The sequence below is a fragment of the Blennius ocellaris genome (genome assembly GCF_963422515.1).
Source record: "Blennius ocellaris genome assembly, chromosome: 5".
Taxonomy (NCBI): Eukaryota; Metazoa; Chordata; class Actinopteri; order Blenniiformes; family Blenniidae; genus Blennius; species Blennius ocellaris.
In genome coordinates, this window is record NC_137654.1 from 30,765,478 (window position 1) to 30,836,117 (window position 70,640).

The window sequence follows — 70,640 nt, forward strand, 5'->3', positions numbered from 1 at the left end:
CTCGCACGTCAAACTGCGGCCTGTCGGAAAAGACACGGAAGCGGGTCAGGCCTGAGTTCAAACGGTCCTTCCTGTCCCAGAAGGATTGCTGACTCAGCAGTACTTTCGTGGACTCTTTTGGGATCGTTATGGTCTGTTTAAACCCGTCCCTTAAAGCGAGGACCTCCTCCTGAACTCCTGATGCTCAGAGCCGGTCCTCTGCGTGGAACGGGTCGGACAGGCCAGAGGTCAGAGGTCAGAGGTCAGGCTTTGCGTTGCCAGGTTGGACTGGGAGCCGTTCCTGTGATCTCTAATCACCGCAGGAAGAACCTAGAGCTGCAACAGTAGAGCGCAGACCCTCGCCAGCGCTACGCTTGTTTACGGAACCGAGTTAGCATGGCGAGCATGTTAGCCGTTAGCTCATATCGAAACACTGATCAAGGAGAGTCTCCATGGCAACAGACGCTGATCTCCATTAGGTGCCTCTCGTCCACTTTTTTTTTTTTTTTGCAGTCTTTTGGGATTTATTTGGAAACGATTTGTCGCCAATGTTTCAAAATCGAATCAATCGGCCCTCAGATGATGACAAATCCTCCCTGAAGATTTCATGAAATTTGGTTCAGTAGTTTTTGCGAAAAGTTGGTAAGATGTATACAAACCAATAAATAAATACGTACAAGCAGACAAAAACATAACCTTCCCCCGACGTTCGTTGGCGGAAGTGGAAAAAAACCCCCAAATGAACAACAGTAAATTCCTCCACACACTTTGGTTCAGGACCAGACGGCTGCTGCTGCACGAGTCTGATTGGTGGAAAGACTCAAAACACCCGACGATCACAGGAACATTCCCAAAGGACGATATGAGGCACAATTTTAAAAAACAAAAAAACAACATATAACCTATACCAGTGTTTTTCAACCACTGGTGTTTCCTCCAGATCTCGTCAGGTGAGCCGTGGGAAATCATCCAATTTCCCAGTTTTTTCTAAAAAAAACATTTGCTCTCACAGCGACAGTGTGTTGCAGAGTAATCATGTATAAATACTCTTCACCACTAGAGGGCAGCACAGAACTTTGCCGGTGAAATGTAAAGTGACAGACGTCAGTGTGGTTCATCTCCACCTCCTGCTACCATCTTGTATCAAAGTACTGTGTCAGTGACAGTGATGGAGAAGTTTTTGAAAACCAGGATCTCAGCTCTTCATCCATCAGGTCCAGGTTTCACACTGAGGGAGGCACTATTAAAAAAAGTCCTTGCTTTCTGGATTTACTGGATTCCTGTTGATAAAACTGTGATGAGAAAGACTTTATATTGTTAATAGAGGCTACAGAGTTTCACATTTTAACATTTTCAGGTGGTGGTGGTGTGACTCCAGATTTTTCCAAAGAAAAAAAGTGTCTTGGCTCAAAAAGGTTGAAAAACACTGATTTATATAACATAACTAAAGTGATGTAACTGGTTACTTTTCAGTAATTCAGTAAGTAACTTCACTATTTGTCTTGAAGTAATTATTTTAGGGACTAAATAAGACGCAGCTGCTGTAACTGGCCTGTTAGTTACTTACTGAGACAAGTAATCCTCATGCCTGTTAATTACTTACTGAGACACAAGTAATCCTCATACCTGTTAGTTACTTACTGAGACAAGTAATCCTCATGCCTGTGAGTTACTTACTGAGACACAAGTAATCCTCATGCCTGTTAGTTACTTACTGAGACACAAGTAATCCTCATACCTGTTAGTTACTTACTGAGACAAGTAATCCTCATGCCTGTGAGTTACTTACTGAGACACAAGTAATCCTCATGCCTGTTAGTTACTTACTGAGACACAAGTAATCCTCATGCCTGTGAGTTACTTACTGACACACAAGTAATCCTCATGCCTGTTAGTTACTTACTGAGACACAAGTAATCCTCATGCCTGTTAGTTACTTACTGAGACAAGTAATCCTCATACCTGTTAGTTACTTACTGAGACAAGTAATCCTCATGCCTGTGAGTTACTTACTGAGACACAAGTAATCCTCATGCCTGTTAGTTACTTACTGAGACACAAGTAATCCTCATGCCTGTGAGTTACTTACTGAGACACAAGTAATCCTCATGCCTGTTAGTTACTTACTGAGACAAGTAATCCTCATGCCTGTGAGTTACTTACTGACACACAAGTAATCCTCATGCCTGTTAGTTACTTACTGAGACAAGTAATCCTCATGCCTGTGAGTTACTTACTGAGACACAAGTAATCCTCATGCCTGTTAGTTACTTACTGAGACACAAGTTATCCTCATGCCTGTTAGTTACTTACTGAGACAAGTAATCCTCATGCCTGTGAGTTACTTACTGACACACAAGTAATCCTCATGCCTGTTAGTTACTTACTGAGACACAAGTAATCCTCATGCCTGTTAGTTACTTACTGAGACACATGTAATCCTCATGCCTGTTAGTTACTTACTGAGACACATGTAATCCTCATGCCTGTTAGTTACTTACTGAGACACATGTAATCCTCATGCCTGTTAGTTACTTACTGAGACACAAGTAATCCTCATGCCTGTTAGTTACTTACTGAGACACATGTAATCCTCATGCCTGTTAGTTACTTACTGAGACACATGTAATCCACCTCCAGGTATTTGTACGTGCCGCCACACGGGTCTCCAAACACGGCGTTGCTGGCGCTGACTGCACACGTATTCTTGCCGTTGCAGCTGCAGGAGCAGACTCACGTCGGTGAATTCAGTTTTTTTCGAACCACAAACCTTCCAGAACTTGCGCGAACGAGCGATTAGTTACGTCTCGGAGACTTCGTTGGCCGGACTGGAGCATCTGACGTCGCTGAGCTGAGACCGGGGCCTCCCGGCGGCACACGTGTCCTCGTCGAGTCGTCCATAGTTGGCTTTGAGGACGGAGATGACTTGTCCGGGGCCTGAGGAGGCGGCGGAGGAGCAGGTTACACCACATGGGGGAGGGGGGTCAGGGAGCAGTTGGGAACAAGGATCGGGGGAGGGGGGGGGGGGGGCTTACCACATTTGAACTGAGCCGTGGATCCTTCGCACGTCACGCTGTGGGACTGACGAGACGACTGTTCGTGCACTGAAAGACAAGTGTGACGACGGAATGTCACGTTGTGGGTTTTGTTGTGTGTCCAGACCCTTTGACCTTTGTTCCTTTGAGGCTTTCTGACAGATCAAAGGCATTCTGTCGCCTGAAAGTCAACAGGACTTGAGCGCGAGTCTCACTGAGTCGCTGACGTTCCGACAGCATCAGGCTCAACCGGCGGCTTCAGCTCAGATGGGAAGCGACGCGGGACTGTAATTCCATTACTTCTTCAGATAACAAGTAAGGGATTACTTTTGCTAAAACGGTAAATAGATTACGGTTACTTTTCCGCAAGCCTTTGTGGCATGAGGCTGTCTTGTAAAAATGACGTTTGAGCTGCGACTTCGGTGTGAAGAACAGACGAGTGGTCGGGACCTGCGGTGTTTATTTCTGCGTCGCACCAACACCACTTTGGGTTTTGACTCAGAAAGAGACGGAAACTTGGGGGTTGCCGTGACGACGCCTGCGAGGAAAACCTTTATTTACGGCAAAAAAAATGAACCTAGAATCTGGGCGAACAGAAGTGAAGCTCGGTAAGAAAACCCTCAAGCTTCAAGTCAGAGAGTGTTGGATTTAATGCAACTTCCACTTGATGCACAGAAAGTTAAAAGACTGAAACGGGTTTAAAAAAAAATAAAAAGAGACTGACTGAGTTTTATATGATGGAATCTGCAGAACAAATAGAATGAGGCTGAAAGGTCTGGTCATGCTTTTTTTTTTTAAAGTGACTAAATTAAACTAACCAATTGCTTTTGAAAATAAGTAAACAGTAAAGTACCTCGATTACTTCCTCGGCCATGTAATCTGTGAGTAATTACTATTTCCAAGTCATTTGACCGACACAGCAGCCTTGTTGACGCAAGGCGGTTTCTGTTTCGCTGAGACACGAGCTGCAGCTCTGCGGTTAATAGACACGACTTCTGTAAACACACAGCGACACCCAGGGTTTGGGCACGCCTCAGCCTCCGGTGTGGGAACGCGCTTCGGGGCGGGTCTGACACGGGGCGGGTCTGACACGGGGTGGGGTGGCGATAAAACCCGCCTGTATAAACGCGGTGTCAAGATTTGTGATGCTATCCGACGATGTTGTCTTTGCAAAGGCACCCTGTGTGACATTAATATGATTAAACATGCGACCTCAAGAAGGTCGTGACTCCTCAACCACGACGTTCCCAAACACACGGGCCTGCAAACGGATCATTGCTGAAAACAAATGCAGATTATTGCAAAAACACTGACGTGTGCTGCAACGACGACGTTTCCATCCACTGCATTCGGAATGAAAAAGTCGACAAATGTCTGTGTTCTCCTGTTGTTTGTGTGTGTGTGTGTGTGTGTGTGTGTGTGTGTGTGTGTGTGTGTGTGTGTGTGTGTGTGTGTGTGTGTGTGTGTGTGTGTGTGTGTGTGTGTGTGTGTGTGTGTGTGTGTGTGTGTGTGTGTGTGTGTGTGTGTGTGTGTGTGTGTGTGTGTGTGCTTTCTTGCAGTTGCATCGAAGCATTTAAAAGACAAACAGAAACAGATCAATATCATTACATGAACTCCAACACACACACACACACACACACACACACACACACACACGCACCTTCGTTGTGCAGAAGCAGAAATGCTTTTTTTAGGTGAACAAATGTGAGGAAAAAATGGGGGTAGTTTGTGATGAATGATGGGAACCTTTCACATATGAACCGATACGGTGCCGATACCTGGGAACCGATTCATAGGAACTGATTCCTGGGTACTGGTACCTGGGAACCGATTCCTGGGAACCGATTCCTGGGAACCAATTCCTGGGAACTGATTCCTGGGAACCGATACGGTACCGATACATGGGAACCGATTCCTGGGGACTGATACGGTACCGATACCTGGGAACCGATTCCTGTGTCGTCTAATTGCAAAAACAACATGGTTTTCACTGTTTCTGCTGTTTTACGTGGAAACGGACATTGCTTTCCACAAAACATGCGTAAACGCTGCGTTGTGACACGCGGGTTCAATCGTGCGGCGGCGGTCGGGGCCGGACTCACGTTCGCAGGTGTAGTCCACCTCCAGGTATTTGTACGTGCCGCCACACGGGTCCCCGAACACCGAGTTACTGGCTCTGATGATGCAGCTGGTTTTCCCGTCGCAGCTGTGGAAGCAGGTCCATGAGTGAATAACCACAAACCACAAGCACAATGCAGGTTCTGTCGAAGTGCACGACGCAAGTCACCAAATGATTTTAACCGATGGGGGGGGTTGAGGAGGGACGCACGGATACCGCTGTTTTAAAGGACTACTTGTTTTATTGCCTTCGCCAACGAACGTTGGGTGACCAGCAAAGTTGGCCAAGAAGGTTTCCGAATAAATCTCAAAAACTGCAAAAAAAAAAAAAAAAAAAAGTCCTGATGCAAAGCGGATGGGACGTCGCTTCATGGAAGAGTCCGTTGCCATGGAGACGCTCCCTGCTCAGTGTTTCACACAGTGATTGTGGCTACCTGACCTCGCTGGTTAGCATCCATATGAGCTAATGGCTATCATGTTAGCGATGCTAACTCAGTTCCACAAACGGATGTGGCGTTGGTGAAGGTCTGCGCTCTACCGAGTGCAGCTCTAGTTTATAGTTTTACTGTCATTTTATTTTTTTTGTCTTTTTTTTTTTTTTTTTTTACTATAATTATTAATCTCCTTATGGAAACACTTTGGCTTCAGCGGCAGTTCTTTCAAACTGCTCTTTAAATATAAACTTGAGTCGAGTACTAACCTTGAGCTACTTGCTGATACCGAGTTCCGATACGAGTACTTATTAAATGCCCTCTTTAGCATGTAGCATGGCTAACGACTGAGTGACATTGGGCTAACTACTGGTGAGGAAGTTGCTGGAGAAAGTGCAGTAATATAAATGAATGTGTTTATAATTCCGAGCATCGATCTCACACGTCTGTATCACAACTGCTGTTGTGAATGCAAGTTGTTTAAAAAAAAAAAAAAAGCTTTGAATCATATCTTAAAAAAAAAAGAAGAAGAACCAAGACGTGTCACACCTCTCGGCGACTTTTCCCGTCGGATTGAAGCACTGGTCGTTTCTCAGCTGAGAGGCAGGTCGACCTTTGGCACACGTGGTCCTGTTGCGTCGGCCGTAATACTCGCGCTTGACGGAGATCACCCCGCAATCGTCTGAGCAGAAGAGGAGACCAAGTTTCAAAAAAGAAAAGCCAAAAAAAAAAACGCTTTGAGCAAAAAGCAAACTTGACAAACGTGTAAAAGAAGGAGATCTCACCGCACTTCAGCACAGCCGCAGCTCCTTCACAGGAAACCACGTTGATCACGCCCCTCGCCTGGATCTTGGGAGCTGCCGGTCACAACCAGTCACAGACGTTCACAACCGGTCACAAACAGTCACAGACGGTCGCAACCGGTCACAGACGGTCACAACTGGTCACAGACAGTCACAACCAGTTACAGACGGTTACAACCGGTCACAGACAGTCACAGACGATCACAACCAGTCACAGACGGTCACAACCGGTCATAGACAGTCACAGACGATCACAACCAGTCACAGACGGTCACAACCGGTCATAGACAGTCACAACCAGTCACAGACGGTCACAACCGGTCATAGACAGTCACAACCAGTCACAGACGGTCACAACCGGTCATAGACAGTCACAACCAGTCACAGACGGTCACAACCGGTCATAGACAGTCACAACCAGTCACAGACGGTCACAACCGGTCATAGACAGTCACAACCAGTCACAGACGGTCACAACCGGTCATAGACAGTCACAACCAGTCACAGACGGTCATAGACAGTCACAACCAGTCACAGACGGTCACAACCGGTCATAGACAGTCACAACCAGTCACAGACGGTCACAACCGGTCATAGACAGTCACAACCGGTCATAGACAGTCACAACCGGTCACAGACGGTCACAACCGGTCACAGACGGTCACAACCAGTCACAGACGGTCACAGACAGTCACAGACGGTCACAACCAGTCACAGACGGTCACAGACAGTCAGCAATGCTTCCTGCAACTGCTCCCGGGATACGTTAACGTAAAGTTATCCTCCAACAGAGGCAAACGAGACGCTATTGAGTCAGTTGAGAAGCTGACACTAGCATGTCTGTGATCTCTAGTTCATGTTCAGCGCTCATTGTTCTCTGCTGCATGTGTGTGTGTTTGTGCGCTTTCATTACTTGAGCTAACAACAGCACCAACTAGTGGCCCAACATGAAAACCACATCATTTTCTGTATTTTGTTCTATCGGCGCGCTGCAACGGGCCTGAGAGCTCCTCACCCTGACAGAGGTAGTCCACCTCCAGGTATTTGTAGGTGCCACGGCACGGATCTCCGAACACGGAGTTACTGGACCTGATGGAGCAGCTCTGTTTGCCGTCACATCTGTGGATTGAGAACGGCGTCAATTTATGTCGTTTGACTTTAGACAAAAAAAAAAAAACAAAGGGTGAGGATGGACTCGGAGAGCGTAGGGTACTTGTTGGAAACTTGGCTTGCAGGATTTGAGCATTGGACGTTGCTGAGCTGCGACTTTGGTTTTCCGTTGGAGCACTTTCTCCCATCCAGACGCCCATAATTGGCTTTAACCACGGAGATGACCTTTCCGGGATCTGGGGAGACGACGGAGGAGCAGCTTACACCACGGGTGAGATTCAGCGAAGTCGTAAACGAGGATGCGACGAGGTGATCTTACCACACTTGAGCTGAGCGGTGGAGCCCTCACAGGTCACGGCGTTTTTCTCACCAGGTCTGACTTCGGGTTCTAACAGATCACAATCAGATGCGTATGAGTTCAACGCCCGGCGGCCAAGTGGAACACAAACGTTACTTTCACAAGTGACTGATTTAATTTCCGATGTGAGCCTGAGCAGTGAGTTGGCGATAGATTCCCGTGGTAGTCACAGATGGTCCATAACAGACACAGTGGTCGACCTGAGAGGGAATGTTCTGGACACTCCAGAGACCATCTGATCTCCATGCGGTGGTGAGTTGGATCAAATGATGGGATAAATGCGGCTGTGACCAGACTGACCCAGGGACATGGCTTGGCCTCAGACTCCCGACACTGCGGGCTATAACAAGGCCGTGGCAGCGGTGACATTGCGAAGGCCTCATAGAATGACTGTGACTCACCCTGACAGACGTAATCCACCTCCAGGTATTTGTACGTGCCCCCACATGGGTCTCCGAACACGGAGTTACCGGCTTTGATGGAACACCTTCTTTTGCCGTTACACCTGTGAAGGCAGATCGGTGTCAGTGACAACAGAATCAGACCGGCGTCAGCGTGAGGGTGAAGTAACAGAACATCAGGTACTTCTGAGAAACTCTGTTTGCGGGATTTCTGCATGCAACGTTTGTCAGCTGAGACTTTGGCCTTCCTCCGGAGCACTTGGTCCCGTCAAGACGTCCGTAATTGGCTTTAACCACGGAGATGACCTTTCCAGGACCTGAGGAGACGACGGGGGAGCAGCTTACACCACGGGTGAGATCAGAGACGTGACATATTAAGGATTAAGAAGAAATTAAGAAGATCTTACCACATTTGAACTGAGCGCTGGACCCCTCACAGGTCACACTGTTGATCTGACGAGGTTTGCGATCGGGTTCTAACGGATCACATCAGAAGATCGTTAGTTTACCAGCACCCTCGCTGTTTCCTCAAACCTGAGAATGTTTGCCTCCACTGCTGCCGTGTTTGTGTAGCTGAGGAGAAACTGACTGCACTCGTCGCTTCCCAACCCCTCTTGCACTTCACACGTGCCAGAGTAAACATGTTAACACGGAAGAACTTGGCTCGCCACTGCGACTGTCTTGCCGTGTCCCGCTCGGCGCCAACTTCCATCAATCGCATTGATTTCTGACTTGTTGCTCACAGCTGCTCCAGCGGCAGGCTAATGTTCTTCACAGTGGAGTGTCTTCCACATTGTTGTCTGGCGGATTGAACTTGAACTAATGAGCCACATTTGATGCTTCAGCTCCGTTAATGTTTGAGCCTCATCAACCGCTTCAGAATGATAAAACGTGCTTGAGTGACTCACCCTGACAGATGTAGTCCACCGCCAGGTATTTGTACGTGCCCCTGCACGGGTCCCCGAACACCGAGTTGCTAGCTGCGATGTTACACCTTCTCTTGCCGTCACATCTGTGGATCGAAGTCCGTGTCAGTGAACACAGTTGGAATTAGAAGCGTCGGTGTGAGGATGAAGAGAAAGAGCATCAGGTACTTCTGAGAAACTCTGTTTGCAGGATTTGTGCAGCGGACGTTTCTCAGCTGATAGTTTGGCCTGCCCGTGGAACACGTGGTGCTATCCAGACGTCCATAGTTGGCTTCGAGGATGGAGATGACCTGTCCGACATCTGGAAAAGATGACCGCAGATGCAGCTTGAGCCACAGCCGAGATGAGGGACGTGAAATGTCTTGAGCAGAGAATGAAATGGGAGTATCTTACCACAACTGAGCTGAGCCACGGCGCCCTCACAGGTCACGCTGTTGATCTCGCCAGGTTTGCGCTCGGCATCTAACGGATCACATCAGAACGTCGTTAGCTTCCCCCACCCCGAGTCAACCGAGTCCCGGACGAACCGAACGTGAAAGGCCCCCTGAAAGCGAGTGGGTTTGGTCCTGCATCGGGTCTTTCCGACTAATTCCATAAGCTTGATGGGTGACATCAATACTGCCTTCCATCTGAGATGTTCTTAGACTCCTCTGTGAGACTTTCTCCTGTGTGACACTGGAGGTTGGAGACATGGTGTCCAAGTTCACCCCGATGAAAGCCTCCATTGTGGAAGTGGAGAGGCACGGCACTAACCCTAGCCTTAACCCCGAACTCCACGAAGCCTGTCGAAGCAGCGAGCCAAAGGACACACTTGTCCCGGGTCCCGTCAGAATAAAGCAAGAGACCAATCGGTTCTGTTTGGCACCGGGGGCTCCTGACACTGCAAGCCGATATCTGCAAGCTACGACGGAGGCTGTCGCGGAAGCAAAGTCTGTGGCGAACTCGGAAGGCGAAATCTTTGGCACGGCTGGAATTCAGGGATTGTACGTTTAGTGAATTTCAGTCTACTGTCAGGCTGATGTACATAAGGCTAGAGGATTATCAAAACATGATCTTTATTGGGATGCTCTAGCAAGTCTTTGAGTTTCTCACCCTGACAGACGTAATCCACCTGCAGGTATTTGTAGGTGCCGCGGCATGGGTCTCCGAACACGGCGTTACTGGCTTTGATAAAACACTTTGGTTTGCCGTCACATCTGAAGACAACAGATTCATGTCAGTGAATACAGCAGGAATTAGAAATGTCAGTGTGACGATGAAGTAACAGAACATCACTTACTTCTGAGAAACTCTGTATGCAGGATTTCTGCAGCGAACATTTGTCAGCTGAGACTTTGGTTTTCCTACGGAGCACTTGGTCCCGTCAAGACGTCCGTAATTGGCTTTAACCACGGAGATGACCTGCCCAGCGTCTGAGGAGACGACAAAGGAGAGCAGCTTACACCACAGGTGAGATCAGAGACGGGACATTTTGGTGGCAAAGAAGAAATGACAAGATCTTACCACATCTGAGCTGAGCCATGGCGCCCTCACAGGTCACGCTGCTGATCTCACCAGGTTTGTTCTCAGGTTCTAATAAGATTGCGTCAGATTGTCGTTAGATCACAGCCCAGCAGCCTCACTGTGATGTTAGACCTGACTACGTTCACCAGAGGTGGGTCACACACAGAACCTCAGACAGACGGCTATTGGCTGAAATCTCAACGTGTCAACCTTAACTTATCCCGTAACATTTAAACCTATACTGCTAAATACTTAAAGGGGTCATATTATTCTAAATATGGTTTTCATCTAATGGTCTAATGGTTTTCAAGAGTACTACTCGTCCCCAAACCTGGAACGACGCCCCAGAATTGTAGACAGTGTGTCCTCTCTCTCCCTGCCTTGTTGCAGGTTTTAAAAAGTGTGTTGCTCCAACCAGCCAATCAGAAATCAAACCCTATATAGTGTCATCGGGGGTTTAGCCAATCACAATCAAGGTAGGCTCCTCCCCCTTCGACTCCTCCCACAATCAGGCAGCTCTGCTCTGGCACATGGCGCCACGAGAGGAAGTACTTCCTCCATCTTCCCATCGATGGTCATTGTGGGCGGAGCCAGTCCAGCTCACACAGACACAGCAGATTCTGAATGCAGCTCCGAGGATCTGATATTCTAATGGAGGGAACTCAAGGAAAAGCAATACACTTTAAATGCAACATTTTTTGGATCAAGAAGACCATGTGTAAGTGTTGAAAAGCTGGATAATATGACCCCTTTAATGTACCAAACAGAGACGGTCACAAAATAATTAAACAAAATGGCCCCTTGGCCAGTAATTGAACCTCACCTTCCCACATGAAGAGCAATATTTATACCCTGATGGTTTATACAAACAGGGGATCTTGTCTTGAGGGCTCTAACAGCCCGAAGAGTGACTCACCCTGACAGACGTAGTCCACCTCCAGGTATTTGTACGTCCCACGGCACGGGTCACCGAACACTGCGTTACTGGCTTTGATGTTACAACCTCTGGTCCCGTCACATCTGTGGATTGAGATTTGCTGAGTGAATACTACTGGGATAGAAAAATGTCAGTGTGAGGATGAAGTAAAAAAAACAAAAAAACATCAGTTACTTCTGAGAAACTCTGTTTGCAGGATTTCTGCATGCAACGTTTGTCAGCTGAGACTTTGGTTTTCCTACGGAGCACTTGGTCCCGTCAAGACGTCCGTAATTGGCTTTAACCACGGAGATGACCTTTCCAGGACCTGAGGAGACGACGGGGGAGCAGCTTACACCACGGGTGAGATCAGAGACGTGACATATTAAGAATTAAGAAGAAATTAAGAAGATCTTACCACATCTGAGCTGAGCCACTTTGCCCTCACAGGTCACGGCGTTTATCTCACCATCATTCTTCTCAGGTTCTAACAGATCACACGAGAGTCTTGTTACTTGACAGCCCAGCAAAACGAGATCAAAATGTCTAAAAACACCGTCATTATATGGAACAGAGGAAATCACGGGCCCCTCTGGCGTCGGGAACACAGGCATCGACCCATGAGGCGGACTTTGGGTTTGGTGTTTGCTGGGAAGCGACAAGAATGAGTTTCTCACCCTGACAGATGTGATCTACTTCCAGGTATTTGTAGGTGCCACGGCACGGGTCTCCGAACACTGCGTTACTGGCTCTGATATTACAATATCTTCTGCCGTCACATCTGTGGATTGAGATTAGTTGAGTGAATACCGCTGGGATAGAAAAATGTCAGCGTGAGGATGGAGTTAAATAAACATCAGGTACTTCTGAGAAACTCTGTTTGCAGGATTTTTGCATGCAACGTTTGTCAGCTGAGACTTTGGTTTTCCTACGGAGCACTTGTTCCCATCAAGACGTCCGTAATTGGCTTTAACCACGGAGATGACCTTTCCAGGACCTGAGGAGACGACGGGGGAGCAGCTTACACCACGAGTGAGATCAGAGACGGGACATATTAGGGAAAAAGAAGCAATTAAGAAGATCTTACCACATCTGAGCTGAGCCACAGAGCCCTCACAGGTCACGGCGTTTATCTCACCATCATTCTTCTCAGGTTCTAACAGATCACATGAAATTATTGTTACTTGACAGTCCAACAGCCTCACTGTGACCTCAGACCTGGTTCTACTGACGAAAACATTTGATTTAGGCCCACTTCCTTGTTTTTTAGTGCCAGAAAACAATTGGCTGCTCTTCTCTATGGAAAAACCCATCCATCCATCCATCTTCTTGACCACTTAGTCCATTTGGGTTCTCCCTGGCAGTTCAGAGAGCAGAGCAGTCCGGAAATCCCTGACCCCCCCCACAACTTCCTCCAGCTCTCCTGGAGCGACCCCGAGCCGCTGCCACACCAAGCCAGAGATATAATCTCTCCAGAGAGTCCTGGACTGACCTCAAGGCCTCCTGCCAGTTGGACCTGGCTGGTAGACCTCTAAAGGGAGGTAACCTGGGGGGGGGGGGGGGGGGATGTCCTGTGATGCTGCAGCCGCCTGTCCGAACCTGTGGCCGACCTCACGATCCCGCCGGCCATCACTGGGGAATAAGACCCTGGGATACTTCAACTCCTCCACCTTGGCAAGGCCCTCTCCGGAGGAGCAGGGGCTCAGGTCGTAAAGCACCAGGTCCTTCCCAGCATGTTGGGGAGAAAGGTATGGTTTTTCTCAAAGTGGCAGTTCTGTATGGAAGCCTGAGGGAGAGGTGCTCCATCACTGTCCTCTATGTGAACAGACGGGCCAGTGAGAATCAGGCGGTGGAGTCAAACCTCTGTATGAAGCAGGAGGAAGTGATGTAGACGTGTTGGGATGGGGGGGGGGGATTGTTCTGAGGACAGCTGATGAGGACGGAGGAGATTGTTTTTGGTGTGTATTGGTTTTTTTTGTTCCTTCATGTGGTTGTCTCTGGAGAGATTTTTCCACATTGGTCTGTTGCTTTATCATTTTGATTAAATACCTCCGGTCAAAGTGGACTTCTGCCCGTATGCTCTGTCCTCCTGAGACCCTACACTGTCAGCTGACCGCTCAACTCGCCACACATGCTGGCCAATGTCCCGACTTACATTGGCTATATGTCTAACATAAAGACACTAATTGGCAGAAATGGCTCACACGGTCTGTACTAAAGCGGCGAGGGGTCTTGCGCTAGTCACGGATTAATGATAACAAACTCCTGAGTTTAGACACAAGAAGTCTCACGACCTCCACCAATCCCTGACTCTTAGAGACACAACTGGTGAATGTGTTCATAAACAAGTCGGTTGACTGAGTCGTACAGCGCTGATGGTTTATAGAAACCTTGTCTTGAGGGTTCTAACAGGCCGAAGAGTGACTCACTCTTACAGACGTAGTCCACCTCCAGGTATTTGTACGTCCCACGGCACGGATCTCCGAACACTGCGTTACTGGCTCCGATGTTACAACCTCTTCTGCCGTTACATCTGTGGATTGAGATTAGTTGAGTGAATACCGCTGGAATTAGAAGTGTCAGTTTGAGGATGGAGTTAAATAAACATCTGGTACGTTTGAGAAACTCTGTTTGCGGGATTTCTGCATGCAACGTTTGTCAGCTGAGACTTTGGTTTTCCTACGGAGCACTTGTTCCCGTCAAGACGTCCGTAATTGGCTTTAACCACGGAGATGACCTTTCCAGGACCTGAGGAGACGACGGGGGAGCAGCTTACACCACGGGTGAGATCAGAGACGTGACATATTGAGAATAAAGTAGAAATTAAGAAGATCTCACCACATCTGAGCTGAGCCACGGAGCCCTCACAGGTCAGGGTCTGACCACCAGTCTTCTCAGGTTCTAACCGATCACAGAAGGTTGTTATTACATAACAGCCCAGCAGCCTCACGTTTACCTCAGATCTGGATATATTTATGCAAATATTTGTTTTCCACCCACTTCCTGGGAGGGAGGAAAAAGGCTGCTTGTTTTAACGAGGCTGAAAAACAACGGACTGCTTTCAGCTGAAGTCTCAATGGAAAAACCGTGTTCGCCCCCAAACATTAAAGTGTTCTGCTCACACTTTGTCGAGCCAACGTAAATGAATGAACATGTAAAGACCCGACATTCATTTCTGTGGTTTTTGTTACGTTAGCATTTGATTCACGCTGGGATTTTTCTTTTCTTGAATTTTCGTGAATGAGAAATAAAAAAGCCTTCCTGGATCAGGGCATCATGGCAGAAGCCTTGCACCGTGTCCAGTCATCACCAGAGCCTTGCTGTTGGGAGCCATACACTCCCGAGAGGATGACCTCAGGTCGGAACGTCTGATGTTCAAAACAAGACAAAGATTTCCCAAAAATTCCACCCTGCTGGACTCCGTAGTCCTTCTGGTCAACGCTGGTTAAAGGACTTGTCTGATCCGTACCGTGAGGTCATTGCAGGATTCCTACAGGTGTCGTCTGTAACTTCAACCCAGTGTGTTTTTCAGAAATCGTCGGTATCTTTGTAAAGTGTTGACAGTTCATAGAAACAGGGGATCTTGTCTTGAGGGCTCTAACAGCCCGAAGAGTGACTCACCCTGACAGACGTAATCCACCTCCAGGTATTTGTACGTCCCACGGCACGGGTCACCGAACACTGCGTTACTGGCTTTGATGTTACAACCTCTGGTCCCGTCACATCTGTGGATTGAGATTAGTTGAGTGAATACCGCTGGAATTGGAAGTGTCAGCGTGAGGATGGAGTTAAATAAACATCAGGTACTTCTGAGAAACTCTGTTTGCAGGATTTGCGCATGCGACGTTTGTCAGCTGAGACTTTGGTTTTCCTACGGAGCACTTGTTCCTGTCAAGACGTCCGTAATTGGCTTTAACCACGGAGATGACCTTTCCAGGACCTGAGGAGACGACGGGGGAGCAGCTTACACCACGGGTGAGATCAGAGACGTGACATATTAAGAATTAAGAAGAAATTAAGAAGATCTCACCACATCTGAGCTGAGCCACGGAGCCCTCACAGGCCACGATCCGACCACCGTTGTTTTCAGGTTCTAACAGATCACACGAGAGTCTTGTTACTTGACGGTCCAGCAGCTTCACTGTGACCTCAGACCTGGTTCTACTGACGAAAACATTAGTTTTATACCCATTGTGTCGGGAGTGAGGTTAGATAATGTTTGTTTTATGAAGCTGAGACAGAACTGACTGCTTTCAACCGGAGACTCAATGAGAAAAACCAGGTTGTTAATTTCACCGTGAACCGTTGAAGCGTTCCGCTGATATTTATTGCACTAAAAGTAAATGTGTCAACAAAAGACAGATCTCACATTCATATGTGTTGATTTGGTTTACACTGCTTCATCTTCTCTCTTTTTTTTAAATTTTAAATCAATGTGAGGGCCTACGGCCTCGCGGCAGACGTCCTGCATCGTCCAGAGCTTTGCTGAGTTACTCACGTTTGCAGACGTAGTTCACCTCCAGGTATTTGTACGTCCCACCGCACGGGTCACCGAACACGGAGTTGCTGGCTCTGATGTTACAACCTCTTCTGCCGTCACATCTGTGGATTGAGACTAGTTGAGTGAACACGGCAGGAATTAGAAGTGTCAGCGTGAGGATGGACTTAAATAAACATCAGTTACATCTGAGAAACTCTGTTTGCGGGATTTCTGCATGCGACGTTTGTCAGCTGAGACTTTGGTCTTCTTATGGAGCACTTGCTCCCGTCGAGACGTCCGTAATTGGCTTTAACCACGGAGACGACCTTTCCGGGACCTGAGGAGACGACGGGGGAGCAGCTTACACCACGGGTGAGATCAGAGACGGGACATATTGAGGATAAAGTAGAAATTAAGAAGATCTCACCACATCTGAGCCGAGCCACGGAGCCCTCACAGGTCACGGTGTTTCTCCCACGATTTATCGTTTGACGTTCTAACGGATCACACGAGAGTCTTGTTACTTGACGGTCCAGCAGCTTCACTGTGACCTCAGACCTGGTTCTACTGACGAAAACATCAGTTCTATACCCATAGTGTCGGGAGTGGGGTTAGATAATGCTTGTTTTATGAAGCTGAGGCAGAACTGACTGCTTTCGGCCGGAGCCTCAATGAGAAAAACCAGGTTGCTAATTTAACTGTGAAGTTTAGCTCACCTCAGGGAGGAACGTCTGCTCTTTGCATCGTGAAAAAACAACAAGAAACCCCTAAAATTCTATTGTGAAATTGAGCAGTGGACCTCCCGTACGGTACAGAGAGCTACTCACTCTGGCAGACGTAGTCCACCTCCAGGTATTTGTAGGTGCCGCCACACGGGTCTCCGAACACGGCGTTGCTGGCTTTGATGGCGCACTTCGTCTGGCCGTTGCACCTGCGGATCGAGAGGTGGCGAGTGACGACGGGGGGGGGGGACATGGAAATCGTCGGCGTGAGGACGGCGTGACGGAACGTCACTCACTTCTGAGAAACTTTGTTTGCAGGATTGGTGCACTGGGTGTTGGCGACCTTGTACGCCAGCTGCCAGGCCGCGCACTTGCTCCGATCCAGACGTCCGTAGTTGGCCTTGACGACGGCGATGACCTCTCCGGCACCTGGGGAGGAGCGGCGGCGGTGGCTTTCAGCACGGGTGAGAGGCGACGTGTAAAACTAGAGACGGAACGAGACGGTCTTACCGCAGGTGAGCTGAGCCCAGTACCCCTCGCAGGCCACCCTGGTGATCTGACCCGTCCTGATCTCGGGTACTGACGGGTCACATGACACTGTTGTTAAGTGAAGCCGTCACCTCGCCGCCGGCCAGGGTTTACTGTCCTCAACCAGCCGGTGACTCTGTTGGTTGATTATGAACGTGTCCTCTCTGGTTCTACACTGAACATATAAACATTTGAACCTGCCGTCGTGTGACTGAACCACCAGGGTCACTTCGAGACTTTCTGGAAACGCTGGTCCTGATTCACCAGTAGTAACCAGGAGTTCTGCACATGCTCAATAGAGACCGTCAGAACAAGGTTTCCTCCGTGGTGTCAGGACTCCCAGTCTGTATTCTACTGGACTTGGTGCTTTTATTTTGACAGTCACCTTAATAACAATCCAACTGGGTGCTTTTATTTTGACAGTCACCGTAATTACAATCCAACTCGGTAGTTTTGTTTTGACAGTCACCGTAATAACAATCCATCTTGACAGCTTTATTTTGAAATCCATCCGAATAACAATTCAACTTGGTAGTTTTGTTTTGAAATTCATCCTAATAAAAATACAACTTGGTAGTTTTGTTTTGAAATTCAACCTAAGAACAATCCAACTTGGTAGTTTTATTTTGACAGTCACCGTAATAACAATCCAACTTGATAGCTTTATTTTGACAGTCACCATACTAGCAATCCAACTTGATAGCTTTATTTTGACAGTCACCATAATAACAATCCAACTTGGTGGTTTTGTTTTGACAGTCACCTTAATAACAATCCAGCTTGATAGTTTTGTTTTGAAATTCAACCTAATAACAATCCAACTTGGTGGTTTTATTTTGACAGTCACCATAATAACAATCCAACTTGATAGCTTTATTTTGACAGTCACCATAATAACAATCCAACTTGGTGGTTTTGTTTTGACAGTCACCTTAATAACAATCCAGCTTGATAGTTTTGTTTTGAAATTCAACCTAATAACAATCCAACTTGGTAGTTTTATTTTGACAGTCACCATAATAACAGTCTGTCCACTAGAATGTCTGTGTTCTCCCCTTGTTAATGTCCCATTGTTCTCTGCTGCATGTGTGTGTGTGTGTGTGTGTGTGTGTGTGTGTGTGTGTGTGTGTGTGTGTGTGTGTGTGTGTGTGTGTGTGTGTGTGTGTGTGTGTGTGTGGTTTCATTACTCAGACTGACAGCACCACTAGTGGACACACATGAGAGCTACATCATTTTCAGCACATCATGACATTGTAAATGTGAAACTTTCTGAAGCTGAAATGCAAAAACTGTTGGTTTTCACTTGAAAAATCACCTGAAATCAGAAGCAGGAACGCTGCCGGCAGCCCTGGACGACGAGAGGGGAGACAATCAGCAACCAGACAATCAGCAACCAGACAATCAGCAACCAGACAATCAGCAACCCCCAGTATTAGTGAACAGCATGAATCAACGGTAGAGAATATGTCGTGCTTTGATGTTTCAAAGGGATTTATATTTCCTGAGGACTGATATACTTTTGAATATTTTGGTTTAAACAACTTAATTTCTTAAACCCTCTGTCATAATATAATATAATACATAATATGTGTTGTTTGGTAATTATAATATAATTACCAAACAACACACATTTTGATTTGTCCAGATTTAATGAATGAATCTTGTCCTATAAGTGAAATCTGTTCATCGTTTATCAAATCACTTTTTTTTTTTGTAACTTGTTTGACTCAGACGGGATTTCATTACTGAGCTGTTCCAGGTTCTCCCCTGGACAGAAAATATTCGTATCGTCGGCACAGGAAGTATTTGCCGAGATTTTACAGACGTCATTTATGTAAAGAATGAATAGTTGTGGTCCCAGTACTGCTCCCTGGGGGACGCCACAAACAGTCTCCAGTCTATTGATTAATATTTCATGATTTCTTTTTGTCTCTGGAGCCACTGATTCTTCTCTTGATTCTATTAATTCCAGCGAGGAGGATCTTTGTGATTCTCAATCTTTCAGCCAGCAGTTTGTGTTTAAAGATAGATTTTAATTTAATGAATCGGTTTCTAGCTCCAGTTAATTTAATTTAATTTTTATTTAAATGTTATTAAATTTTTACTTAATTTAATTTAACTTTAACTTTTTTAGTGTTTTAGTTCTTAGAAATATATTATAATTCAATAGCCATCTTATAGTTTAATTTTGAATGATTTCTATTTATTTATTTGTGATGTAAAGACAGATTTTAATTTAATGAATCTCCAATTAATTTAATTTAATTTAATTTTTATTAAAATGTTATTACATTTTAACTTAATTTAATTTAACTTTAACTTTTTTAGTGTTTTAGTTCTTAGAAATATATTATAATTCAATAGCCATCTTATAGTTTAATTCTGAAGGATTTCTATTTATTTATTTATTTGTGATCTAAAGATAGATTTTAATGTAATGACTCGGTATCTATCTCCAATTAATTTAATTTAATATAATTTGTATTTAAATATCATTCAATTTTAACTTAATTTAATTTAATTTAATTTAACTTAGAAATATATGATAATTCATGAGCCATCTTCTTGTTTAATTCTGAAGGATTTCTATTGATTTATTTGTGATCTATTCTTCCACAGTCCTCCGACTGTTTCTTCCAGTCATTTTCCCTTTATTGTTTCTCCAGCTCTGGTTCCACCTCATTAAAATGCATCATTTCCCAGTATTTCAGGGGTTTTTAAGTTCGATAAATGTCCCATTAATTTGGTCGTTGCCTCAGATTCTTTCTCCGTCCGTCGCTCTGTTGAAAAGCCGTAAACGCGACGCGGTACTCACAGAATCGCGGCGGCATGATGTGTGACAATCGGCGGCAGCTTCAAACTACCTGTCTGATACCGAACCTCCGTTTTTATATTGGAACGCGGCCCGTTCACAGCGGCCCACGCTGAAATCCCGTGGCGTGTTTGAACGGCGGCCAAATGTCAGGAGAGCAAACACGTTTAGTTTTTTTAATTTTTGCAAACGATATTTATCTTGGCCGTGTCGGGAATCCGCTGAGCAAACCAACACGTTAGCAAATATTAGTCCACCGTGATCTTCCCTCGCCGCTGACATGCGAGGGAACCGATGGTTGGCGACCGATTGCCCCTGCGCCTGTCAGTCGTCCGTCACGGTTCCCCGTCCCCGCCGGTCCTCTAAAGCCGCGGGGCGTCGACGCCCTCCGGCGGCGAGGGGAGGGGGGGGGGGGGGGGGGGAACCCGGCTGGAGGCGGCCAATCGGGATGAGGTTCGCCGCCGCCGCCACGGCGTCTCATCGTGGCTCCGTTAAAGACGACCGAGCCGCGGCGCCACCTTGTGGCCCGACGCCAAGGCCACGTCGTTTTTCGCCGTTTCCGTGGAAACGGACGTTGCCTTCAGGAACGTTGGCGTGTAAACGTGAAACTTTTCTGGCAGGAAAAAAAGTTTCAGAATGATTTTCAGTTGAATCGTTGTCATGGAAACGGGGCCTGAAATCCCCCCCGAGCTGATCGGAGACCGGCAGGCTTTGTGAGCCGGCCTCCGGACCTCCTCCTGCTCCTGCTGCTCCTCTCCTCCTGCTCCTCCTGCTCCTGCTGCTCCTCCTGCTCCTTGTGTGTCTCCTGCTCCCCCTTTCCTCCTGCTCCTCCTGCTCCCCCTCTCCTCCTGCTCCCCCTCTCCTCCTGCTTCCCCTCTCCTCCTGCTCCCTCTCTCCACCTGCTTCCCCTCTCCTCCTGCTTCCCCTCTCCTCCTGCTTCCCCTCTCCTCCTGCGCCTCCTGCTCCCCCTCTCCTCCTGCTCCCCCTCTCCTCCTGCTCCCTCTCTCCACCTGCTTCCACTCTCCTCCTGCTTCCCCTCTCCTCCTGCTTCCCCTCTCCTCCTGCTCCCTCTCTCCACCTGCTTCCCCTCTCCTCCTGCTTCCCCTCTCCTCCTGCTTCCCCTCTCCTCCTGCGCCTCCTGCTCCCCCTCTCCTCCTGCTCCCCCTCTCCTCCTGCTCCCTCTCTCCACCTGCTTCCACTCTCCTCCTGCTTCCCCTCTCCTCCTGCTTCCCCTCTCCTCCTGCTCCTCCTGCTCCCTCTCTCCACCTGCTTCCCCTCTCGTCCTGCTTCCCCTCTCCTCCTGCGCCTCCTGCTCCCCCTCTCCTCCTGCTCCCCCTCTCCTCCTGCTCCCTCTCTCCACCTGCTTCTCCTCTCCTCCTGCTTCCCCTCTCCTCCTGCTCCTCCTGCTTCCCCTCTCCTCCTGCTTCCCCTCTCCTCCTGCGCCTCCTGCTCCCCCTCTCCTCCTGCTCCCCCTCTCCTCCTGCTTCCCCTCTCCTCCTGCTCCCCCTCTCCTCCTGCTCCCCCTCTCCTCCTGCTTCCCCTCTCCTCCTGCTCCCCCTCTCCTCCTGCTCCCCCTCTCCTCCTGCTCCCCCTCTCCTCCAGGTTATTTTACGTGAAGAGAAAAAAGGTGTGACGTATAGAAGAGTTTGAGCTGCAGAGTCGTCATGGAGACCAAAGTCTCCACCGATTAAAAGCTCATTGCTCAGTTTCAATCTATTCGGTTTTCTTTTGTTTTTTTAAAGTATTCATTTCTAGGAGCTTATGTTTCCTCGTCGGCTTGTTTGAGCTGCTGCAGTCAGTTTGACCTGGCGACTTGTGTGACGGCTCCTGTTGGTTGTTGCAGACGTGTAACGGAGCGGAGATTAACGAGGATTTACTGAGGATCCGGGCGACGTGGAGGCGTCCTCCTGACCGCCTGGTGAGGAGGAGGGGGAGGAGGAGGAGGAGGGGGGAGGGGGAGGAGGAGGGGGGAGGGGGAGGGGGGGGGGGGGGAGGAGGAGGGGGGGGGGGAGGGGGAGGGGGAGGAGACAGGAGGGTCAACTAGGAGACAGGAGGGTCTGTTAGGAGACAGGAGGGACTATTAGGAGACAGGAGGGTCTGTTAGGAGACAGGAGGGTCTGTTAGGAGACAGGAGGGACTATTAGGAGACAGGAGGGTCTGTTAGGAGACAGGAGGGTCTGTTAGGAGACAGGAGGGACTATTAGGAGACAGGAGGGTCTGTTAGGAGACAGAAGGGACTATTAGGAGACAGGAGGGTCTGTTAGGAGACAGAAGGGACTATTAGGAGACAGGAGGGTCTGTTAGGAGACAGAAGGGACTATTAGGAGACAGGAGGGTCTGTTAGGAGACAGGAGGGTCTACTAGGAGACAGGAGGGACTATTAGGTGACAGGAGGGACTACTAGGAGACAGGAGGGACTGTTAGGAGACAGGAGGGACTATTAGGAGACAGGAGGGTCTGTTAGGAGACAGGAGGGACTATTAGGAGACAGGAGGGTCTGTTAGGAGACAGAAGGGACTATTAGGAGACAGGAGGGTCTGTTAGGAGACAGGAGGGTCTACTAGGAGACAGGAGGGACTATTAGGTGACAGGAGAGACTACTAGGAGGAGACAGGAGGGACTGTTAGGAGACAGGAGGGACTGTTAGGAGACAGGGGGTCTACTAGGAGACAGGAGGGACTATTAGGAGATAGAAGGGACTGTTAGGAGACAGGAGGGTCTACTAGGAGACAGGAGGGACTATTAGGTGACAGGAGGGACTACTAGGAGACAGGAGGGACTGTTAGGAGACAGGAGGGACTATTAGGAGACAGGAGGGTCTGTTAGGAGACAGAAGGGACTATTAGGAGACAGGAGGGTCTGTTAGGAGACAGGAGGGTCTACTAGGAGACAGGAGGGACTATTAGGTGACAGGAGGGACTACTAGGAGACAGGAGGGACTGTTAGGAGACAGGAGGGACTGTTAGGAGACAGGGGGTCTACTAGGAGACAGGAGGGACTATTAGGAGACAGGAGGGTCTGTTAGGAGACAGGAGGGACTATTAGGAGACAGGAGGGTCTGTTAGGAGACAGAAGGGACTATTAGGAGACAGGAGGGTCTGTTAGGAGACAGGAGGGTCTACTAGGAGACAGGAGGGACTATTAGGTGACAGGAGGGACTACTAGGAGACAGGAGGGACTGTTAGGAGACAGGAGGGACTATTAGGAGACAGGAGGGTCTGTTAGGAGACAGAAGGGACTATTAGGAGACAGGAGGGTCTGTTAGGAGACAGGAGGGTCTACTAGGAGACAGGAGGGACTATTAGGTGACAGGAGGGACTACTAGGAGACAGGAGGGACTGTTAGGAGACAGGAGGGACTGTTAGGAGACAGGGGGTCTACTAGGAGACAGGAGGGACTATTAGGAGATAGAAGGGACTGTTAGGAGACAGGAGGGTCTGTTAGGAGACAGGAGGGTCTACTAGGAGACAGGAGGGACTATTAGGTGACAGGAGGGACTACTAGGAGACAGGAGGGACTGTTAGGAGACAGGAGGGACTATTAGGAGACAGGAGGGTCTGTTAGGAGACAGGAGGGACTATTAGGAGACAGGAGGGTCTGTTAGGAGACAGAAGGGACTATTAGGAGACAGGAGGGTCTGTTAGGAGACAGGAGGGTCTACTAGGAGACAGGAGGGACTATTAGGTGACAGGAGGGACTACTAGGAGGAGACAGGAGGGACTGTTAGGAGACAGGAGGGACTGTTAGGAGACAGGGGGTCTACTAGGAGACAGGAGGGACTATTAGGAGATAGAAGGGACTGTTAGGAGACAGGAGGGTCTACTAGGAGACAGGAGGGACTATTAGGTGACAGGAGGGACTACTAGGAGACAGGAGGGACTGTTAGGAGACAGGAGGGACTATTAGGAGACAGGAGGGTCTGTTAGGAGACAGAAGGGACTATTAGGAGACAGGAGGGTCTGTTAGGAGACAGGAGGGTCTACTAGGAGACAGGAGGGACTATTAGGTGACAGGAGGGACTACTAGGAGACAGGAGGGACTGTTAGGAGACAGGAGGGACTGTTAGGAGACAGGGGGTCTACTAGGAGACAGGAGGGACTATTAGGAGATAGAAGGGACTGTTAGGAGACAGGAGGGTCTGTTAGGAGACAGGAGGGTCTACTAGGAGACAGGAGGGACTATTAGGTGACAGGAGGGACTACTAGGAGACAGGAGGGACTGTTAGGAGACAGGAGGGACTGTTAGGAGACAGGAGGGACTATTAGGAGACAGGAGGGTCTGTTAGGAGACAGGAGGGACTATTAGGAGACAGGAGGGTCTGTTAGGAGACAGAAGGGACTATTAGGAGACAGGAGGGTCTGTTAGGAGACAGGAGGGTCTACTAGGAGACAGGAGGGACTACTAGGAGGAGACAGGAGGGACTGTTAGGAGACAGGAGGGACTGTTAGGAGACAGGGGGTCTACTAGGAGACAGGAGGGACTATTAGGAGATAGAAGGGACTGTTAGGAGACAGGAGGGTCTGTTAGGAGACAGGAGGGTCTACTAGGAGACAGGAGGGACTATTAGGTGACAGGAGGGACTACTAGGAGACAGGAGGGACTGTTAGGAGACAGGAGGGACTGTTAGGAGACAGGGGGTCTACTAGGAGACAGGAGGGACTATTAGGAGATAGAAGGGACTGTTAGGAGACAGGAGGGACTACTAGGAGACAGGAGGGACTATTAGGAGACAGGAGGGACTACTAGGAGACAGGAGGGACTATTAGGAGATAGGAGGGACTACTAGGAGACAGGAGGGACTATTAGGAGACAGGGGGTCTACTAGGAGACAGGAGGGACTATTAGGAGACAGGAGGGACTGTTAGGAGACAGGAGGGACTATTAAGAGACAGGAGGGACTACTAGGAGACAGGAGGGACTATTAGGAGATAGGAGGGACTACTAGGAGACAGGAGGGACTGTTAGGAGACAGGAGGGTCTGTTAGGAGACAGGAGGGACTATTAGGAGACAGGAGGGACTATTAGGAGATAGAAGGGACTATTAGGAGACAGGAGGGACTATTACGAGATAGGAGGGACTGTTAGGAGACAGGAGGGACTGCTTGGAGACAGGAGGGTCTACTAGGAGACAGGAGGGACTACTAGGAGCCAGGAGGGTCTACTAGGAGACAGGAGGGACTATTAGGAGACAGGGGGGACTATTAGGAGACAGGAGGGACTGCTAGGAGACAGGACGGTCTACTAGGAGACAGGAGGGACTGTTAGGAGACAGGAGTGACTATTAGGAGACAGGAGGGACTACTAGGAGACAGGAGGGACTGTTAGGAGACAGGGGGGACTACTAGGAGACATGAGGGTCTGTTAGGAGACAGGAGGGACTACTAGGAGACAGGAGGGACTATTAGGAGACAGGAGGGACTGTTAGGAGACAGGAGGGACTATTAGGAGACAGGAGGGACTGTTAGGAGACAGGAGGGACTGTTAGGAGACAGGAGGGACTATTAGGAGACAGGGGGGTCTACTAGGAGACAGGAGGGACTACTAGGAGACAGGAGGGTCTACTAGGAGACAGGAGGGACTGTTAGGAGACAGGAGGGACTATTAGGAGACAGGAGGGACTACTAGGAGACAAGAGGGACTGTTAGGAGACAGGAGGGACTGTTAGGAGACAGGAGGGACTGTTAGGAGACAAGAGGGACTGTTAGGAGACAGGAGGGACTACTAGGAGACAAGAGGGACTGTTAGGAGATAGGAGGGACTGTTAGGAGACGGGAGGGACTACTGGGAGACAGGAGGGACTACTAGGAGACATGAGGGATTACTAGGAGACAGGGGGGACTGTTAGGAGACAGGGCGGTCTACTAGGAGACAGGAGGGACTGTTAGGAGACAGGAGGGACTATTAGGAGACAGGAGGGACTGTTAGGAGACAAGAGGGACTATTAGGAGACAGGAGGGACTACTAGGAGACAGGAGGGACTGTTAGGAGACAGGAGGGACTGTTAGGAGACAGGAGGGATTACTAGGAGACAGGAGGGACTGTTAGGAGACAGGAGGGACTATTAGGAGACAGGAGGGTCTGTTAGGAGACAGGAGGGACTATTAGGAGATAGGAGGGACTAATAGGAGACAGGAGGGACTGTTAGGAGACAGGAGGGACTACTTGGAGACAGGAGGGATTACTAGGAGACAGGAGGGACTGTTAGGAGATAGGAGGGACTAATAGGAGACAGGAGGGACTGTTAGGAGACAGGAGGGACTGTTAGGAGACAGGAGGGACTACTAGGAGACAGGAGGGATTACTAGGAGACAGGAGGGACTGTTGGGTCTCAAGTCACTTGCTTGTTTGCAGACTTTCCAGCAGATGGCGCCAGAGGGCAGGACGTAGGAGCAGCGCATGCACAACCTTTGTTGCATTTTGGGTTTCCACGACAACGGTGGTTGTAGCCAACTCACATATCTTAAAAAAAAAACAAAAAAACTTTATTGCAGAAAACACATTTTCATTGATCCATAAATTCAAGGACAGTTTTAACGGAGAGATTTTGTCCGAGTCTCTTCAGACTCGAGTCGTCGTGACTTTTCATCTTTTAAATCTTTGGATTTCAATTCATCCATGACATCAGTTGTTTTCTACAAGTCCAGCCTGGGAACCTTCCACTTTTTGCCGAGTGTAAAACATAGAAAAACACATAAAGCCCACAACATAATCCGGACATGTTGTCCAGCTAGCCTTTTCCAAGTTTTACCTGAAGAAACAACTTACATACTCACACACAAAAAAGAACATGAGCAAATTACAGAACAAACAGAGTTTTATGGAAACTTGCTCTGAGGTGAAACGCTGTGAAAATACCCCGAGGGGCAAAGCTAACAAGCTAACTGTCAACAGCCCACTGGCATCAACAAGAGTAAACTTCTGTTTACTTCGATTAAAACCAAAGTTTTCCTTCTTTCTCTTTGAGATGTTTGGAAACGTTTGTCGTGTTGAATTGTTGTTTGCTTTTTTTAAAGAATCAAATAAAGACTGTCTTGTCCTCCGTGTGTCCGTTTCCCTCATGTGCATTGACTGATTAATGTACTTTTTTGTAATAAAGTAATGTGACCAAATACAACAACGTTTTAAAAAGAGCTTTTTTTGTGAAAAGTCCTTTTTTCACGGGTTTCAAGTTGTGTTGCGGTAAAAACGAACACAAAAAGAAACATCAAAGAGGATTTCATTTTTTCACTCGAAATTGTTGGTTAACAAAGCCTCAGTTTAACAAAGCCTCAGTTTCACAAAGCCTCAGTTTAACAAAGCCTCAGTTTAGCAAAGCCTCAGTTTAACAAAGCCTCAGTTTAACAAAGCCTCAGTTTAACACAGCCTCAGTTTAACAAAGCCTCAGTTTAGCAAAGCCTCAGTTTAACACAGCCTCAGTTTAACAAAGCCTCAGTTTAACACAGCCTCAGTTTAACACAGCCACAGTTTAACACAGCCTCAGTTTAACAAAGCCTCAGTTTAACACAGCCTCAGTTTAACAAAGCCTCAGTTTAACACAGCCTCAGTTTAACAAAGCCATAATTTAACAAAGCCTCAGTTTAACACAGCCTCAGTTTAACACAGCCTCAGTTTAACAAAGCCTCAGTTTAACACAGCCTCAGTTTAACAAAGCCTCAGTTTAACACAGCCTCAGCTTAACAAAGCCTCAGTTTAACACAGCCTCAGTTTTACAAAGCCGCACTTCATGTGTTTGTAAATGATGTTGTATCTTTAAGTATTTTTAAAAATGCCGACTCGTCGTACCTGAATGATGAGCTGGACATTGTTTTCATGCTGCGCTCGTCAAAAACACGTCTTTATTGTCCTTCGTATGAAAGTGTTGACTTTTTAACTTTCTTCTTAACCTTTGATCAAAACCTTCCAAATAAATGTTTGTTTTTTTTAATCCTCGAGATGTTTAAAGTCTTAAAAAGTGTCTGGAGACTTAATGAGGTTTGTTTTTTTGTTTTTTTTGACCTGCCTGATGTTTTTCAGGCTCATAAGTCCCCCATAGGCTCTATGAAGTGTTTGCTTATGACCAAACTTGAATATTTGTGTAAAGGATCGTCATTTCCATGCAAATACGAAAGTAATTAGAGTATGTCATCAGTGGTAAAGTCCACAGTGAGGGTCGAGAGTAGGGATATAAGCCCAGTTTGTCCCTGAGAGACGCCACGGAGCTTCAACAGGTCCAAACTGGTCTGATCACAGAAAGGTAAGAGCCTCACACTTTAACTTTGATCTTTTTATAAAGGTGCTTTGACGACGTTGAAAATAAATATGATGCACATGTGAACTGTGACATGTTGTATGTTTTCACTCAGATGGCGTCATTCCTTCATTTCATCCTGATTGTGAGCGTCGGGCTTCTGGCCGCTACAGCAGTGAGTCACATCTGCTGGAAAATCTTCTTTTAACCCTTTGGTGGCGTTAGAGGTTGCTTTCATCTTCTAACTTTGACCGCTGTAAAAACATATCAGAAGAATTTTTTTTTTTTGCATGAATCTGATAATCAACCTCAGTCCTGATCCAAAAATGTATTATATTTTTTTTATTTTTTATTTCCCGACAATTGATCAAGTGAAATTTTTTAAATCAAATTTTGAAATTGTATTTAAAAGTGAACTTCGTCAGCAAAACTCCTGTCATTTGAGCCACCGAGTGAAAGTTATGGTGAAATTAAGAGGAAACAGTGACCACCCCCCCCCCCCCCCAAAAAAAAAAAAATACCAAATATGAATTTATTTTTTCATTATTTCTTTAAATGCCAATTTAGAAAATGAGTTCACGGATTTTAGGAGGTGAAAAACAAGAAATGACCTATTTTCAATATAATAAATCGTCAGAGACAATAAATGTCTTACATCTTATTACAGTCTTGGACATATTGAAGATTAGTTATGTAACTGACTTTGAAGCATATGTAGTTTTTGTGCAGCATCAGATTTTCAAAAAAAAATTCCCTTCAGTGGCTGTTTTCGTCCACTAACTTTACTGCCATAAAAATATATCAGATGAATATTTTTTTCTAATATTTTGGCAGAAATCTGTTAATCAACCTCAGTCCTCATCAAAACTACCAAATATTTTAATAAAAAAAAAAAAACATTACCCCTTTAAATGCCAATTTAGAAAATAAAACGTGGAAATGAAAGAAAATAAACACAAAATGACCCATTTTCAATATAAAATGTGATCGGACATCGGAATTTTCTATACAAGTTATCAGTCTTTGATACATCAAAGATTATTTATGTAGTTTTTGTGCAGCATAATATTTTTAAAAAAAATCCCTTTAGTGGCTGTTTTCGTCCACTAACTTTACTGCTGTAAAAATATATCAGATGATTATTTTTTTCTAATATTTTAGCATAAACCTGTTAATCAACCTCAGTCCTGATAAAAAAACTACCCAAAAATGCATTAAAAAAAATATAAATTAACCATTTAAATGGCCAGTTAGAAGCTAAAGGCCGTCAAAGTTAGTGGATGAAAACGACCGAGTGAAAATTTTGAAATCAAATTTTGAAATTGTACGTTACATAACGAAAGTTATGGTGAACTTAAGAGGAAACGGTGACCCCTGGTGGACGTTTGTGCGGCGCGAGGCTTAACGCGTTAAAAACTGAGTCACGGAAATGAAACAAGTTGTGGCATGACGACGTGTTTTTCTCTCCACAGAGAGCCGACGATGACGACGGTTGGTATTTCTCCGTAGCTTCCACTTCTCAGGACGTCTTTTTGTCTTCGCCGTTTATCTCACGATGTCCAACTGTCCCGCAGAGTGTCCCCCCACGTGTCCTCCCTTGTGGACGCAGTTCGGCACCCGCTGTTTCCTCTTCCAACTCAACCAAACCACCTGGATTAATTCAGAGGTACGTTTTTTTAACACCCCCCCCCCCCCCCCCCCTATGACTGGAGAACACTCCGCTGACTCAGCGCCTGCTTTAGGGGCCACCAGCAGGGGGCCCCCAAGAGCAGTTCACTTAAAAACATTTTTTTTTTTTTTTTATTCTATTGAATTTTTTTTTTTTTTAATGTTTGAATGACGTACTATGACATCATCTCATAGTATAAAAACACAGTAAATGGAGTTCCGCTGATGTAGTGATTCTCAGAAACTTCATAAAAAGTTTATTTACTGCAGTTTTTCCTCCCCATTGTTTTTTTTTTTTAATTACTATTAAATTTTATATTTGTGATTTTAGTTTTTGTCTTTTTTTTTTTTTTTTTTTGTATTACAAAAATAAAGCCGTGGATATGTTTGCGGTAAATACGTTTTATTTTATTTTAGTGAGCTTGTCACATTCAATATCCCCAATCTTTAACTATTAAGTGTAAATCAATCCGGGGCCACACTTGTAGGATAATTTACTTCTATTTCGGATTATGAACCGCAGAACGTTATCTGTCGATGCCCTGTTCGGCCACTAGGGGGAGGTGGCGGCGGTTTTTGGCAAATATTACTAGTAAGGTTGTTTCTTCTGGTTAGTTTGCAAATCTGCTCCCACCACCTTCATCAATTAATTGTCATTAAATCTGTGTAAAAACAAAAAGCACGATCTTTGTTTAGGGTAAAATAATCAACCTGGTAAATATGATGATAATAGAGGGCGTAGATGTAGAGAGGGTAGAGCAGAACACATTTTTTAAAGTATCCAGAGGTTTTGCAGTAGATCCACTGGAGCGTAAATCACTGTTCATTCTTTATAACTCACTGGTGTCTTATTTCACTTTAAACAAGTTTATTACACAAAAATCAGTGTTTTACAGGAAAGAGCAATGAGAATAGTCGTTAAGTGGAACTCAGCGTTTCTACAATCAGGAACGTTAAAAGTTTATTGGATCTGAAAGAATTCCAAACTCTAAACAGCTTCACACCTTTTTTTTCACTTCTTCCTGCTGATTTTCCACAAACTAATGTTGTTTTCTTTTTTTGCATTACCGATTTAAATCTAAACGTCTCTCTTTTCCTTTCCTGATTTTTTTTAAAAATGTATATGTCGGATATAAAGTTTCACTTCCTTTTGTCGTCAGACCAACTGCATCGCAGCCGGAGGAAACCTGGCGTCCCTCCACGGCAGCTCCGACTCCGAGTTCATCGTTTATCTGGTCTACATGATGACGGGCGGCTACACCCCGGTCTGGCTGGGCGGCCACGACTCGGCCGCGGTGAGACTTTTATAAACAATCAAAGTGGTGGTGATGATTTATACTGGCTTTAAAAGTACTGCAGTCCTGCACCGCGGGCTTTAAAAGTACCGCAGGCTTTAAAAGTACTGCAGTCCTGCACCACGGGCTTTAAAAGTACTGCAGTCCTGCACCGCGGGCTTTAAAAGTACTGCAGTCCTGCACCGCGGGCTTTAAAAGTACCGCGGGCTTTAAAAGTACTGCAATCCTGCACTAGGGGCTTTAAAAGTACTGCAGTCCTGCACCACGGGCTTTAAAAGTACTGTGGGCTTTAAAAGTACCGCAGGCTTTAAAAGTACCGCAGTTCTGCACCAGGGGCTTTAAAAGTACTGCAGTCCTGCACCGCGGGCTTTAAAAGTACTGCAGTCCTGCACCAGGAGCTTTAAAAGTACTGCAGTCCTGCACCACGGGCTTTAAAAGTACCGTGGGCTTTAAAAGTACTGCAGTCCTGCATCAGGGGCTTTAAAAGTACTGCAGTCCTGCACCACGGGCTTTAAAAGTACCGCGGGCTTTAAAAGTACTGCAGTCCTGCATCAGGGGCTTTAAAAGTACTGCAGTCCTGCACCAGGAGCTTTAAACGTACTGCAGTCCTGCACCATGGGCTTTAAAAGTACTGCAGTCCTGCACTAGGAACTTTAAAAGTAACAGGAAAACTCTCCGTTAGTCAAAGGCAGTGTGGTTTTATACGCCAGAGGGAATCTCCTGGGGTGGATTTGACCCATCATGCATCTGGATTATTTCCTACCGCGGTGAAGCCGCCTGGTCGGCGTCGAGAGAAAACGTGAGAAGAGAGAAATGGTTGTCGTTTGTCCTCAGGAGGGGACGTGGCAGTGGACCGACGGCTCGTACTTCCAGTCCAGCGTGTGGAGCCTCGGCCAGCCCGACAACGTGAACGGAAGCCAGCACTGCATGCAGATGAACGAACTCGGTGAGGAGAACACGCTGTGGTACTGCGGCCGGTTCGGAGAACTGCTGAGTCGGCCAGAAAGAACCAAGGGGGCGGAGTTTAAACTTTGGGGTTTTTTCTCGTGGGAGTCCCGCTAAACGTTCCATCGTCCAGCAGTGAGCTCAGATTCACTATCTGCTGGTTTGTTTGGGGTTTTTTAGAGAGAGAGAAAAAAAAAAAACTCCTTCAAATTAAAAGTGTTTTCAAAGAGAGCCGTTAGACCGGCCGCTATGATTCTCTCCACTCCAGCTCACGCAATACACACCCATTATTATAAAGTCCAGGAACACCAGTGGTTTCACACTCTCGAGGCTCACAAGTTTAAAAGTGGCAGAAAAACGATGTTTTCTGCCTGCAGCAGTTCGGTGTCGTCACGTTACTACGTCTTTCTCTCCCCCCGCAGGACATTTCGCCGTGCACGACGTCTATTGTTTCCAGTACCTGTCCTCCGTCTGTACGAAGGACATGTGAAGACGCCGGCGGAGCGTCGACACCGTCCAGCCTCAGCGTCGACTCCACTGAAAGGTCCGCTGTCGGGATTTGGAATGTCAGTATAAATAATAAATATTTACTCTGCATCAAACTGTTTTGGAGTGCTTTGTGTCGTCTTCTCGTCCCCAAAAATCGGGTTTGGTTCAGGTCGACGGTCGATCAACACTGTGTTCAGAAAGAATGTTGTCATATAGACTAAAAAACAACATAGAAAAAAAAAAACAGCTTTGCGTTGCACAACATGATCAAAACCAGTGAGACGTCTCGACCACAGTAACTAATTTAATTTAATTTAATTTAATTTAATTTAATTTAATTTAATTTAATTTAATTTAATTTAATTTAATTTAATTTAATTTAATTTAATTTAATTTAATTTAATTTAATTTAATTTAATTTAATTTAATTTAATTTAATTTAATTTAATTTAATTTAATTTAATTTAATTTAATTTAAGGTGACATGACGTTACCTCCGTTGGCCACCAGGTGTCAGTACAAATCTGAGCGCTTTGCTCTTATCCTCCATCAAGCCGCGAGAAGAAGACGAAGAAGAAGCGCTCCGGAGGCGGCGTTGACGTGTTTCAGCTCCGAAATATCACATTTTTCTGCCGTGAAGATGAGTTCCGTCCAGGCGTTCAGGGACTTTATCACCCAGAGGTTAACCGCCGCCGCGGTGGAGATCTTCTCGGTGTTTGAACGAACCGTCGTCCAGTACGAGGAGGAGCTCGACCGGCAGCGGAGGCTGCTGGAGATCACCTGGAAGCCCGAACTAAAACTACACAGAATCGGTAGGTTGAAGTGTTCAAACAGTTTGGACCAGCCGGTGGACGAGTCTTTTCCCGCAGGGACACAAAACGCGCTGATTTGGGGTGTTTATCGTCTGGAAACGTCACTGAGCGGGCAGCCCTGCTATCGATCTCCTGGTGTCCGTGTTATCTGATGCTACCGGAAGTTGGTGTTGCTGCGTACAGATATGAAAACAATTGTGTTTTGTGTGTGTGTTTTTTTTTAAAGAAACCTCGTTGGTTGTTTTTTTTTTTTTTAAGCACATTCTGAATGTATCAAGGAGGAAATAGTAATAAAAACATGACATTGGTGTTTCTAAACATGGAGCTCGACCTTAAACAGAAAGTTCATCCGACACTGTTGACATGAAATGACCTCGTCCTCAAATCGTGTCTGTTTTCAAACTGGCTTCCTTTTAAACATCACTGACCGTCAGGAATCTGCACGACCAACCGGTTGGGACCAGGCCGAGAGATGAACGGCACCTTTACTGTGACACAAGGAGACGGCTATAAGTTGCCATAGCAACAGTAAACATTCAATATTGGTGCCATGGAAACGGGAAGACGATGTAGTTTTCCAATAATCTGTAGTACTTCCGTTTACTGTTAATGACGACTGTCTGGTTCTACACACGCAGCCACGACTCCCAGTCCTTGTTCTCCTGGGACTTTTATTTTGACAGTCACCGTGAAAACAATGTCCGGCAGAATGTCTGTGTTCGCCTGTTGTTGATGTTCAGAGCTGATTGTCCCCGCTTCACGTGTGTGGATTCGTCACTCAGACAGACAACAGCACCCTCTAGTGGACCGGGTTCACCGGTGAATCTCACCTGCGTGTTTTTGGAATCACTTCCTCTCCAAGTTCGAGTTTTGATTCGCTTCATAGTTGAAATGAACTTTTTTTTTCTCCTCGTGTTTGTATTTGAACAGGAAGTCCAAAACGACGACGGGATGAGACGCAACTGTGGCTCCAGGATGGAGACTCCGGTCCAGACGAGGAGGAGGAGGAGGAAGAGGAGGAGCAGCTGTGCCTGGTCAAAGAGGAAGAGGAGGAAGAGGAGGAGCAGGAGGGCGACGAAGACACTGGGCAGCTGGAAATGAGTCCAGTGGGTCACCAGTGGATCAAAGAGGAGCCCGAGGCGCCGGAGGTCACCGTCCACCTGGAGGACGAGCAGCCGCTCCTCCAGCCGGATCCTCACCTGCGAACCTTCAGCCGCGAGCAGAGTTTCCTCCTCCCGGCGGACGACAAGTCGTACCTGTGTGACATGTGCGGCAAGAGCTTCCGCCAGCAGGGCAGCTTGCTGCTGCACATGAGAACTCACACGGGTGAGAAGCCGTACTCGTGCGAGGCGTGCGGGAAGACCTTCAGCCAGCCCAGCCACCTGTTGGTGCACAAGAGGACTCACACGGGTGAGAAGCCGCACCGCTGCGTCACGTGCGGGAAGCACTTCAGCCAGCAGGGCACCCTGATGCACCACATGAAAACCCACTCGGGTGAGAAGCCGTACTCCTGTGAAACCTGCGGGAAGAGCTTCAGAAAGCAGGGCAACCTTTTGTGCCACGTGCGGACCCACACGGGTGAGAAGCCGCACGCCTGTGCGATATGTGGGAAATGCTTCAGCGACAAAGGCAATCTGCTGCGTCACAAGAGGATTCACACGGGTGAGAAGCCGTACTCCTGTTTGACGTGTGGCAAGACTTTCCGCCAGCAGGGCTCCCTGTCGTGCCACATGAGAACCCACACGGGTGAGAAGCCGCATTCGTGCGTGATATGCGGGAAGAGCTTCAGCATGCAGAGCTCCTTCCTGTTCCACATGAGGACTCACACAGGTGAGAAGCCGCATTCCTGTGAAGTCTGTGGGAAAAGTTTCACCAAGCAGAGCTACCTCTTGTGCCACATGAGGACTCACACGGGTGAGAAGCCGCATTCTTGCGAGACGTGCGGCAGGAGCTTCAGCGACAAGGGGAATCTGCTGCGCCACATGAGGATCCACACGGGTGAGAAGCCGTACCCCTGCGACATGTGCGGGAAGAGCTTCCGCCAGCAGAGCTCCCTGTCCTGCCACGTGAGGACGCACACGGGTGAGAAGCCGTACGCCTGCAACACGTGCGGGAAGACCTTCAGCCAGTACGGGAACCTCTTCGTTCACAGGAAGAAACACGTGAAGTTGGAGTCCTGAGCCTCCAGACGCTGTGGCGGCGGGCGGCGCACGCCATTTTACGTTTTTAATTCCCGCGCAATCGCAGCGACTCGCGTGCAAAGTTGGCGAAATTCCAAGTCGCGCTCAAAGTCGATCAGACTCGTGTCGTTCTGTGTCGCGAGCTGGGAACTTCTAAGATTATTAAAATGGCGGCGTGTCGGCGGACCGGAAGGAAGGAAGAAGAAAAAAATCAGTCACTATCAGAAAACAATCAGCTTGACTATTATTATTATTATTTTCCCATCTCAGCCATTAAAGCTACATAGTTCATGATACCGTGTTTGGCTTGAGTGTGCCTTTACAGTTAATCTGTGCGTGTGTGTGCGTGTGTGTGTGTGTGTGCTTATTGTGATTATACACGGGAGACGTAGACCAGAGTGTAACGCTCCATCACGACCTGCTCGTATAACAAAGTTTCCGTTTATATAGCCTGTGGCTTTTTGTATAAAAAAATAAAAATAAATAAAGCCCTTATTAACGACCACGCCTGTATTTTGACTGCAGTTTGTCAAGTTGATTTCTCTTTCTTGTCGAAGGATCCAGCAGAAACGAGTCGAATCTGCCTTCTGAATCGATGACGTGTGATTCACTCGCCCGCCGCCAGGGGGCGATAAACGGTGTTCGTCGAACCGGAAGTCGAAGCGTGTCGGCGGCGGAGTTTCCGGTGTAAACCATGTCCTCTCCTGCAGAAACGATGAGCTCAGTCCAGTCTTTCAGGGACTTTATCACCCAGAGACTGACCGCCGCCGCGGTGGAGATCTTCTCCATGTTCGAACAAACCGTCGTCCGGTACGAGGAGGAGCTCGAGCGGCAGCGGAGGTCGCTGGAGGGCGGCTGGAAACCGAGGATAAAGTTGCACAGAATCGGTAGGTTCAAGTGTTAAACTCTCGGATACTAAAAAAAAAAAAAAAAGATTAAGCTGATCTATTATGAACGTTTTTTTTTTTTTACGGAAAACTGTTGTATTATTATTATTATTGAAACTTGATGTCATAGCGGAAATCAGTGTTTCGGATCGACTCGTGTCCGTGTTAATTGGTGGCCTCGTGACGTCAGCGGAATCCTGTCACTGCGTTAGAAAGCGGGTGAATATTCGATGTGGCGAAGTGTTAAATATTAAAAATTGGAAACGGATATAGCCCCATAAGAATTCTAATATAAGAATTATTATTATAAGCAGGATTAGCTGCAGACTTGATGGAGACATTAGGCTCAGTTCATGAACTTCCACTTCTACAGTCAGAAATCTAATATAGAGAGAGATACAGAATGTTGGTGGTATGTAATGTTGACTTATAACTGCATTGAGGGTAAAAACAGAAGAGAAGCAGTTTATTTTTTTATTTTTACTTATTCTATTTTTTGTGCTCTTTTTGCTCTTGTTTAGATGTTTACATATTTTAATTCTTTAATTTTTATCATTTCTGCACCTTTTTACCTTGAGCTGTTGTAAGTTTGTGTTTCCCCCTGCGGAGGAATAAAGTTCTAAAGTTCAAAGTTAAACCTACAGCAACAGCTAATCTTGACTGAGCAACTTTAATTCTTTATTTATTTATTCTTTCTTGACTGCAGAAAATGCAGATCAGCCTGTGTGGGAGGAGAACGAGCGGTGGGAGCAGGAGAGGGTCTCCAGTCCAGACCTGGACGAACCTCTACACATCAAAGAGGAGGAGGAGGAAGAAGAGGAAGAGGAGGATGACAAGGAGGACGACGACGACGCAGAACCGGGGCGGAGTGAAGCCGTGAGTCTGGACCCGGCGCCGCCGCGGGTCAAAGACGAAGCGGCGAAGCCCGCGGGGGCTCCGGTCACGCCGGACGAGTCGGGCGGCGGCACGAGGGACGAGGAGCCGCTTCTTAAGTACAACACTCTGAGGTTCATGAGGAGCTTCCGTGACGAGCGGCGGGCCCGGAGCGACCCGGACAGGGAGTCAAATTCCTTCGCGGCTGAAGAGCCGCACCACAGGCGTCGCGCCGCCGCCGCCGCCGCGTCCGACGACGGCCGCCACGTCGACGTCAACGACGACGACCCCGCGGCGTTCGTCCTCGGAGACGAGTGCAAGCTAGCCGCCCACCAGACGCGCGCGGCGGGCGAGAGGCAGTTCCTGTGCAAGCTGTGTGGGAAGGCCTTCCGGCTGCCCAGGTCCCTGTGCCTGCACATGAGGACCCACACGGGTGAGAAGCCGCACTCCTGCGAGATCTGCGGCAAGCGTTTCCGCCAGCCCAGCCACCTGCTGGTGCACAAGCGGATCCACACGGGTGAGAAGCCGTACTCCTGCGAGACGTGCGGGCAGACCTTCCGGCAGTACGGGAACCTGTTCACGCACAGCAAGAGACACAAGAGCGCAAAGTCCTGAGACCCAAAGGGACGAAGACCTCGTCTGGGAAACCAGTCGGCAGATTTTATTTATTACTTTTTGGGGTGAAGAAGAAAAAACAACAAGACAGGATTCTGTTCCGTGTGGAACTCCCGACATGCAGCTCTGGGATCGTCTTTCTGTTCTCCAGCAGGCTACAGCACGTTTGTGTTTCTCCCCAGAAGGTAAAGTTCTCTGCCGGTTTGAGGTTTAGAAACAATCCAGAGGAATTATTACCGTATTTTCCACACTATAAGGCACACCGGATTATAAGGCACATGGAATAGACCAGTGGTCGGCAACCTTTATAGCTCAAAGCCATTAGGTTACATTTTCCACTGATTCTAACACCCAGAGAGGTACACGCTTTATTTTGATAGTCCTACCTGCAGCCTATGCCAGGAGGACACTACACACAAAACCTTCTTCACTGCTGGTTGACAACTTACAACTAATAAACTAAACTACATGAACTAAGCAACAAAAACACAACACAATTATTACCGACACCACAAACCAAATAGAACCCCCAATAATTGCATTTAAAACACCACAAACAGAAACTCCCATAATGCATTGCAGCTATCGGCTCCTTTATGCATTTGCACAGAGGTGGTCGCTGCAAGGCATGATGGGAATTCATGTTTTGTGTTGTTGGAGGTTATTGTGGGTTGTTGTTGGGCTTGGTGTTGTGTTGATTGTGTTTATGTGTTTTTGTTCCCCAGTTTAGGGAGTAATTATTTCATCTAGTTTATTTTGGTTTGTTAGAATGTTGGTGTGCAACCATGAGTGATGAAGGTGTTGTGTGGAGTGTCGTCCGCTCTGAAGATCCGGTTGCGAAGTTAGAGTTGTCAAAATAAAAGCCTCTGGTTGTTCAGCTGGCAAGTAGCAGTCTCGAGTAGAGCAGTTCTTCCATATATAAGGTGCACCGGGTTATAAGGAGCACTGGCAGCTTTTGAGAAAATTTGAGGTGTTTAGGTGCCTTATAGTCTGGAAAATACGGTAATTATTTTTTCTGCTTTCTAATCAGTCTGAAGTTGGAAACTGAGGAAGTTCCAGTGAGAACGCAGCGAGCCGAGCAGAACGTCTTCGAATCAGTTGAGTCGCGGTTTCGTCCGACGTTCATCAGAAGTCCTGGGTTTTTTTGTTTTGTTTTTGTTTTTATTTCTCGTCAACGACGACCTCGAACTTCTGCCTTTGACGTTTTGTTCAGACGGATGATTTCAGCTCGGGATGTTCCATCGACTGTCACTTTACATTGCTCACGCCGTGGAAAGTTTCCGCTTCCTGACAAAATGTGTTCCGTCGGTGTGGTTCAATGACAAAAGTGTGGATTCAGAGTCGGAATTGATTTGCTGGAGAATAAAGGAGAAGTGAAGAACCTGCAGTGTTTCCTCAGTCGTCTCTGATCGTCCGGCTTCAGCACCTTCAAGGTTTTCTACTATGGAAGTTGTCACTTTTGTTTTATTCTAATCCCCCAAATCCTGGTTAAAAAGTCTACATTTAAAGGCTGAAACAGTACAAATGTTTAAGTATGATATAAATTAAATCTTAACAAAAGAACGACACACAAACTGTCACTGTGTCTTTTGTAAATAATTCTTTTTAAGGTTGTGTGACACGGTTTTATTGTTCGTGTGGATAAGAGTTCATTTAGAAAGCCACAGATTCACCTCGGTCACTTCAGGAGTCTTTTTTACAGAGAAAAACCAAAAACTCAGGCGGAGGAAAGGAACAAATCCGTGTTTTCGTTTGCTGCCTCTTGACCAGGTCGTCAGTATAAACGACGACTGGTTCTTAACCGAGCTGCCTGGTGAAATAAAATCAATGTTCACTTTGCCTCTGGTCGAATTTGATCGTTAATCGGTGACTTTTTGGCGAAATAATGGTGAAAAAAGGTGCAAGTTGTTATTTGCATGTAGTTACCGGTCGGTTCCGGCAGGTGGCGCATCAAACCTCACGAGCCTCCAGCGAACCGAGCGAAGAAGAAGAAGGTTTGTTTTTTTTTCTTCCTGTTGTTGTGGACGATCGGACTGTTTTGTGTCTTTGTCGTTTTCCTGATATAAAAACATGTCGTCCGCTGCGGAAGAGACGAGTCCGGCTCAGACTTTAAAAGACTTTATCGCCCAGAGACTGACCGCCGCCGCGGCGGAAATCTTCTCCGTGTTCGAACAGACTGTCGTCCGGTACGAGGAGGAGCTCGACCGGCAGCGCGCGTTACTGGCACTCGGCTGGAAACCCGAAATAAAGTTGCACCGAATCGGTAGGTTTTGACGGAAACACTCCGGCGGAACCGACACGTTCATGTGGCGCGTGACGAGACTCGGCAGTCTTTTTTTTACCTGTAAATCCGCCCAGAGCAGTGGGCGGGTGTTTCGGACCGACTGGCGTCCGTGTTGACTGCTGTCACCGGAAGTCCTCGCTGCGGACGTTGAAAAAGGTCGCCTGGTGGGCAGGTGACGAACCCGACAAGAATAAAACAGTTTGTGGAGTTTTATTTGAGGGATTGTCGCGTGATTACAGATTAATTCCAAACACTTCAGATGGTTTTTACTTCATCATCTTATTTTACTGCTAATCCTCACATTTGAACTCCAAACTCAGGCTCTTTTGTGGACCTTTTTGAAAACGCTCAGGTTCCGTGTGCGTTTTGACGGAACACGCACACTTCGTGAGATAGCGGAGCAGGAAAGGCTCACATCATAACTGTTTCTACTCTTTTTACTTTAATTTCCAGACTATTGCACCTGAATAGAAGCCGGACCCTCCAAATTAAAACAAACAAAAAAACGTGTGCATGTATCGGCTGCACTTGTCTATAAGCTGCAGGCGTCTTACGTTTTAACAGCATGAATTTCACTGTGGGGATTGTGGGACTTTTTGAGAGAGAGTTCGGTGTTACGTGATGCACCTGAACGCGTCACGTAACTCCCAAGTCCAGAAATGAGTGCGACTGATTAATTCAGAATCGAACGAGCTTCTTCTTCTTCGTCTGTGAGACTTTTGAACCTGATGAACAGGAAGTCAAACTGAACTGTTGTGTCTTCGTCCCTCCAGAAACGCCACGGCAGCGCGTCGTTGACAGGAAGTCCGGCTGGGTCCAGGAGGAGGCGGAGCCTCCGCAGATCAAAGAGGAGGAGGAGGAGGAGGAGGAGGTGGGGCTTCTGAGGGTCAAAGAGGAGTGCGAGGCTCCGGAGGTCACGGTCCGTCTGGAGGAGCTCGTCTCCGCCTCCTTCGCCGCCGCGCCGCCGCCGTACCAGGACGACTGTACGGACTCTGGATCGGACGGGAGTCGTACGCCAAACGACGGCGTGGACAAATGTCCCGAGTCGGGACTCCGGCGCGGCGTCGACGCCGAGGAGACGTGTTCGACGTTCGGCGGCGGCGGGAACGACTCGCGGTTTCTGTCTCGGCTGGAGACACACGCGGGTGAGAAGCCTTTTCTCTGCAAGACGTGTGGGAAGGGCTTCGGTCAACGGAGGGCTTTGCTGATCCACCTCCGGTCCCACACGGGTGAGAAGCCGCACCACTGCGTGACGTGCGGGAAGAGCTTCCGCCAGCCCGGCCACCTGATGGTCCACAAGAGGACCCACACGGGTGAGAAGCCGCACTCCTGCGCGCTCTGTGGGAAGCGCTTCGGTCAGCACGGCTCCCTGTGGAACCACATGAAAATCCACTCGGGTGAGAAGCCGTTCCCCTGTGAAGTCTGCGGGAAGCGCTTCATCAAGCAGTGCAACCTTCTGTACCACAGGCGAATTCACACGGGTGAGAAGCCGTACCGCTGCGGCACATGCGGGAAGACCTTCAGTGACAAGAGCAACCTGTCCGGCCACATGAAGACCCACAGAGACCAGAAGGAACATTCCTGCGTCACCTGTGGGAAAGGTTTCCACGGACACAGCAAGTTGGTGCGCCACATGAGGACTCACACGGGTGAGAAGCCGCACTCCTGCGAGATCTGCGGGAAGGGTTTCAGTCAGCAGAGCTACCTCTTGTGCCACATGAGGACTCACACGGGTGAGAAGCCCCACGCGTGCGCGATATGCGGCAGGGGCTTCAGCGACAAGGGCAACATGCTGCGCCACGTGCGGATCCACACGGGTGAGAAGCCGTACGCGTGCGCCACGTGCGGGAAGAGTTTCCGTCAGCAGAGCTCCCTGTCGTGCCACGTCAGGACGCACACGGGTGAGAAGCCGTACTTCTGCAAGACGTGCGGGAAGACCTTCAGCCAGTACGGCCACCTGTTCGTTCACACGAAGAAACACGCGTGTGAGAATCCGCTAGGCGTCCGGCAAGTGCAGCTCGTGGAAACGAGCGATTGATTCCATTGAAAGTGGGACTTGGATGTTTTCCGTCTGTGTCACTTTTAAGACTCCGTCGCCGTGGAAACGCAGATTTTCTGAGTCGCTCTCTAATTTTAATTTGTTTTTGCTCAGAAGTGTGAAAGACCCGTCTATAATGTGACACGAATAAACTCTTAGCAAAGTTTGTGTTTGTATTTTTATTTTCTCCGATGGTGCAGGTTTGAGGAAAAAACACGTTCAACTTTTTTTTTACTTATTTAAATTTCGTGAGTTCTGTGTCTGTAAAATATTAAATATTCATCAGTTTATACACTATTTTCTTCATTTAAAGGTGGAATGTATTTACTCACGATGATTTTGCAAATATTTGATCTTTTCTTTGTGATAAGATTCAGTATTTGTTTTAGTTTTCTTTGTTCAGCCAACATTTATTTGTTATTTAACTAAATTTAACTAAAAAAGATTATTTGAATCACGAAAATAAAAACTGCAAATGTTTTCATTTGGACTTTTTTTTGTTTGTTAATCTAATTTTCAGGTAAAAAAAATCCCATTGTCAGATCGTTTTACTTCATTTCTCACGATCATAACTTCCAACTTTTTCATGGGGAGAATTTAAATTAAATTCTTTAAAAAAAATTAAATATAAATTATAACCCCGACTTTTCTCTCAGATGCAGAAATTATTTGAGGGTTTTGACTCAGAATTCTGACTTTTTTCAGATTTAAAAAAAATCATTTTTATTTTTTTTACTAGAATTCTTACTTTTCTCTCCGAATTCTGACTTTTTCTGAAAATCTTGATATTAAATTCAGAATCAAATATATATTTATTTACTTTTTTGGTTCTGGTCATCCTTTTATATATATATATATATTATTTGTTATTTTTTTTTTTTAATAAATGACTTTTTTCATGGTCTCCTTAGTAACGTTCTCTCGTGGGAATAAAAGGTAGTTGAAAATGAATTTTTCTGAAAATCTTGATATTGAATTCAGATTCAAATGTATATTTATTTACTTTTTTGATTCTGGTCATCCTTATATATATATATATATATTTATTTTAATTTATTTAATAAATGACTTTTTCATGGTCTCTTAGTGACGTTCTCTACCTAAAAGGTAGTTGAACGTAAAGTGAGGAAGAGGAGGAGGAAGGGGAGGAGCTGCAGCTCACAGCTGAAGTCGTTTCTCTTAAACGAGCCGTGACGTCATCACAGTTTTGGGAGCTCGAGGGTTCGAGCGGTCCTCAGCCCCTCTCTCTCTCTCTCTCTCTCTCTCTCTCCTCCTGCAGCCGCAATGAGCTCCACTCAGGTTTTACGGGACTTCATCAACAGGAGACTCACCTGTGCCGCGGTGCAAATCTCCAGCCTGTTCGAAAGCACGGTGGGCCTGCTGGAGGCGCAGCTGGAGCGTCAGCGCAGACTCCTGGAGGCGGCGACGCGGCGGAGCGCAGGTTTGACCGACTGAAGCGACTCGGGATTGAAAGGCTGGGATTTTACGATTGCTGACAGGAAAATCCAGGTTCATTATGTGAGGGACCAAAAGGTGAAGAATAACAAGCCGATGTGTTTTTAATCTGGAGACTGTCGCCCCGCTTTTCTCAGAATTCCAGAATTGCAGAGGGTATAAATAAAGACAAGATGATTAACATGAATTCAGAGTTCAGAAGGTTCGATTTGCTTAAATTCATAGATTCTGTAAAGAAAATAGTGTTTTCAGAAAATAGCCTATTTAGCTTTAAGCTTCTTGTGTAATTCTGTATTAAAGAAACGGTTTTATCTCAATGATAAACACTGTTTTAGTGGTTATTTTAAATTCCTCTGTTATATTTAGTTATAATTCTGAACAACAATATTCACTGGATGTCCTGCTCTGAAACGAACCGTACCGTTCTGGACCGTACTGTTCTGGACCATACAGTTCTGTTCTGAACCGTACCGTTCTGGACCGTACCGTTCTGGACCATACAGTTCTGTTCTGAACCGTACCGTTCTGCACCGTTCTGCACCGCACCGCACCGTTCTGCACCGTACCGTTCTGAACCATACAGTTCTGTTCTGAACCGTACCGTTCTGCACCGTTCTGCACCGCACCGCACCGTTCTGCACCGTACCGTTCTGAACCATACAGTTCTGTTCTGAACCGTACCGTTCTGGACCGTACCGTTCTGGACCATACAGTTCTGTTCTGAACCGTACCGTTCTGGACCATACAGTTCTGTTCTGAACCGTACCGTTCTGGACCGTACCGTTCTGCACCGCACCGCACCGTTCTGCACCGTACCGTTCTGGACCATACAGTTCTGTTCTGAACCGCACCGTTCTGGACCGTACCGTTCAGGACCGTACCGCTCTGGACCGTACCGTTCTGTTCTGAACCGTACCGTTCAGGACCGTACCGTTCTGCGCCATTCTGGATCGTACCGTACTGGGCCGTACCGTTCTGCGCCGTACCGTTCTGGACCGTACTGTACCGTACCATTCTGGACCGTACGGTTCTGCACCGTACCGTTCTACGCGGTGGAAACAAGGCTAATGATAACGTCTCAGTTGCACATCTTATAGACTCTATTTGCTCACGTACCTTGTTCCATCATTCCGTTTCACTTCTTGCCAGACTTGCAGGACCAGGAGGTCCAGGACCAGGAGGTCCAGGACGAGGACGCGACTTCCAGTCCGCTGCAGGTGATCCCAGAACCTTCGCTGGACGAGGACGAGGACGAGGAGGAGGATGAAGAGCAGCTGGACGAGGACAGTGACGACTACATCGATGAAGAGACTGAACCTGAAGCTCCCGGCCAGCAGCTTCCGTCTCGCAACTTCGCCAAGATGTTCATCAACGCCCAGCTGATCGCCGCCGCCGTGGACATTTTCATGGCCGCCGAGGACGTGGTCCTCCAGAACCAGAAGGACATGGACAGTCGGTGTCGACTGCTGGGAACCAGGCCGCACAGACACGGCACGTAGACCTTCAGGGGACCGCCTCGAGGCCGACGCTTTCCAAAGATCCTCCTGTTGATCTGTGTGTCTTCTTCCTTCCAGACGTCCAGCCGCAGGTCCTGCGGCTCCAGAGGACGGGACCGGAACTCCGTCCCCGCAAAGAAGACCAGGAGGTCCCGGAGGTCCCTGGCAGCAAAGAGGAACGGGAACACGAGGCCGGCGGCGTGGCGGACGGCCGGGATCGGGAACCGGGACGCCACGGAGACCCGGGTCCCAGCGGGAGACACGGAGGCCCGGGTCCAAGTGGGACATACGGAGGCCCGGGACGCCACGGAGACCCGGGTCCCAGCGGGACACAGGGAGGCCCGGGTCCCAGCGGGACACAGGGAGGCCCGGGTCCAAGTGGGACATACGGAGGCCAGGGTCCAAGTGGGACATATGGAGGCCCGGGACGCCACGGAGACCCAGGTCCCAGCAGGAGACACGGAGACCCGGGTCCCAGCGGGAGACACGGAGACCCAGGTCCCAGCGGGAGACACGGAGGCCCGGGACGCCACGGAGACCCGGGTCCCAGCGGGACACACGGAGGCCCAGGTCCAAGTGGGACATACGGAGGCCCGGGACGCCACGGAGACCCGGGTCCCAGTAGGAGACACGGAGACCCAGGTCCCAGCGGGACACACGGAGGCCCAGGTCCAAGTGGGACATACGGAGGCCCGGGACGCCACGGAGACCCGGGTCCCAGTAGGAGACACGGAGACCCAGGTCCCAGCGGGAGACACAGAGACGCGGGACGCCACGGAGACCCGGGTCCAAGCGGGACACACGGAGGCCCGGGACGCCACGGAGACCCGGGTCCCAGCAGGAGACACGGAGCCGAGGCAGGACCGGAGGCGTCGCAGTGACGACGTGTCGATCCGTTATTAACAGTCTTTAAAAGCCCCAAACAGCACAGAACCTGATCCTCACAGGTGAGAAGCCACGGTTTTCTCCAACGTGCAAGAAACGATTCTTTTTTTAATTTTTTTTACTTTTAACTCTTCTAAAACATCCACAGTCTCGTTTTCACAAAACAACAAACCACGGGGGGAGAAAGACGCTCGTCTTCTTTGATTCACGGTAGAAGTTTGAATCACCGGTACAAAGTAGGAATCTTGACACTGTTATTGATTAAAATCGGCTAAAAAAACACTTAAAACACACATTTTGTTGAATATTTTCAAACACATTGAATTATGTTGCACATTTACTGTTTTACGTTTTTATTTTATTGGATGTTTTTGGGGGGAAACAAACCAAACCAGACTGAACTTCACCAAACTCCTGTCATGATTTGAGTTCCGTACTGTTTTTAAACTTGGATTATTTACATCGTGGAAATAAAAGTTTGTCGAATTCGCTGTGGTGATTGTTTTCCTTGAGGTTGATGGCGACGAGACGCTTCAGAGCCTTGATGGAACCCAGGAGGCGGTGTTTAGATTGTCAAAATAAAATGGTTCCTTGAATTAAAAAAAAAAAAGTGAGACCTATTGAGCTTTAACTCTCTGGGGCCTGAAGCGTTTTGTCCCGTTTTTCACTACAATTGATTTTTCCTTTATATCTCAGATATAAAATCCTTAAACTGCCTTTTTGGTGTCATTTTGTTCAGGACGACCTCCATAAATGCATTTCTGAAGTATTTTCTTCAGTTTGGCATACTTTATTAACACAGTGGATCTAAAAACACCATAAAACTACAAATTCGGGTGGTAAAAACAGATTTATTGACTATAAAATTCACAGACATGGTTAAGCACATTGTCTGTCCTCTTTTATTCTGGTTCTGCAGGTTTCTTCCTGTTAGAGGGAGTTTCTCTGGTATAAAAGCGCCTCGAAGGGATTGTTATATGTGGTGCTGCATAAATAAACCTGAATCTATATATTAATTTAAAGTTAAACCCTGTGCAGAGTCGATTTGTTTAGTTTTTCAAGCCACTGGAGCGGATTTCGACACGATGTAATGCGCGCCTGCTCCTGCAGATGGCGGTGTGGCGCTGTGGCGGGCTGCGAGTCTCCGACTTGGCGGAGAGACGAAGAAGAAGAATTGGACGTAGTAGAAGAAGAAGGAGGAGGAGGAACCGAAGCGGCAGCGGCTGCGATCAACAATCACAACATTTCAGCGCTAAAGCGGCACAAACGATGAGTTCCGTCCGGCGTTTCAGAGACTTTATCACCCAGAGACTGACCGCCGCCGCGGTGGAGATCTTCTCCGTGTTCGAGCGAACCGTCGTCCAGTACGAGGAGGAGCTCGACCGCAGCGGAGGCTGCTGGAGATCACCTGGACACCTGGAGGGAAGCCCGCACGAGCAGGTATGTGACGTCACAAGTTGATGAAAACGTCAAAACTGTTCATCAGGAAGCTGCTGTTTTTTTTTTCTCTCCGGGCTCCAACAACACGCCTGATTGTTGCTCGTTAAATATCAACGATCTGCCCTTTTATTGAGTTTAAAAAGTGCTTAATAGTCACAGAACAAGTGTTTTGCACGGTTACCCTCACAGCCAGAGGGTCCCCGGTTCGAGTCCAGGCTCGGGAACTGTTCCTGGCTCTTCTCTCTGGATCTTTGCCTGACGTTAATCTGAATGACGTGACTTCCTGAGAAATTAACTCAAAGTTTTCAGTAATTAATCGCCATTCATCTCACAAGCTTGTTTTAGATATGGAATTAATGTCGACTCAACAAAGTGTATTTGAAGTCAAAGAGCAGTTGTAGCAGTCTAGCAGCGAAGAGTGAAACTGTTCCTCTTCAAGTTGAGCGAGAAGGAAGAAGAAAACCCACCTGAGATCCATTAAGAGAGGAAATATACGTGAACCCAGACGACAGAGAGCAGCTCCACACTTAAAGAGCTCTAGAAACAGTCGTCAACTTCAAATCCATTAACATGAATAGAAACACGCTGGAATTAAATTAATTTAGCTGCAAGGTTCAAGCTTTTCCCTCCTGGTCTGTCACCATGGCGACGTGCTGCTTTACTATAGCGGTGTTTTTCAACCACTGGTGTTTCCTCCAGATCGTCAGGTGAGCCGTGGGAAATGATCACATTTCACATTTTTTTCTAAAAAAAACCATTTGCTCTCACAGTGACAGTGTGTTGCAGAGTAATCCTGTATAAATACTCTTCACCACTAGAGGGCAGCACAGAACTTTGCCGTGTGAAATGTAAAGTGACAGACGTCAGTGTGGTTCATCTCCACCTCCTGCTACCATCTTGTATCAAAGTACTGTGTCAGTGACAGTGATGGAGAAGTTTTTGAAAACCAGGATCTCAGCTCTTCATCCATCAGGTCCAGGTTTCACACTGAGGGAGGCACTATTAAAAAAAGTCCTTGCTTTCTGGATTTACTGGATTCCTGTTGATAAAACTTTGATGAGAAAGACTTTATATTGTTAATAGAGGCTGCAGAGTGTCACATTTTAACATTTTCAGGTGGTGGTGGTGTGAAAAAAGTGTGTCTTGGCTCAAAAAAGGTTGAAAAACACTGACCTATAGAATAGAATAGATTAGCTTTCCCGCTGTGATCCTTCATTTAACAACAAGTCAGGAGGCAATAGAACAGAAGAACCTCACTCGTGGATTTGAACCCTCCACCTTCTCGCTGCCCCGCCGTTTCACATTCACACGTTTAGAAAACGAATGTCCGTTTACATGGAAACGTCGCAAACGATGCAGTAAGTCTGTTGGTCCACTAGTGGGTGCTGCGGTGAGACGATTCTCCTCCTTCCTGGAGTGAAGTCGTTGCTTCACAGGTGAGAATATCTTCACCGGTTTGGGAGATTTAAAATTAGATCAATTTAAAAGAGGCTCTTCATGAAGATAAGAGTTAGATTAAGGTTCTGGAGTCGAGGTACCGCACACGCCAGGCTAGTTTCTTCTTGATTTGACTCCCGAGAACAAGTTTACAAAAAAATCCAAAACACCTGTTACATATATTATTGACGACTGTATTATTATTGTTATTTTTCTTACACTGTCATGTATCTGATGTCTTGCTGTGGAGAAGGTTCTGTAACGGGAGTTCTCATGTTCATGTTTATTATTAAAAAATAAATACAAATAAAGTTCCAAAAAAAAAAAAAAGAGGCTCTTCATCTTGGTGAACTGTGTCGTTCCTTCCTTTTGCCGCCGTTGACCTTCCCTCTCTTTGCGGCTGCAGAGAAGCACGGCGGCGAGGAAGAGGAGGAGGAAGCAGAGCCTCTCCGGGTGAAAGAGGAAGAGGAGGAGGAGGAGGAGGAGGAGGAGGAGGCGCCTCAGATTAAAGAGGAAGAGGAGGAAGTGGCGTGTCGCCAACTCCCGGAGGGCGACGCCCCCCCTGACGAGACTCACCGAGGAGCCGAGCCATGGCTGGCGGCGGCGGCGGCGGCGAGCCGCCCCGCCCCGCCGGACCCGCCGGCCACAAGCGGAACAACAAAAAGAGGCGCGGCGGTTCCCGGCCGGCGAGAAACACGCAGCTGAAGGTCGGCGACGTGGGCGGCTCGCGGGACTGGTTCGACCGCGAGGCGCACAAGAAGAGCATCACCTGCGACATCTGCGGCAAGGGCTTCAAGTTCTCCTCCCAGGTGCAGCTGCACCGCAGGATCCACACGGGTGAGAAGCCGCACTCCTGCCAGGTGTGCGGCAAGCGCTTCGTTCAGAAGCAGCATCTGAAGAACCACACCAAGATCCACACGGGCGAGAAGCCGTACTCGTGCGACGTGTGCGGCAAGAGCTTCAGCGACCAGGGGAACTTCCTGGTGCACATGAGGACGCACACGGGTGAGAGGCCGTACTCCTGCCAGACCTGCGACAAGACCTTCACCAAGTCGTCCACGCTGAAGTGTCACGCCATCATACACACGGGTGAGAAGCCGTTCTCCTGCCCGGTCTGCGGGAAGCGCTTCATCCAGAAGCAGCACTTGAAGAAGCACTCCATCATCCACACGGGTGAGAGGCCTCACGTGTGCGTGGCGTGCGGCAGGAGCTTCACGCAGCAGGGCACGCTGGTGCGTCACATGAAGTCCCACGCGGCTGAGACACTCTCGTGTTGAACCTCCTGCTCGACGAGGTGTTTTAACTGTACAGGTAGAAGACTTTTAAAATTCACAAGTGTAATGAAGTTAAATCCACTTGATATTTAATTTCTGTATAAATAATCACTTTTTTTTTTTTCTCTGTAAAACAAAAAAAACAAAACCTCTAATTTCAGACCGGTTTGATTTTAGTCGTTCAACATTTGCAGCGGATGAAATAAAGCCTTTAACCTCCAGAAGCTTCGCCGTCGTGACTCTTGAACTGAGGCCTCGTTTCCACGGCAACATTTCAAGCTGGAGCGTTTTCAGAGAGTTGCTCCGGGCTTTTTTTTTTTTTTTTCAAAATGCGATGAGAACTTTTCACTGAAGTCGTCGCCGTGGAAACGGGGCCTGGGAGTGTTTCTGATCAGATCTGGAGATAAATGATAAATTAACTTCTCTTCATTTAACTAATTAAAGGGCTCATATTCTACAAAACACTTCCTGATGTCTCTCTGTGTCTCTCTCTCTCTCTCTCTCTCTCTCTCTCTCTCTCTCTCTCTCTCTCTCTCTCTCTCTCTCTCTCTCTCTCTCTCTCTCTCTCTCTCTCTCTCTCTCTCTCTCTCTCTCTCTCTCTCTCTCTCTCTCTCTCTCTCTCTCTCTCTCTCTCTCTCTCTCTCTCTCTCTCTCTCCAAAAACTGTGTTGCTCCGAGCAGCCAATCAGAAATCAAACCCTATATGATGTCATCGGGGGTTCAGCCAATCGCAATCAAGGTAGGCTCCCTCCCCCCAATTTGACTCCTCCCACAATCAGGCAGCTCTGCTCTGGCACATGGCGCCACGAGAGGAAGTACTTCCTCCATCTTCCCCTAGATGGGTGTGTGTGGGCGGAGCCAGTCCAGCTCACACAGACACAGCAGATTCTGAATGCAGAATGAATAAAGCATCTGTACGTGTGAGTATTGTTACTGTCCGGCAGTAAATGAAGCTCCATGGAAACATCTTGTGCACTGAAGAGACATTTTGCCAATAAATAACAGCAATAAAGAGTAAAAGTACACAGCGTGGCTGATTCTCGTGTTTCTCACTGCGTAACGTCGGATGTTTTCCTGTTTGATGTGCTGGAAGGAAAAGTCGTCTTGTGTGACGGAAAGGAGTAGAGGAGGCGGACGGACAGATTAAAAACTTTACTTTTAAGAGAAAGAAACCTGCAGAACCAGACTGAGACGGGGAGAGGCGGATGGAGGAAGGAGTGAAATCTTCAGCGAGCCAATCAGAGGCGCTGGAGAGCCACATGTGGCTGAGGAGCCACAGGACCAACGGCTCTACCTATTTTATTTTATTTTATTTCATTATATTCTATTATATAAAATTAGATTAGACTTTTTTTTTTTTTTTTTTTTTTTAAATATATTTTTTTTTTTTTTTATTTTATTTCATTTTTCTTTCTTCTCTCATCTATTATTATTGTCTACCTGTTTTACTTTATTTTTATTTTTTGTTTTATTTCATTTTTCTTTCTTCTCTCTGTTATTATTGTCTACCTGTTTTAATTTATTTTTATTGTATTTTTTTATTTTATTTCATTTTTCTTTCTTCTCTCATCTGTTGTTATTGTCTACCTTTTTACATTTATTTTTATTTTTCTTGATTTTTTAAATTATTTTATTTAATTTTTTCTTCTCTCATTTGTTATTATTGTCTACGTGTTTTAATTAATTTAATTTGTATTATTTTATTTCATTTTTCTTTCTTCTCTCATCTGTTATTATTGTCTACCTGTTTTAATTTATTTTTCGTACGATGACTCTACAATTGTAGAAAAAATAATTCCTTTAAAAAATTTAAAAAAAAAAACACACACCTGCAGTTCCGCCGAGTGCCCAGCAGGGGGCAGTGACGAGTCGACCGTGTCTGTGACGCTCCGCAAGGCTGAGAGCAGAAGAAGCTGCTGCTGTTCGGGTGTAAATAATCCAGACCGTCTCTGGTTCGTCTCGTTTCTCCTCCAGTCCAGCGGCAGATCGGGGGCTGCGGGGGGGAGGAGCAGGACCAGGAGGGGGCCTGGACCTGGACCTGGACCTGGACCCGGACCCGGACCCGGTCCACACACACACCTCCTCCCACCGTGTGTCACATTAATAACATTCCCCCGGCTGCATAGACGATGAGCTCGGTGGAGGATTTGAGAGACTTTATCACCCAGAGACTGACCGCCGCCGCCGTGGAGATCTTCTCCGTGTTCGAACAAACCGTCGTCCGGTACGAGGAGGAGCTCGAGCGGCAGCGGAGGTCGCTGGAGGTCACCTGGACACCCGGAGGGAAGTCCGCTGGAGCAGGTATGTGACGTCATGAACCTGACTGATGGAGGTTCTGGTGGATCCTGATGAAGTTAGTTTGATCCTGCAGAACTGAAGCTTCTGTTAACATCGTCATAATTCATGTGCTACCAAAGGCGCCAAGATCGCTATTCATTGATATTATTTTTAATTTATTATTATTATTATTATTTAATTATATATATATAAATAAAAACATTTCTCCTGCTGTATTTTTTATGAGTAACTCGTTGGGAGCACGGACATTAAAAGCACATTAACACGTGTGGAACATTCGGGAATACGTCGCTACAACTTTTTTTTAATTTTTTAAACAATTCTTCTCACTGATTCCCAAAAAAATCCCCCAAAATAGTTTTCAGTTTTCAGTGGTGAATATCAATTATTATTTTTTTGTTTCTTTCTTCTTCTTTTCTTCAGTTTGGCTTTATTTGAAAACCCCGTTAAGATTTTCATTCAAATCTTCACTTTGTACACGATAATAAGATAAATTGTGTCTTTCAGTACTACTATAGTACGTCTGTTTGAATTGTCTCTCATTGCAATTGTTATGCAAAAGATATGTTGATTTATACAATTTAAAAAAAGTAGCATAAAGTGTTGTTCGTCCAGGAATTTCCTCTGTGAAGAAGTGGAGTCGTGATATTTGTTCTGGACCCCCCACTGAGCTCCTGGTCCATGATGTTTGTCCTGGACCCCCCGCTGAGCTCCCGGTCCATGATGTTTGTCCCGGACCCTCTGTTCCTCCAGGAATCCCTCGGCACCATGTGTGCGACCAGGACAGCAGCCCCGGCCTGCAGATCAAAGAGGAGGAGGAGGAGGAGGAGGCGGAGCCTCCCCAGATCAAAGAGGAACCCGAGGAGCCCGACGTGGTGAAGCTGGAGCCCGACACCCTGATGGTGACCGTCACCGGCGGGGACAGCGACCACAGCGAGGCCGAGGCAGACGGCCGGCGGCTCCCCTCCCACGGCTCCGTCCGGAGGTTCATCAACCGGCAGCTCACCGCCGCCGCCGTGGAGATCTTCAGCCTGGTGGAGCAGACGGTGGAGCGGTGCGAGGAGGCGGACCGCGGCAGGCGGCGGGAGGCCGGCCGGACGCCCTCGGGAACAGGTACGTGAGACGGCGGCTGGGACATTAAACGGTAGAAAAGAGTACCGGAGTCCTGGCCGGGATTACCTCATGGTGTCGCGTTGTGCTTCCAGGAAGTCCGCCGCCGCCGCCGCCACCGTGTGGCGTGGAGACGAGCTCCGGGCCGGACGGGGACGAAATCCAGTCCTTCCAGATCAAAGAGGAGGACGTCTGCAGCAGCGAGGACGGCGAGCCGTTCGCCCCGAAGGAGGAGGCCGACGCCGTCCCGGTGACGCCCTCCGACGAGTCGCGGCGGGACGGCGAGCGGCTCGACTCCGGCGGCAGATGTGCCGACTCGGCGCCGAGTCGACCCGCGGCCGGCGACGAGCCGCTCTCCTTCGTCGTGGTCAGCACCTCCCCCGCCCCGGACGCACACGCCGACCCGGAGCAAAAGACCTTCAAATGCGAGACCTGCGGGAAGGCCTTCGGCCGCGTCCAGCAGCTGCGGAAGCACCGCCGGATCCACACGGGTGAGAAGCCGCACTGCTGTCCGACGTGCGGCAAGCGATTCATCCAGAAGCAGAACCTGAAGACGCACATGAAGACGCACACGGGTGAGAAGCCGTTCTCCTGCGAGGCGTGCGGGAAGAGCTTCAGTCAGAAAGGCCACCTGAAAAGTCACATGAACATTCACACGGGTGAGAAGCCGTATTTCTGCGAGACGTGCGGCAAGCACTTCAGGCATAAAATTTCTTTTTTGATCCACATGAGGAATCACACGGGTGAGAAGCCGTTCCTCTGCAACACCTGCGGGACGGCGTTCACCAACTCGGCGGCCCTGAAAAAACACACCATCATTCACACAGGTGAGAAGCTGTTCTCCTGCGAGATGTGCTCCAAAACGTTCCGGATCCACAGGAACCTGATGGTCCACATGAAGACTCACTCCGACGTGAAGTCGTTTTTCTGCGAGACGTGCGGCAAAGGCTTCAGCCGGCAGGGCAACCTGCTGGCCCACATGCGGACCCACACGGGTGAGAAGCCTCACCACTGTGAAATATGTGGGAAAACCTTCAGTCGACACAGCAACCTATCGGTGCACATGAGAACTCACACGGGTGCCAAGCCGCACGCGTGCGACACGTGTGGCAAGAGTTTTAGTCAGCAGAGCTCTTTGGCGGCCCACAAGCGAATCCACACGGGTGAGAAGCCGTATTCTTGCGAGATCTGCGGCAGGGGTTTCACCGAACACGGCAACATGCTGGTCCACAAGAGAACTCACACGGGTGAGAAGCCGTACTGCTGCGCAGTCTGCCGGAAGCGGTTCAGTCAGCAGACCTCGTTGTCCGCGCACATGAAAACTCACACGGGTGAGAAGCCGCAGCCTTGACCGCTGGGAATTCAAGCCCCTTTTGACAGTCACAACCTTCACGTGTGTGTGTCGCATGTCACGCTGTGTGAATTAAGTGTCGGGTTGCCGTCACGTGATCCGTTAGGATGTTCCATCTTGTTTGTCGTTGATCTTCTGAACGCACGAGTAGTTTTTTTTAGACTTTTATTTTGAAAATCATGGTCATTGACCACAGATGTCTTAAACAGCTTTTACCATGAACTCTGGTCCCATTAATCATTAAAATCTGAAAGATTAGAGCGAAACAGACCTTTTGCTTATCGCGCCTGAAAACAAAAAAGTGATTTAAAGTTTTGTACAGTTTAACGATGTCACAGAGTCCAAACTAAACGGAAAAGTTCCAGGAAGTGTTGAAGGTCGGTATTTATACTTTAAGCTTTAAGGTGAATGTGTGTGGTTTTTTTTTAATTAGTTATTACAATGACATGTTTAAATTCTCCACACAGATGATCCGAACTCTTCGATTCACATTTTCAATGTGATTTAATCCTGCGACAGAAAACGTGACGGTTTAATCAAACCGTATGAGAAACTATGTTATGAAACTGTTTTTTCATGAAGTTGGGAAGGAAAACACATTTAACCCAAAAAGTAGTGTTTACTGAAATAGTAAAAGATAGAATACATAAATTTCAATGATATCGCAGATAAACACGTGAAATACGATCAGATACGAGTCATTTCGAGGGGAAGTGTTACAAAAGCTGTTTCTATATAAAAGTAAAATGGGAAGAAATACACCGAAAACAAGTTATTGCACTAAAAACTGAGTTGAGTCACTTTGGACACGTCGTGCCGTTTATCAGCTCTCATGAAAGACGCTTAGCTTTTTGAACTTCAGGATGTGTGAGACGATTGTCCGTCTCCTTTGTTGTTATTTGAATGAACTCACATCTTAGTTCCTCTTTAATAAAACTGTTCAAACCGTGACGGGAGGACTGTCGCTCCGGCTTGTTGGCCAAAGAGGGACGGCGTCGGGATTTTTTTTTTTTTTAATTCAGACTGAAGAATGCTGTGAGCGTGATGATCTAAAACCTATTGTCTTAATTAAAACGTATTTCTTGTGTCTTTTTATGAATGATTCTTTTAAAAATGCATGAAAATTGAACAATGTTTGGGATGCATTTGCAGTTCTGAGTGTTGATAGACCTTCAAATCCTCACTTTTTGAGTGACAATTAGATAAAGTGTCATTTAATAGACAAAAAAAGAAAAGAAAAATGACAGAAATTGACAGTCTTATGGTCAAAGGAAGGACGTATTTACATAGATAGATAATTACTTTATTCTTCCCCGAAGGGAAATTGTTTTGTTGCAGCAATCTGGTACATACGAATATTATAAAATACAATAGAATAGAAATAAAAGTAAAAATATCTGGGTATAAGACATAAAGTAAAACACAGAATGGAACATGGGCACTTAGAAATAAGCACGCGATAAAAGCATGCATAGATTAGTCATCATTAATTTGTCTACACATTTAAAATATACTTATATTTTTGTTTTTCGGTCTTATTTGGTATTTTGATATTCCATTTTTTTTTTCCTTCTATCTCTGGAGCAACAGTAAAGAATTTCCCTCTGGATTCTTTAATTTTCGCTTCCATTGCATCCATTCGTCCGCTGGGGGCGCTGTGGGGACAGATTGGCGCTCGGGCCCCGCCCAACTTCCGGTTTCTCGGCTCTTCGCTTCCGGTTCTCTTCCGCGTCAAGTGCAGCGGCCCGCGGCCAGTTCTCTCTCTCTCTCTCTCAGTCGCTCCGGGACAAAACCACCGGGTTTAAACTCCCCGGCAGAAGCTCCGTCGTGTGTCGCGTCAACAACCTTCCACGTCCCGCCGTTTAAATGAGTCCAGTTCGGGATTTGAGAGACTTTATCACCCAGAGACTGACCGCCGCCGCCGTGGAGATCTTCTCCGTGTTCGAACACACCGTCGTCCGGTACGAGGAGGAGCTCGAGCGGCAGCGGAGGTCGCTGGAGGTCACCTGGACACCCGGAGGGAAGTCCGCTGGAGCAGGTATGTGACGTCACGGACGAACACGTGAACCTGACTGATGGAGGAGCCCAAAATGATAATTTGACAAGTAATATTAACTAAACCTGGTTTGTTTTGGGTTTTTTTTCTCTCTGTTATAAGCACCGAGAAACGACTGGGTTGGAGTTTGTGCTATATAAATAAAGTTGAATTGAATTAAATTTGGCGTTTATGGTGCAACATGTTTACTAATAGACAAGAAATCAAGGGACTGGTGCACAACCAGACGAGAGCAAATCGTCTCTGTCCTGAAATGTTTGCGTTAAAACCCTGTTAGAAATGCCTTGATGGCAGAAAGATGTTTTCTGGAGCTATTGTGATGCTTTCTGCTTCTCATTTTGACCACGAAAGTCACAAAACTGGTGCCAAAAAGAAAGAATCGCATCTCTGACGGACTGAACCGAGTCCAGGATGATGTTTGTCCTGGACCCCCCCGCTGAGCTCCCGGTCCATGATGTTTGTCCCGGACCCTCTGTTCCTCCAGGAATCCCTCGGCACCATGTGTGCGACCAGGACAGCAGCCCCGGCCTGCAGATCAAAGAGGAGGAGGAGGAGGAGGCGGAGCCTCCCCAGATCAAAGAGGAACCCGAGGAGGCCGACGTGGTGAAGCTGGAGCCCGACACCCTGATGGTGACCGTCACCGGCGGGGACAGCGACCACAGCGAGGCCGAGGCAGACGGCCGGCGGCTCCCCTCCCACGGCTCCGTCCGGAGGTTCATCAACCGGCAGCTCACCGCCGCCGCCGTGGAGATCTTCAGCCTGGTGGAGCAGACGGTGGAGGCCGGCCGGACGCCCTCGGGAACAGGTACGCGAGGCCAACGCTGGACCGGGTGAGGCCGGGGGGGGGTTCCTCTCCTCCGACCTCCGGGGCCGTCAAGGGTTTGTGTGCGATTTCACGAAAGAGCCTGAAAGACCTGAGCTCTAAAGGCTCCGTCAGTCGCCTGTCAAGACGTTTGTCTTTTTGGTGATTCATTATTAATTGTGAGAGAAAAAAACGTTGGTTTTTCATGCTCATATCGTGGAAAATCTGTGTGTTTTACATTTTATTGGTGACAATTCTATCAGAAACGGATATTTTTTGGAAGAAATAGCGAAAAAAAAGCTCATTTTGTGGAATTTGGTTTGTGTTTTGAGCTTCTCCTCCATCTTCCTCCAGGAGGAAACAGTAAAAGCTCCTGCATGCTTCCATGAGAGCACGTGGAAAAAGACTCGAAATTACAAAATAAAAAATCTACAAAAAAAGAGCAACAGAACTTCATTACGCTAGTTGCGGGAGAAAAAAAAATCTACATTTTATGGAGATAATTCCTATTGGGTCAAATCCCAGTGGGCTCAGGAGACGTTAGTAGACGATGTGGACCTTTTAGGGTAAATTAGTCGCCCACCCCTGTTCTGTCGTGTGCCGTTTTGTTGCGTTGTGCTTCCAGGAAGTCTACCGCCACGTGTCTACGTGGAGAACCTGCTGTGCGACGTGGAGACGGGCGGACGCCGGCCCCTCCGGGCGGAGGACGAGTACGACGAGGAGGAGGAGGAGGAGGAGGAGGAAGAGGCCTGCAGCAGCCGGGAGGGCGAGTCGTTTGCGTTGGAGACGGACGACTTCCTGGCCACGCCCCCCGGCGAGCTCGGCGAGTCGGATCAGGTCGACGGGCAGCTAGCGTCCTTCGGCTGCGCGGCGGCGGCTAGCGGCAGGTACGTGGACTCGGCGTCGGGTCAGGACCCGGAGCTTCCCTTCTTCAGCCTGAGCGCCGCCATGACGTCCACCAACCCGGGCCAAAGCTGCGCCACGTGTGACGTCTGCGGCGCCGCCTTCAAACTCCTCTCCCAGCTGCAGAGGCACCGCGCCGTCCACGCAGGTGAGAAGCCGCAGCCCTGTCCGGTGTGCGGGAAGATCTTCTTGCAGGCGCGGTCCTTGAAGAACCACATCAGGAATCACACGGGTGAGAAGCCGTACTCCTGCGCGGAATGCGGCAAGAAGTTCGGCCAGAAGGGACACCTGAAAAGCCACATGAACATTCACACGGGTGAGAAGCCGTTCTTCTGCGAGACGTGCGGCAAGCGCTTCTGCCAAAAGAGCAACTTGATTTCCCACAGCAGGATTCACACGGGTGAGAAGCCCTACTCCTGCGAGATCTGCGGCAGGAGTTTCACGGGGCGCGGTAATCTGTTGGTGCACTTGAGGACCCACACGGGTGAGAAGCCGTATCCCTGTGAAGTGTGCGGGAAATGCTTCAGCCGGCAGGACGCCTTGTCTGCACACATGAGGACTCACATGGGCCGCAAGCTACACGCTTTAAAACCCGACAGCGGAATATCGAAAGTCATCTGATATGTCACGATGTGACGAAGTAGGTTTTTAATATCCAAACACATTGTACTTGCATATCCTGCGTGCGTGTGTGTGTGTGTGTGTGTGTGCGTGTGTGTGTGTGTCAAAGTGACTGAAATAAAACACGGTTTCCATCCAATATGAGACTGTCGTGTTGATCCTTTTATTCAAGGAAGCCTTTGCAAGAAGGTCACATTCAAACAGATCATCACCTGTGTGAAGAGTCGTGTCCTTTGCATGGACCCGGGAAGTCTGATGTTTGTTTAATCAACGTTCTACATTAATTTCTGATGTTTGTTTGGCAGATTACAAGGATTATATCCTGAATGGACCCTTTTTAATTCGGCAGCCGGAAATAAAAAAAAAAAAAAAGGTTTAAAGTAGAAGAGAAGATACCTGGAGGACTATTACAATGCCTGTCAATGGAATGAAAATCTCGATTTATAGAATATCAAGCTTTAATATGAACATCTTCATGACGTGGAACCTGGTTCTGCAGGTTTCTTCCCGTAAAAAGAAAGTGTTTTTTTTCCCTCTCCACAGCGTGTTGAAGTGAAATTTGGATTTTGTCACGACAGAAATAAAATTGCTCTAAAACTTGATTTTGTTCTAATCCAGTGTTTTTCAACCTCTGGTGTTTCCTCCAGATCTCGTCAGGTGAATCGTGGGAAATTATCTAATTTCACTTTTTTTTTCTAAAAAGACATTTGCTCTCACAGCGACAGTGTGTTGCAGAGTAATCATGTATAAATACTCTTCACCACTAGAGGGCAGCACAGAACTTTGCCGGTGAAATGTAAAGTGACAGACGTCAGTGTGGTTCATCTCCACCTCCTGCTACCATCTTGTATCAAAGTACTGTGTCAGTGACAGTGATGGAGAAGTTTTTGAAAACCAGGATCTCAGCTCTTCATCCATCAGGTCCAGGTTTCACACTGAGGGAGGCACTATTAAAAAAAAGTCTTTGGTTTCTGGATTTACTGGATTCCTGTTGATAAAACTTTGATGAGAAAGACTTTATATTGTTAATATACAGAGTTTACTATTTTAACATTTTCGGGTGGTGGTGTGCCTCCAGAGTTTTCCAAAGGAAAAAGTGTGTCTCGGCTCAAAAAAGGTTAAAAACACTGTTCTTTAATGAATTCCGCCGCAGCGCTGTCTGACGGGTGGCCGGCAGGGGGCGCTGTGATCCCGCCCGCTGCTTTCCGTCCTGGACCGACGGGAGAGAAGAAGCCGGACGTGCCGGACCCTCTGCGCTGTTCCGTGTCGAGAGACGAGAAACGTTCCCGCCGCCGTCCTGAGCCCCTCCGGACCGGCTCGTCCTCCGCCGGCTGCTCCGCGGCACCGAGCGGCTCCTTCTTCCCGCCGTCCGCGGCTCCTCGCGGGGCGGTGTGAAGGACTTCCAGCCCCCCCCGGAGACATCCGCAGGCAGGAGGAACGACAGGGAGCGGGCTGGACCGGAAGTGGAGCGCCGGAAGAGAGATGGAGCAGCAACAGCAACTGACCGTCTGTGAGTGCAGAAAGTACAACAATACAAATCTGTTATTTACTACATTTCCAGACGTTTTTGACAATAAATCCTTGACAAACGAGGCGCTTGATGCTCCTTATTCTGAGCATTAAACATACCCTGGTTTCCATGGTAACGTATGACACCGCCTCTGTATTCAACAATATATATATATATATATAATGTTTATATATTTGATATATCTGGGACGCTTCTTAGAGTCTAAAAATAGAACACAGTCATTGTTTTCAGTCCGTTTAACTGAACCTGCGGGTTCCTCATGACGGCAGATTCTACATGAGAAAATGTTGAGTTTACGTCCTTTTATTTTCATTTCACGGTTCATGTCGTTTCAAATACACTCAAGATCAATATCAAGTCCGCAGCAGTTAACCAGAGATGTGTCATGAATAATCGCAGCAGAACAATAGAATCAGGTCGCACGTCCGAGTGGGAGGAAGTACAACAATTAATAATATATAACTGGCTTTAGCGGCCGCTTATTTAGTAATTAATTCATTTAAACGTGTTAGAAATATTATATTATTATTATGTATAAGCAAATTTTTTGATATATATAATATAGAATAAATATAATCCATGTTTATGGGAGTATATATGGCAAGTTAAATACTGTAAATTTATTCTGTCACAAAAGCCAAAAATAAAAAAATAAATATGTAGTGTTTGACAATATCCAAATATCCAAACATAAACTACTTTTAGTATACATATATACAATTTGCATACATAGAAATGTATCCACATTTTTTTGCTCTGCATATTTTTAGTGCTGATTATAATTCTACCAGATCTAAAACTTTCAGTGTTTTTGACATATTAATTAGATATTAATTAATTAATTTTACTCTATAATCTCTCTCCCGCTGCGTCGCCTCGTCTCTTCCAGACGCGCCGCAGCAGCAGCAGCACGCCTGTAAGCTGGAGCCGCTCTGCGACCAGACCACCAACTCCGGCCGTTGCCGTGACGACCAGCAGGCTCCGCCCGCCGGCCGGGACGCCGAGGAGCCGGAGGCCCTGCGGATCAAGGAGGAGCCGGAGGAGCCGTGGGCCATCCAGGAAGGGGGGCAGTTTATTTTGAAGGAAGAGGCCGACTTCCTCCTGCGGACGTCCCCCGGGGACGAGGCGGACCCCGACGCCGCCGCCGCCGCCGCCGCGTCGGAGAACCAGTGCGACGCGTACGGCGGCAAAGTGTGCCTGGAGTGCAGCTTCTGCGGGAAGGCCTTCAGGTTCGTCTCCCAGGTGGAGAAGCACCACCGGATCCACACGGGTGAGAAGCCGTACTCCTGCCAGGCGTGCGGCAAGAGGTTTGTGCAGAAGCAGCACTTGCAGGCGCACGTGCTGATCCACACGGGGGAGAAGCCGTACTCCTGCGAGACGTGCGGCAAGCGCTTCAAGCAGAAGAAGTCCCTCTTGATCCACACGAAGATTCACACGGGTGAGAAGCCGTACCTCTGCAACACCTGCGGGAAGAGGTTCACCGACCCGTCGACCCTGAGGAAGCACGCGGTGATTCACACGGGCGAGAAGCCGCACTCCTGCGAGACGTGCGGTAAGAGCTTCAGTCGGCACAGCAACGTGTTGGTTCACATGAGGACTCACACGGGTGAGAAGCCTTACCTCTGCAACACTTGTGGGAAAAGTTTCACTGACCCGTCGACCCTGAGGAAGCACAAAGAAATCCACACCACCGTCCTGGGCCCCGTCAACAAGCCCTTCTCCTGCGAGACGTGTGGAAAGCGCTTCAGCAAAGAGAGTAATTTCTTGGTCCACATGAGGACTCACACGGGCGAGAAGCCGTACGCCTGCGAAACGTGCGGGAAGTGCTTCAGCCGGCACAACCACCTGCTGGTGCACATGAGGACCCACACGGGTGAGAAGCCTCACTCTTGCGACACGTGCGGGCGGCGCTTCAGCCAGCGCGGCAGCCTGCTGCACCACATAAGGACACACACGGGTGAGAAGCCGTTCTCCTGTGACACATGCAGCAAAAGCTTCAGTCGAAACAGCCATTTGTTGGTCCACATGAAAACTCACGCAGGTGAGAAGTTGCAGCCTTGAAAGGCTGGAGGACAAAAACAAACAGGAACAACTGTCAAAATAAAACTACCAAGTTGGATTGTTATTATGGAGACTGTCAAAATAAAAGCTCCAAGTTGTATTGTTATTATGGAGACTGTCAAAATAAAACAACCAAATTGCATTGTTATTATGGAGACTGTCAAAGTAAAACTACCAAGTTGGATTGTTATTACAGAAACTGTCAAAATAAAACTACCAAGTTGGATTGTTATTACAGAGACTGTCAAAATAAAAGCTCCAAGTTGGATTGTTATTATGGAGACTGTCAAAATAAAACAACCAAATTGGATTGTTATTACGGAGACTGTCAAAAATAAAAGCACCAAGTTGGATTGTTATTACGGAGATTGTCAAAATAAAACAACCAAATTGCATTGTTATTATGGAGACTGTCAAAGTAAAACTACCAAGTTGGATTGTTATTACAGAAACTGTCAAAATAAAACTACCAAGTTGGATTGTTATTACAGAGACTGTCAAAATAAAAGCTCCAAGTTGGATTGTTATTATGGAGACTGTCAAAATAAAACAACCAAATTGGATTGTTATTACGGAGACTGTCAAAAATAAAACCACCAAGTTGGATTGTTTTTACAGAGACTGTCAAAATAAAAGCACCAAGTTGGATTGTTATTACGGAGACTGTCAAAATAAAACTACCAAGTTGGATTGTTATTATGAAGACTGTCAAAATAAAAGTCCAGGAGATCGTGGACTGGGAGTCCTGACGCCACGGAGGAAACTTTGTTCTGATGGTCTCTACTGAGCATGTGCAGAAGGACTATTAGCGCCTCTCACTGCATAGCGGCAGAGTCTGAGCTTTTTCGAAAAGTTTCCAGCGGCTCTGAACGCCGTCGTCGTGGAAAACGGGCACAAAAAGCACAACGAATGTTTGGACACTGCTGTCGGCCTTAAGAACGGAGCCCTTCAGGCATATTTGCTTGTTGTACGTCACATTATGGGAGATTAGTATCATTAAGTATTCCAATTCACTTGTACTTATCCAGTACGCGAATGTCAAACTCGTACATGATGAAATATGTGATGCATGCCTAGAATTTTTAAAAGCTGCTTGTTATTCAAAGCACTGTTTTGGGAAATTGTCACGTTTAACAACTTCTGTGAAAAGAATGTAAGCTGGGAAAACGGACTGGCAGCACGATTCCATGTCGGATTTAGTGGGATGCTTGTTTAAACCTTGTGCATTGTGAGAAGTAAAGGTTCACTGAATTAGCGTCTTTTCATTGTGTCCTGATGGGATCTCTGAGATTACCACTGTTACAAAACATAACAGTGGTGTGAATTTCAACCAACAGGGAAATGAAGCGATCAATACTTACAATCAATCCATACTTGCGTTGATGTAAAGCTGCTGTTTCACCCTACGCTAAAACCAAGTGGATTTATTCCAGTATACATTTCCTCTAATACTTTGGACTGTTTACCTCAATATTCAGTGTTTTCCACACGAAATAACTCAAAATCTTTACCAGCAGATTAAAGTTTCCCGTTGCTGTGATTCAACTGCAGATTGAACCAAAACTATTCTACTTTTTAATGATCAAAGTTAAGCTAATAGCATAAATTAAACTGGCTGTGGGGGTCAAGGGTCAAGCTCAGAAACCCACAGTGGAGTTTATGGATTGATCAAAATGTTCAAAGTAAAAATTAAATCTATTTTTCTTTCTTGCGGGTCATTAAAAAAGACATTATAACATTATCTGTTATTATATTAAATATATATATATATATATATATATATATATATATATATAAGCATTATAATATTAAATGCCATTGTATTAAATATATATATAAGCATTATAATATTAAATGTTATTATATTTAATATATATATATAAAGATGTATTTTATAAAGACGTTATAATTGTAAATATTATCATATTAAAGATAAATAGAAATACATAAAGCCGTTATTGTATTAAAAGTTAATATATTAAAGACCAGATCTCAATATTCCAATGTGACGTTGCAATGACGTACTCAAGCGGAATGATGGCGCTCGCGAACAGCTTGGCGCCGACTCCGCCATGATTGGTCCTGGATGGATTCTGGCCCCGCCCCCCACCCTACGTCACCGTGTCCCTATATGTATAAAAGCTCCCGCGGCGGCGGTCAGCTTCAGAGAGCGGCAGCAGCTCCGACGTTGGAGGGTCACGTTTACCCAAATCTTCTTTTCAAATGGGCCCCGTCGCCTAGCGTTCACCCCCCCCCGGCCTCGACTGAGTTGAACCGAGTGCTTCCGAACATCGAGCACGACTGAGCCCCGGAGAGGTGAGTGAGCCCGCGGCCGGTCCACCGGCCCGCCGGCCCCGCCGTGGTGAGGGTCTGAGGAGGGGGAAGAAGAAAAAATGGAGGGGCCCCGCCGGATGTGGACACGGCGGGCGGGCGGCTGGGTAGTGTGTTGAGGAAGGGCTGCGGCCACGGAGCCCCTCAACGTCCGTGGAAATACTTGGAAATGTTTATTTATCGGACATAAATCAGCCTCCCCGGCTGCTAATTCTGTCCCTCCTGATATTGTTGGCGTTAAAACGGCCTCGTCGCCCTGGACGCTTCGTCAACCTATAGATCGATTCAACTCAAGTTTTACGTTTCTGTAAAAAAAAAACATTAAAGCTTCATTGTTGGAGACAAATTCCTCCAGACGTCTACCGTACCACACAGACCCTACAAGGTGTCTATAGTGTAATATTTTGCCTAAAAATCCCCCCCAGTTTCCCCGCAGTCCCGTTGCGTCAAAATGTCGGTTGGCGCAGTGGATGTAAACAACCCGGTGACGTCACTCTGCGAAACGCTCGCATGTAAACAAAAGGCTTAAAAGAACGAAAAGCTTTTTAAAATGCGACTTTCTGGGTTTCCATCGTGAGACCTGAGCTGTTTCTGCAGATTAGGATGTTTTTGTGTCCCTGCTGGAAGCTTGTTTGTTTGTTTGTTTTTTTGTTTCTACAAAAGCAGAATGGTGTTTTTTGTTTTTTTTTCCTCAACAGGCTGGATCGTTTTAGCGTCGTTTATTCGTCGTTTTAGCATCTTTTTTCTTGCACACCTCCTTCCATTCCCTTCCCTTGACCATAACCTTGAACCTCAGGTATCTGTTGTTGTTGTTGTTGTTGTCGTCGTTGCAGCATTTGTTTACGGTTTTGTTTAAAAACACAGTGAATCCTGTTGGATTCTTGTTTTTTATGAAACGATCAAAGCTTTCACGGATAAGTCTGAATAAATAAGTAAAAAAATCTAAGAAACAAAAATGTTGACTCAAAATGACTTTGTTTGAATTTACTTCCTAGAATATGGAGAAACTACTTTTTTCCCCTCAAAATACCTGAAATAATATTCCCAAAATAATGGCTCTTTCTTTGGTGGGCGACTGCGGCAGAGTTGGTAGTTTGGGCCTGTCGAAGTGCCCTTGAGCAATCTGTGTGTAAAAACATTTAGAGACTTTAACAGTGGAAAAGCTCTCAGTATGTAATTCCCATTTAATGATGCCTTCATGCAACCAATTCTTTTTTTTCACTCTGTGGAAGCGGATCAAATAAAGACTAGAGCAGTAACCTGTTCTATACATCTAAAGTCTGTCGTATTCTGACACATTACATTTAAAAAAAACCTCATTAATGACAATGTGAGTCTGTTCAGGGAGGAGTTTGTTTCCTCTTCAGACCTGTTCAATGTTTACAGATCCTCTTAAAGCCTGCAGGCGTTTCTCCGCAGCGTGAAACTGAATGAAATCCCTCGTTGGTAGCGACGTTGTCCAATCCAATCCACTTTTATTTATATAGCACATTTTAACGACAACGTGTTCCCAAAGTGCTGCACATAAAAACAAAACAAAAACTAAACTAAACAGTCCAACACTAAAAAACCCTAAAATAAAAACAGATTAAAAACTACAAACACATTAAAAAAACTACAAATAAGAATACAACAATTTAAAAGAATAAATAGAAATATAAAAATAAATAAGAACAATAAAATAAATAAAGGACACAGGGGACCACACGACTCACGCGGCGTTAAAAGCCTGAGAATAAAAGTGGGTTTTAAAACAGTCCAAAGTGGGGGGGGGGGGCTGTTCGGATGTGGAGGGGGCAGAGCGTTCCACAGCTTCGGGCCGACAACGGAGAACGCTCTGTAACACTTTGTAACGCCGCCGCCGCCGCCGCCCCGGTTCAACGGCTCCTCGCTGTCCCCTCCTCAGGTTTCCATCACGCCCAGTACAACCACCAGCACCAGGACGATGGCGGCCATCCCAGCAGGCGGGTCCCTCGTGGCGACCACCGACTACTACCGAAGTGAGTCCCTGCTTCCCTCTGACTTAACCAAACCCAACTCCCGACGCCTTCCGGGACGCGCTCGTCCTTCCGGAGCCACGAATCGACACCCTTTGACATAAACGTGCGGTAAAAAGTGTCGTCGACGTGGTGAAGTACCACGCTGTACGTCAATCCAACTGGGTCTGAGGAACACTTTAACCCTTCGATGCACCGGTGGGGTCAAAAATGACCCCACGGGTTGTTATTCTTCAACCTCTTTAAAATGAAAAGTTGTCATATATTCGTATTCCTCAAAAAACATGTTTGTGACATGACACCATTTGCATTTTTGTTTATTTTTTCATTAATTTTAAGAAATTGCACATGTACATGTACGTCGCTGGGTAAAAATGTCCTCCAGGGCGCTGAGGCTGATGACATCACGTGTCAGTGGGACAGTATTGACAGTCAAAGTTGCATCAGATGTGTGAGAAAACATCAGATGTGTTAGTAGGACTGTCAGAGTTGCTAAGAATTAAGTTTCATTAGAAGATTCCACAGGACCTGCTTGTGGAAGAGTGGGGTCGAGATACAAACACTGCAATTTCTTAAAACTAATGAAAAAATAAATAAAAATGCAAATGGCCTCATGTCACAAACATGTTTTATGAGGAATACCTGGAATATGAATATATTACAACTCTTAGTTTTAAAGCTTTTGAAGGAAACGACCCAGTATATTGCAGAAACGCATTGATTTGAATCGGGGGGTGATTTTTGACGGTGTCTCGTCCCCCGCAGGGCGCATCGGCTCCACCTCCAGCAGCAGCTCGTGTGGCAGTTCGGAGTTCAGCGGGGAGGTCATCCCCCACCACCCGGGTGAGTCCCCCCCCCCCCCCCCCACCCCGCTCTGCCGGTTACACAATGACACTGATGCGGCGTTCAGGTTGTACGTTAACTTTAACTGCGGACGGCTTTTAGACTCATTAGTAACTTCGTCTTGGGGTTTTTTTTTTTGTCTGTCCCATGTCTTTTTTTTTTTTTTTTTTTTTCAACTACTACACCAGGACTATTCAACTCTATTTTTGGGAGGGCCACATTTTCAGAACGCTAAGGACCCGGGGGGGCCGGACAATTCCCTTGAGCTATTATTCCTGATCTCAACCTGACACATTCAAAAGTCTTTTATTTTGGTAAAAAAAAAGTACAAATCACTGACTTTATACACATCATACTGTTTTTGTTTTGGAACAAAGGCTGTTTCAGCCCCATAAACACATGTTTGAAACATCTGAAAGATTCTGTATGTCTTTCTGTATAATTTTGTAAATTCTGACATCTCTACTTGTAATAGAAATCCCTTTCTTTCAAGCATTTTAAAATGTCTTTCTTTAAAAAAAAAAAAAAAAAAAGCAATTAAAAAAATGTTAAAAAAAAAAGTTTAGAAAAAAAGTAAACAATTGAAAAAAGTAAAAAAAAAAAAAAAAACCTTACAAAAATTAAGTAAAAAAAAAAGTAAAAAATGAAAAAAAAACAATAAAAATTTTTAAACATTTTGTTTTAGAAAAAAAAAATTGAACAATTTAAAAAAATTTAAAAATGTAAAAAAAAAAAAATTACAAAAATTAAGTAAAAAAAAAAGTAAAAAATGAAAAAAAAACAATAAAAATTTCTAAACATTTTGTTTTAGAAAAAAAATAAATTAAACAATTAAAAATTTTTAAAAAATGTAAAAAAAAAAAAAAAACAATTACAAAAATTAAATAAAAAACAAAAGTAAAAAAAACAATGAAAAAATTTAAAACTTAAAAAAAAAAAAAAAAAGCAAACAGAACTGATCTGCGGGCCGGTCTGATGTCATCGGCCGCCAGTTGAATAGGCCTGTACTACATCATATAACAGATATGAGTACACCCCAGTGAATATTACTCACATTTATTTATTTTTATTGAAAGAAAGACATTTTTAAATACATTACAGTCATTCCATGTGCTTTTATAGAGAAAATAGAAAAGCCCAACATAACCACATGAGCAGCAGGTGTGTTTGTGACTGTGGAAAGAAAAACTCCCCCAACAGGGAGAAACTTTACAAAACTTCGTCTTGTAACGAGACCTCGATCAGCGAAGGAACATTTTGTCTTCCGCGGCGGCCAAATGTTGTTTTTTGTGTAACAATCGCTTCCACAAGTTTCCACATGTTCTCAGGTTGTTTTTTTTTTTGTTTTTCCAAACCTCCTTTGTTTCACAACGAGTGACTCGCTGCTCAGCGTCGCTCCTCGTCGGGTACGACGTGTTCCCGCGGTTCTCTAATCTAATCTGCGGTCATTAGTTGTTAACGTCAACTCCCCGCTGAAATTCCAGCCGAATCGGCGTTTTTTTTTTTTAGTTCACAAGAAGCACACGAGAGCTGCTTCTTGTCCAAACAGACCAGTGAGCTTCTCCCTTCGGTATTAAAACCTCCATCAATCCGTCAGAATCAACATTTCAAAACCCGGTCAGAAAGACTAGAAACCCGTTTCTTCTGTTTTTGTTCCGTTTTTAGTTTCGGCGGATTAAAAAAAAAAATCCTTGTCAACACGAGCCTCAAAAAGCCTCGCTGTCGCAGGAAGTGTGTAAAATCAACAAAATAAAACCCCTCCCACAATACAGGATTGAGTTTCCTGGATATTTCAACAAGAAAAAAAAATCACAAAAATTGGCTTTATGATTAGATTAGAGTCGTTTTCAATAACATTTGTTTGGTTTTGTAAAAAAAAAATTACTGGTGTTTCCTCCAGATCGTCAGGTGAGCCGTGGGAAATTATCACATTTCACATTTTCTTCTAAAAAAATCACGTGTGTTGCAGAGTAATCATGTATAAATACTCTTCACCACTAGAGGGCAGCACAGAACTTTGCCGGTGAAATGTAAAGTGACAGACGTCAGTGTGGTTCATCTCCACCTCCTGCTACCATCTTGTATCAAAGTACTGTGTCAGTGACAGTGATGGAGAAGTTTTTGAAAACCAGGATCTCAGCTCTTCATCCATCAGGTCCAGGTTTCACACTGAGGGAGTCTATTAAAAAAAAAGTACTTTGTTTCTGGATTTACTGGATTCCTGTTGATGGAACCTTGATGAGAAAGACTTTATATTGTTAATAGAGGCGACAGAGTTTAACTTTTTAACATGTTCAGACACACAAAAAAGTGTG

At 46.8% G+C, this 70,640-nt stretch overlaps 6 protein-coding genes across 8 annotated transcripts in view; all 6 read left to right on the top strand.

The window, feature by feature from the left end:
* Positions 1-33,386: 33,386 nt before the first annotated feature.
* LOC308130594 (uncharacterized protein) lies at positions 33,387-36,186 on the top strand (the record flags this gene model as incomplete). Its single annotated transcript, XM_080496997.1, has 2 exons — positions 33,387-33,558; positions 34,489-36,186. 2 exons carry the CDS (start codon positions 33,387-33,389, stop codon positions 35,736-35,738), a joined length of 1,422 nt encoding a protein of 473 aa, XP_080353123.1. The 3' UTR covers positions 35,739-36,186.
* Positions 36,187-40,183: 3,997 nt separating this feature from the next.
* On the top strand, positions 40,184-42,491 carry LOC308130595 (uncharacterized protein; the record flags this gene model as incomplete). Its single annotated transcript, XM_080496998.1, has 2 exons — positions 40,184-40,376; positions 41,171-42,491. 2 exons carry the CDS (start codon positions 40,184-40,186, stop codon positions 42,433-42,435), a joined length of 1,458 nt encoding a protein of 485 aa, XP_080353124.1. The 3' UTR covers positions 42,436-42,491.
* Positions 42,492-49,738: 7,247 nt separating this feature from the next.
* LOC308130596 (uncharacterized protein) lies at positions 49,739-50,475 on the top strand (the record flags this gene model as incomplete). The annotated part of the gene is made up of 1 exon (XM_080496999.1): positions 49,739-50,475. The coding sequence occupies one exon, from the start codon at positions 49,739-49,741 to the stop codon at positions 50,423-50,425; it is 687 nt and encodes a 228-aa protein (XP_080353125.1). The 3' UTR covers positions 50,426-50,475.
* A 1,974-nt stretch (positions 50,476-52,449) lies between these two features.
* Positions 52,450-56,227, top strand: LOC308130115 (uncharacterized protein). Its single transcript, XM_080496314.1, has 4 exons — positions 52,450-52,722; positions 53,473-53,832; positions 53,925-54,488; positions 54,562-56,227. The coding sequence occupies exons 1-4, from the start codon at positions 52,551-52,553 to the stop codon at positions 54,630-54,632; spliced, it is 1,167 nt and encodes a 388-aa protein (XP_080352440.1). The 5' UTR covers positions 52,450-52,550; the 3' UTR covers positions 54,633-56,227.
* Positions 56,228-56,921: 694 nt separating this feature from the next.
* LOC308130114 (uncharacterized protein) lies at positions 56,922-59,680 on the top strand. Of its 3 annotated transcripts, none has more exons than XM_080496312.1 (4): positions 56,922-57,218; positions 57,721-58,041; positions 58,664-59,257; positions 59,328-59,537. In XM_080496312.1, the coding sequence occupies exons 1-4, from the start codon at positions 57,047-57,049 to the stop codon at positions 59,411-59,413; spliced, it is 1,173 nt and encodes a 390-aa protein (XP_080352438.1). In that variant the 5' UTR covers positions 56,922-57,046; the 3' UTR covers positions 59,414-59,537. The 3 variants fall into 3 exon arrangements, with proteins under 3 accessions (XP_080352438.1, XP_080352439.1, XP_080352437.1); XM_080496313.1 differs by having other exon boundaries at positions 59,331-59,537; XM_080496311.1 differs by having other exon boundaries at positions 58,664-59,680.
* Positions 59,681-65,332: 5,652 nt separating this feature from the next.
* Positions 65,333-70,640, top strand: part of LOC308130435 (pancreatic progenitor cell differentiation and proliferation factor B-like) — an 8,408-nt gene continuing 3,100 nt past the window's right edge. The window contains 3 exon segments of the mRNA XM_080496836.1: positions 65,333-65,470; positions 67,392-67,485; positions 68,248-68,325. Coding sequence (XP_080352962.1) covers positions 67,431-67,485; positions 68,248-68,325 — 133 coding nt within the window. The 5' untranslated portion in view covers positions 65,333-65,470; positions 67,392-67,430.

Bases quoted from the DNA above. Each gene is read 5' to 3' on its own strand.
- LOC308130115 (XM_080496314.1), top strand. From the start codon at position 52,551: ATGAGCTCGGTGGAGGATTTGAGAGACTTTATCACCCAGAGACTGACC. The intron at 53,833-53,924 runs GTACGTGAGACG...TTGTGCTTCCAG, and splicing joins CCGGACGCCCTCGGGAACAG to GAAGTCCGCCGCCGCCGCCG. The intron at 54,489-54,561 runs GTGAGAAGCCGT...GATCCACATGAG, and splicing joins TCACATGAACATTCACACGG to GAATCACACGGGTGAGAAGC.
- LOC308130114 (XM_080496311.1), top strand. From the start codon at position 57,047: ATGAGTCCAGTTCGGGATTTGAGAGACTTTATCACCCAGAGACTGACC. The intron at 57,219-57,720 runs GTATGTGACGTC...CTGTTCCTCCAG, and splicing joins AGGGAAGTCCGCTGGAGCAG to GAATCCCTCGGCACCATGTG. The intron at 58,042-58,663 runs GTACGCGAGGCC...TTGTGCTTCCAG, and splicing joins CCGGACGCCCTCGGGAACAG to GAAGTCTACCGCCACGTGTC.